At 47.7% G+C, this 72089-nt stretch overlaps 1 protein-coding gene across 1 annotated transcript; it reads right to left on the bottom strand.

The window, feature by feature from the left end:
• Positions 1–17523: 17523 nt before the first annotated feature.
• On the bottom strand, positions 17524–66583 carry LOC144806128 (uncharacterized). Its single transcript, XM_078672558.1, has 2 exons — positions 66451–66583; positions 17524–19829 (listed from the first exon to the last, which is right to left on the bottom strand). The coding sequence occupies exon 2, from the start codon at positions 19590–19592 to the stop codon at positions 18624–18626; it is 969 nt and encodes a 322-aa protein (XP_078528684.1). The 5' UTR covers positions 19593–19829; positions 66451–66583; the 3' UTR covers positions 17524–18623.
• Positions 66584–72089: the final 5506 nt, after the last annotated feature.

Below are 72089 nucleotides of genomic sequence, written 5' to 3'. Positions count from 1 at the left end.
CAGGGGAGCGGAATCAGCACTGTGGAAGGCAGACACAGCCCTATTCAGGTATAGGTGCTACTCCTCCCACCACTCCAAATGCAGATCAGGCCTATTCAGCCTAGTGCTGACTCATCCAGACTCCTGAAGCCACTGCACCTCCCCAGCCCCTGTCATTCCAAAGCCAGACAGTCAATCCACAACCAGGCAGAGACACACAGGATGGTTGAACAAGTAAATAGCCACTTTCTGAAAGTGGTATTTTCAAACACACGATTTAAAAACCATCTTTACTAAAAGATATGTTATTAAATCTTGAGTTCAGGGATACTAAACTCCATTTTTCTATCTTATCCCTATGGGAAGATATGCTTGTAAAATGTTACAAATCATTCCCCATTCTGTCCCATGGGCAAGGTAGCCTTTCAATAGTGAAAAACAAAATTGGCAGAATTTGACTATCAGGACATGTTACACACACCAGCACATGTCCTACCTTTTACATATACTGCATCCTGCCCAGGGGGGTTCCTTGGGCCTACCATAGGGGTGTCCTATGTGTAAGAAGAGGAAAGGATAGGGCCTGACAAGTGGTTGCACTTGCCAAGTTGACATGGCAGTTAACAAACTGCGCAAAGGCACTGCGTTGGCAGACCTGAGACCTCTTTATAGGACTACTCATGTGGGTGGCACAATCAGCACTGCAAGCCCACTAGTAGCATTTGATTTACCAGCCCTGGCGCACTCAATGTAGTTTACTAGGGACCCACTGGTAAAATAGATATGCCATTAGCATCCTTCCATATATTTTTAGAAAGCTCTTTGAAATGTGCTCTCTCGAAATGTGTGAATCTGGGAAAGTTTAGAAAAACATATGAATTGGAAAGAGCTTGAATTGCAAACTGCGTTCCCGCTGTCAGATACCACATCAGGTGCGCAGGGGACAGACGCATTTTACTGGTCCTAGTATTCCAAATGTGTCCCTTTCCTCGATGCTGGGAGCCCCATGACGGATAATCCTGTTCCTTGGTGAGTGAAGAATGAGGCTCGTCTGACAGTGGCAATTTCCTTTTTTCCATGGTCACTCTGGGCTTAAAGCCTAGAGACACCAGGGGAATCGGGGGGCATATTAGCAAGAATCTCGTTAAAATTATCGCCGTTTGAGCGGCAGGAAACTGCCGCTCAAACGGCGACATATAGCTTGCAGGAGAAGCCACCCCTTGCAAGAAGGCCCAGCAAACGCAGTAGTAGTGGTGGGGGTTTATTGAACGGGTTTATGCTACCAGCTATGTATCGGTTTGGCCAGCTGACTGTTGCCAGCTCAGTCTGGGGAGGGGAAGTTAAGTTTTCTTGTTGTACTTGTACCCAAGCTTACTAGGAGGGGACGGTGATGCCTATCTTCAGGGGATAGGAGTAGGAGAGGGTTAATATATGAACAACACACGTAATGCAGACACGACTCTCTAGGTACAACTTCCTTACCCGGAATTTCAGGGGGGTGTGCTCCATGGCCAGATGGTACAAAGTCTTAATATGGGACTCAGAGCAGTCAATGGTAAGTCCTCCTCCGGCAGGAAAGTGGGCAAAACATAGAATAATATGTCTCATTCTAGTCGCATGGACTACCTGTTTCTAGACTTGAGACTTTGGTCACTCCTGATGGATACGTGTATCCTATAGAGATTGAACCATAATCCCCGCTGTCTCACTATGAAATCTGTTTTGTATTAAAAAAGATGCCCAACTCACTTCAAGGATGGATACTGGTCAAATGACACACAGCACATTAAATGGGCCCAAGTTGTTGACTCCCGGACATTTTGCTTGCAATTACTGAGGACATAGCATTTGGTTTAAAGGAGGTGTCCACTGAGCTATCTAGCGTTGGGGACATAGGGGCAATTATTGGCTCTAATAATAGCCTTACTTCCTCAATCCTGCATCATTAACTCGCAGGCCCCCTTTCACAACAAAAAGTTGGTTTAATAAGGAGCACAGAAGAATCGTTCCCTATGGGTCAGGGCAATAAAAGCTAGAGATGTGCAGCAGGCCCACATCGCAAGGAAACTCTATAAAACTCAGGCCTAGGTGAAAAGAGAGAGGGATGAGGGGAGATGGAAAGACCTCCAAGCTGCTTCTTCTGCCAAGACTCTGTTAGATTCTGGACCCTAGTTAAGTGGGGGAGAGACGGGCAAGCCTACCCACCCCATAATTCTATTACCCTTGTCCGTTGCTCATTTTTTCCATCTATAGTCTGAGGTCACTTCCTCCAATGCTGCCAGGAGTGAGCTACATGATCCATTAGCATCTTTCCCTGTAGCCTCAGTCTGAGGTCCATATGATGGTGGAGATGTCGCTAAAGCCCTATAAGCAGTTGGCAGAGCCAGGCCCAGACAGCATTCCTGCTGATGTATTTTTTGCAAGATTGGGCAAAGTGGTCTAAGTATCTACTCATTCTGGCGAACGCCATCTCGAGTGATGTCCCCATTCCTGCTTCCTCCAAGGGAGCTGCACTAATTCCTATTTATAAAAAAGACCGGTGCCTGCCTGGGAACTAGTGGCCTATTCGTTTAATTGATTCAGCCCAAAAATCTTTGCCCGACTCGTTTTGTTTAAAATCCAGGATAGCATAATTGATCATTATATCCTTTCATGCTTGCAAACAGGTTACCGCAAGATCAGCACTATCGATCACATGTTCCGTTTCTTACTTCTATACTGGAGGGTAGTAAAAATCAGCAGAGGCTACCTTCGTCGACCTCAAATAGGCATTTGAATTGGTTCCCCATGAGTAGTTATGTTCATTCCTCCTTGAATTGGGCATGACGTTAGATCTGCTTTCTCTGGTAATTTATATGTATCAAGGTAATTTTGCCCAGGTTTGTTGGGGTGGGCTGGGTAAACTTACCTATCAGCTACCTATAGACAAAAGTGTTTACCAAAGCTGTGTTTTGGCCCCTACTCTGTTCTCCTTGTTCCTAAATGGCACGGTTCATTTTCTCTCTTGCTTTCCTATCGACGCCCTTACTCTAGCCAGTACAAAAAAAACATATTGTTGTTTGCAGGAGATACTTTGCTGATCTCGGAAACACCAGGATGTCTGCAACGTGATCTGCACCATTTCGAGGAGTTCTGCAGGGTGCGAGGTCTTGAGACAAATGCCATCATGACGAAATATATGTCTTTCAAACAACATAGATCTTACAAGGGAAGAATAATGTTGGGGGACATCCCATTGGAAAGGGCAGATGTATTTAATTATCTAGGTGTCTCCTTGTGTTCGACCATGTCCTGCAAGCACAAGTGGATGCCATGGTTCCTAAGCACAGACAGATTATCTGAGTTATAGTGAAGGAACACAATCGCTCTTTTTCTAAATCAATCAGTCCAACTTTAAAAATCTATGATGCTAAAGTGTTGGGGTCGGTTCCATATGCTTCAGAACTCGGGGAGTTCCCCAACATTTCCTCTCTAACCCTCTCAGAGAACATGTTTCTGAAAAAGTGCAACGCACCTTCCCCCACCTCAGATACTTAATCTGGGCAGAAAAGGGTTAGTTAACACCTTCGCTGCGGGGCGGTGGAGCCAAGCTGCGCTCACACGGGGGGGCCGCTGGTGATGGAACCGCTCCGTCTTTAGCCTCGGTTGAGCTGTGCTGATAACGGAGCGGTTCCGTCATGGCCTTGCCTGCTCAATAGAATGCGCCGCGCAGGCACGAAATCAGCGCCACGCAGGCGCATTGGGCGGGCCATGATGGAACCGCTCTGTCATCAGCACAGCGCCACCGCGGCTGATGACGGAGCGGTTCGGTCATCAGCGTCGAAGAGGCTAATAAAGTCAAACTACACCCGTTAGTATACTGGAGAAGGGCTTGGTCCACACGTGAACTTGCTCACGAAGCTTTGGCTCAGCGTGATCTTATAGATGCCAAAAGGCTTCACAAAATCAAGTGGCTACAGCAAATTAAAAGCTTTCTACTAGATATGGGTATGAGGGTACTTTGGGGAAACCCATCCTGCAAACCTATCCCCTCATCAGAAATCTCATTACTGGCTATGGATCTGGCAATGCGAAGCTAGAGGTGGAGAGCCATGGACAGGAAGTTTCCTAGATTTCAAACGTCGCTCCTTCCTGAAATCCTACTGGGACATTATCGCTCCTGCCTCTTGAAAGAAATCTCTATTTTCACTTCAGAGTTGGCGCTTCGCCTTTGAAATCTTTGACCAACTAATGGGACTCTGATAAATACAATTCTTTATAACTGAACATATTTTAGCCCTACTCTAATCTAATGTATCATAGAGATGCCTTACGTCAACACTATGGAGCATTATTTGAGGACATTGGAAAATGGATGGTGCCTGGATTTTGAATCTAACCTACTTGTATGCTGCAATGCTCTGGCTCTCATATGAGAAAAAATAGTATGTAATTTATGTAATGCTTTAAAAAAATGTAATACTTCATATGCCGAATGTAACTGTAAAATGCTTTTATGACGTGAATTGTCAAATGAAAACGTATTGAATTGCTACTAGAATATAACATACGACTAATGATATTAATATTAAAATATACATTAAAAATAACATGCAGGCAATGGTATTAAGAAGGTGGACCGGACAGAAGGTGTAAATGGGAATCATGAATGTTCTGGGAACAACCTAAGGTTTTAAGAACAACATATGTCCTTGAATGTCATCACAGGCAATGATAGATCAATAAGAAAGAGTTGTAATCATTATTTTGCTTATGCTAATATGACCGAATGGCCACATTTCTCTTTGGATGTTTTTATGCTTTATATGTATTTAATATCATGCATGTTTTTATTGCTTTCATGATTTTATTATATTTTTAGTGATCAATTAAAGCTATGGTGAATATATTTTCCTAGAACAAATATTCATGACATTTAGAATAATAGATAAAAGCTATCATAAAATGTTCTTGTTGATTGTCCTGATGCCTTCAATTACTTCATTTTATGAGTAAGACGAGCGCAAGGTTGTCATGGTATGCAGATTTGTAGAGCGCACTATCACCCAGCAGGGTAGCCCGACGCGGAGTAGTTGTGAGTCTAGGCATCCCTTGGGCCTAGTGGGACTACTCATAGAGCCGGTTCTTCAGCTTCTTGCAGAATCCAAGAACTGAGGAGGTCTTTCTGTGTAGCAGCAGTTTGTTCCAAGTTTTAGGATCTATGTACGAGACATTTCGAGCACTGAATCTGGTTTTCACTTTGCCTGAGATTTGTGCAAGTAGGACGCTGGATGAGTAGAGGTGTCTGGAAGGTTTGTGAAAGCAGATGTGATTGTTGATTTATTCTGGGCCAGTCTTATGTAGCGCCTTGAAAGTTTGGGTGAGACGTCTGAATTGTGTTTGCCATCAGCGCGGGAGTAACTCGTTCGCTTTTTACTTCACTAATTAAAAAGAGCCACAATAAGATTACTGATGTTCAAACTGTGTGAGTTGTTGCATCTGATTTTTAATAGATGCAACAGAATCTGCCTTAGCCCACAACTGAAAGTTTACCAATTTTATGAATAGCGACAGTAACAAGAAGAGATGTAGGATTTGGTATGTTAGTTGGGGGTCAGGAAGGATATTATTCACACACTTACTGTAATTATAAATTGCATGTGAAGCATAAAACAGTGTACATAACATTAGGTGTAGCAGTTGTAACAATACACATTTTGTAATAATCAATGAACGAACAGGGCTAATTATCTTCAATTGATCCACATGACTAAGTTATACATTATTTGTTTAATGGCGCCGATTTCACATGGGCTTGCATAAGGTGCTGGAGAGACAATGGGCCAGATGTATCAAGCATTTTCCCATTCGCAAATGGACCGATTCACAGAATTAGCCCGTTTTGCAAACGGGAAAAAGCCTTTTGGGATGTATCATCCTAAAAGTCAAGTGCAAAAAAGGGAATTACAATCTTTGAGATTATTTATTTTGCGCATGCATTTAGAGAATCGCAATTTGCGATTCTCGAAATGCAATGTAGGAATCGCTTTTTAAATTGCGCTCCTGCTTTAAGGAATCACAATTTACCATCAACTTCAAGTTGGTGATAAATTTCAAATCCTTAGAAAAATGGAAAATTTTGCATTTTTCTTAGGGCATGTATGTTCACCAGCGGTGCATACACGCATATTTCAGTGGTACAACAGGGTGTCCTTTTGGCACCCTTGAAATTGCATGGGCAATTTGCGTGTACCTATTGGGTACTCACAAATTGTGCATGCAATTCCAATTCATTCCTATGGGCCTCTAGCCCCATAGAAATGAATGGGAAGCCATTCCTTATTTGCGACTCGCAAATTGCGAGTCACAATTAAGGAATATGTAGAATTTGCAACATTTTTGCCAAAACCTACATACATTGCATTTTGCAATTCGATAACAGCGAATCGGTAAAATTCGCAATTATAGAATCGCAATATGCAATCTTGATACATCTGGCCCAATATCATTCAAATTAGGATGAAAGCTGTGGTACCTGGCCTGTCTCTGGTAGTCCCCGGTCTGGTTGTTGACTTTAGGCTTGTACAAGACAAGCTCTTGCAGATTACAGTGAGGTTCACACAGATAGATGTGAAATGTGGAGCTTTGCAATGATTTGAACTAGAGTTAGACAACCTGACCAGTAATATCCACTTACCATCCGACTAATAATCACACTTATAATTTGCAAGTACTCGAACGGTGGTTTCCGAGAATAGTATTCCTTTTGAGTGGCGTTGTTAGGGCTGTGAGGAAGGAACTAGCGACTTGTGGGAAATATTCCGGGTTGTGCGTTCCTGAGGATCCTTGGGTTGCTGGCAGCTCAACGAGAGGAATGTCCTCAATAGGATTGATCTGGTGACTATCTAGTGTCAGATGAAAATGAACAGAACTGGCCACATGGTGAGATTTATGGCAATAAAAGCCTTATGATTCTTCTTTCCTCCGGGAGTGGTGGGTGTTTGTAGTGGGAGGTGTTATCTCCAACACAAACAATACAGTTATGAAATAAAGAATGTAATATTCCAGGACAGATTGGAATTTAGCAAGAGAAAAAAAATGAATGAATAAAAATAACACTTTTGGAGCTAATTTTTGGATTTCAAATTTTAAAACGTCTTTAAAAACAATCCCTGGCCCGGGGTTACCACCTACAGACATCTTATGGGAGTATAGCGCATTTGCACTTCTGCTGGGGAGTGTTGTTCAGTTCGAACTGTAATTCTGTGGATTGGGGGAAAAAGATTTGGCCAAACGAGGGGGTATTCAATCTAGGCGTGGGTGGCAGAGAGTAGCCAGGCGGCGTATAGGTGCTTGCAGTTTAGCTCAAAGGTGCCAAACAACATGATAAAAAAAGTAGCCGCACCTCTGTGAAAGGAGTGGAAGCGGCTATTGGCCCTGTGTACTGAACGCCCCTTTGATTGATGTTCAAGACGTGGGTGGGAACAAGCACCATTCAGTATAGCCCTCTGCATCACGGATGGAAAGTCCATCATTCATAACTGTTGCTGGTGCCTGGCAGCTCATTGGCAAAGAAGCAAAGCTGTTGGCTTGGCTCAAAGCTGGCACAGTAGGAGGTGGATCATGGCTCAACGTGCATGTTGTCACTGGTCTAAAATGGGAAAGCCATTTTAACATAATTCTCTTTAGGAGAGTTCCAGGAGTTGCCAAACCTACAGCACTTTCTGGGGTATTCTGTGATCATCTGTACTCCTCTGGTTACAAAACCCTTGCAACATCTCATCTCGCAGCTTCTTGAAGCAATTTCATCCAACCGACAGTGTTTGCAACATAATCTGGTCAAATAATCCTGTGAATCAGAATCAAGCCCTGAAGGTAAAGATTCAAGCCACATGGGGAGAGACCCTTTTCAATGTTCCTCTCGATGCAACAACCTCCTTTTGACTCTAGCAGGGACTCTTCCCTCTTCTGCGTCCAAACTAGTCATAAAATGCCAGCGGGCCAAGCAGGAGCTTGTAAAAGGAGAACTAGAGTACACCGGTGAGTAACTCTAAGTAAAGCTGTGAAGAGTTAAAACACGTCCAAGCTTTTCAGAGATGCAAATCTTTTGTTTAGTGGCATCAAAATGTTAGCATTTGTTTTGAGAAGGGGCCTGGTATGTAGAGCAAAAGGATGACTGGGCTATGCATCTACAAGCTAGCTGAAAGGGGCATACAATGGTGATTTAAAACCCCTTGGACGCTCATGACGAGCTCAGCTCGTCATGGAGTTTCCATTGATTTCAATGGAAATTACATTACGATCATTGAGATGCCTCAGCAGCCAAGTGGTTAACAGATCCTAGGGCAAATTAGTGCCCCGGCCACATCATGGCATGCCCGCAGCTGTGCAGATGCACTGAGAAGACAAAAGTATACAGAGCTCTCCTAAAAAAAAACAGCGGAAAGCGGTTGAGTAAATGTATTTCTTAACTGCTTAACTGCGGCGGCAATTCCAACACAGTGCAGCACTTTAGCTGAGTGGGCGGGCCGTGTCAGCCAACAGACGTGCGCAGCACTACCGAGATACTGCTCGCGACGGCTGTTGGCCGACAAACGCAGCGAATGCGTTAAGGGAGCAGTACCAGAACCTCTCCAGCATTGAAGGAAGCAGGCCACCAATGCATGTGATCATACAATATCTGGATGAGGTGCCACAAATGAGGGATCTTCTTGTGTGCAGTCAGAATGAGTGTCACAATAGAAATAATTCTCCCATCCATATAGGGCAATGGAAATGGTTTCCCTCCGTGTTGATGCCTTCAAGGGGAGGTTGTTTTATACAGGACATGACAAAGTACAATTTCTAGGCTTTATTTGTTTCAAAGGACTGAAATGAAAACATTGTGCTTTACAACAGAAAGGCTTACAAAACAAAGGAGGAACACAGGGAAGAGCATATTACATAACACAGAATGGGGGCAGAAACCCTAGTTAAACAACCTTCATCGTGTTAGACTGGATAATGTATACTGCTCAGCTTCTGGCATCATGCAGAAAAACCAGGGTAAAGGGTGATGAGTGGGATTTTTTTTACAGTGGAAACAATCCCCATGTTCAGAGTCTGTGATATACAAAATCAGTATCATTTTTCAGAGTATGTGGGAGGAGTCAGATTTATAGGACGGTTACTCCAAGCCACACCACAGAAGCCAAGTTGTTCGGAATACTGTCTGGTTACCAAATGTAGAGTTTGACAGCCTTCCGGCGAATGTCTCAGCTCTTGTGTGCTTCCTGAGTTTTTTATTTTATTTTTAACTGAACATGAGTGACAAGACTTTCGAGGCAAGATGGCGGCTGCTCACTAGTGGCTGTAGCAGCGCTGCAGTGAGGACGCTGTAAACTGGAGCTCTGAAGGGTCAGGCATGGTGCGGGACGCGTCGCATTAGCTGCCGCTTGTATGAATTTTAAACGAGTCTGCCAGCCGCGGAGCTGCGAAGTAAAATTTTGCGGAACTTGCCAAAACCTTACCAGTTTGTTGTCAATGTTGAGGATGGCTCAATGAACAGTCCGGGACCCACAGCCTGGGCGATTGTTTGAACGGATGCTAAGGAAGACGCCTGTTGTGAGTGAAATTGATGCAGTCTATGCTTGCCTGCCGTGGGTCTGCTAGGCAGATTCTGCGGGACCTGTCAAGCATCCTCGCCGTTGTGCTGCCGAGGTGGAAGCGGTTCGATACAGCTGGGAGGCGGAGCAAGGGTAAGAGCTGTAAGCGTTCTCACCTGAGGAACGCCGTAGCTGTTTCAGACGCCGAGAGCTATTCAAATCAGAAGCCGGCTGGGAGAGGCGGTGTTTGTCAGATATCGGAGAGGAATTCTACCTCTCACAAAGCTATGGCCCCCAAAGTAAATCCCACCGTAAAACCCCCGGGTGCTAAGAAGAAACAGCAAGCACTAAGGGAGGAAGAATTGGTTGAGCCTGGAGGTGCGCATACACCCCATGCTGACGAGCGTGGCAAGAGGAAGCAGCCACAGATACAGCATCCAGCAGGATCATGGACACGGTTAGCGACAGCGTCAATCGCGGAACTGTTCGCCAAAGCCGGTAAGGAGAAGGGAGCTGAAGAGGCTGTGAAGGGGGCTGAAGAGTCTGTGAAGGATGAAGAGCTTACATCAACTGAAACGAAGGTTGTTAATGGGGCTGAGATAGTGTACCCCCAGGACTGTCTAGCGCCTAACAAGGGTAATACCCCGCTAAGGTCTCTCTAGAACTGGAAAATAAGTTGAAGGAGGGCGAAATACAAATAGCGGTGGATTGCACAATTATGAATATGGCTAAGAACATAGGCTCAAGTATAAATGAGACACATCAGGCGGATATTGAGCTATTGCAGAGTAATAAGTTAAGTCTGGCCCACTCAGAATTGGAGACATGTTTGGGTGTCACAAATGAGTCAGTAAACCAGTCAACTTCTGCTGCAGACGAAATGTGTGGTACAGATGTACCGATTGACAGAGCCCAGAATGGGGGTGTGAAGGAGAGTGCTCCAAGTGAGGCTTTTTACTCTGCTTCAGATGGCCAAGATGGTCTGAGGATGAAGTCTGCTCTTCCGATTTAGACTCTGAAAGCGATCCAGAATTAGATCAACCAGCAAAGGCCTTAAAGGTTTCCGGTGTTACTAATAAGGGTGCAACATCCACTGCTCAATATGAGTCAAGTGGGATCAGTCCAATGGTAATTCTCTACAGGATAGTTCTGGCCAGGAGTCCGCCCAGATGTCACTTTTAGAAAGAATACACCAGGAGATTATTGCACAAAGAGATGAAACTCGCAAGTACAATCAGAAAGCCCATTCCGCTATGAAAAAAATGCAGGGGGTAGTTAGAAAATTATCAAAGGTCTGCGCTACCACTGGCGATAGAGTGGCACATTTAGAAGACAGGATTGTATCTACAGAAACTGAAGTGGCTGAAGCAGTTTCTAAAGTTGGCTCATATGGTGCTCAAATGACTGATGTCCATTGGAAGCTCGAGGAAATGGAAAACAGGCTGCGCAGGAACAATTTGCGAGTGCTGGGAATTCCTGAGGGAACTGAAGGGTCTGACATTAGAGCATATATAATCAAGTTATTTACTCAGGCCTTTCCCGAGCTGAATGGATGGAACTGGTCCACTGAGGTTCAGAGAGTTCACCCTACCCCTTTCAAGGCGAAAAGAAATACTAAGGAGGGGGATTACCCAAGAGCGGTCTTGATATTCATTGGAAATTTTATCTTATGGCAAGCTATATCAGATCTGGCAAGGCCAAATGCGAAACAAAGCGCTGAAGGGATTTCATTTTTTGTTAGGCCAAATTTCTGCCACACTACGGTAGAGAGGCGGTGGCGATTGAGAGGAATGATCAAGCCCTGTCAGGATAAGAATTTGCAGGCCTTCCTGCTAAACCCTGCGCAGTTAAACATTATCAATAATGGCAAGACTCTATTTTTCTTTTCTGAGATTAAGGTGAAAGAATATCTGGACTCACTCTGATTGTTGGATGTTGATGCCTAAAATATGTGGCAGGGAATAACTGATTTAAGCGGCAGTGGTGCGGGCCCGAGTAATGTTTGATTTTCATTAGATTCTTGAATTGCTAAATTTGCTAATGATTTGAGTGTATTTTTGTTTTGGGCTCCATAATACTGGTAGATAATTGTATTAGCTCACAAGTTTCCTCACTGTAGTCACTGCACTCCATCACTTGCACAGACCAGGTCTGTGTGCCTTACGAAGAGGGGAGAGTAGGGGGGGTGGAGGGGTGGGGGGAGGTGGTAGAGGGCAGAAGGGGAGGGGGGTGGGACGAGGGAGGGGTTTGGTGGGTGATTGGGTGGAAAAAGGGGGAAAAAGGGAAGTGGTACAGCCCAGGGCAAAGATATGATGCGACGGATAATAACATGATAAAGGATTTGATTGTCGAGATGCAAGCACAATTTAATGGCAAATATTAGAATATTTACTATTAATGCGGGAGGCTTAAATGACTGGAGGAAGAGACAGAGGCTGGCATACCTGCTAAGACACGAAAGAATAGATATCGTCTGTATACAGGAGACCCATCTTCCATGGGCTAAACGTAGACAACTTTGTCTTAGTGGCTTTGAACTAGCTGTATGTTCTACACAGACATCCACAATTCGTGGGGTCGCTATATTAATCCGAGGGTCCTTAGGTAAAGTAAAAAAAAGTGAAAGCAGATAGTAATGGGAGATGGGCAGTTGCCGAATTAGATCTGGGCTTTACGTTATGTGTAACGTATGGCTCAAACCTGGATCAGCCTGAGATATTCGATTTTCTTGAAGTTGAACTAGTGGGGTGGTCTACCCCGCTGATAATAGCAGGGGATCTTAATATCTCGGCTGGCTCCACACCATATATGGGCCGTAAGCCCAAGGTTTTCCAATCTATACAATCTTTGTTGGGCTCCCATGGGATGCAGGATGTCTGGGGGGCTAAATTTCCTCTGGACTATGGATTTACTTATTTTTCTAACCCAGCGCAAAGATATACAAAGCTAGATTATTTCCTCATCTCTTCGTCTGAATTACCTAAAGTGGATATCACTAAACTCCCCAGAATGGTCTCAGACCATAATCCTTTAATTTTATCATATAATTTAGGTAATAGGAAAAGGAAAATAAACTCTTGGTCTTTTGAGAAAAAGCTACTTAGTGATATTAGATTCACAGATCATTTGAAAAAATGGGTGACACAGTTTTTTGCGGCAAACAGGTACAGCACCTCTAGGAATATGGTCTGGGAAACTTTCAAGGCGGCTCTGAGGGGCGAGACCATCTGTTGCTCGGCCAGGCTGAGAAGGGAAGATAGGGGTAAGGTTGAGGCTTTAATGACAGAATTAGTGAAAGCTGAAGAACAACATGTGAAGGATATAGCCACAGGGGCGAATACTACCGTAAGCCAGGAAGCTCTTTTAGTAATTAAAGCCGCACTCCAGAAAGAGGTAGCCATGAAGGCCGTAGGGGAATATCAGTCGAATAGGGTAAAAAGGTATGAGACCAGGGAGCAAGCAGGGAGAGCGCTTGCCCTCCGGTTAAGGCAGGAAAAGGCTAGGAATACCATTGTCCGTATTGAAGAGGATGGGGTTGGGTTTACGGAAGTTAAGGATATCCTCAGGGTATTTGAGAATTTTTATCAGCGGCTTTATGAGCATGAAGGACCTAGTAAAAAACCAGGGGAAGGATTCCGAGATTCTGGCCCTCTATTACAGGAATCAACCAAAAAAAGAACTTGATGAGGACATTACATTAGTAGAGGTTATGTCAGCATTGCGGGAATTAGCTTCTGGGAAGGCTTCGGGTCCCGATGGGATTCCCCTCAAAGTATATAAAGTTATTGAAGTAGAAATTGCCCCACTCTTACTAGATCTGTTTAATGGGGTTATGTGTTCAGGTTCGATACCCGACTCTTGGAAAGAGACAAATATCGTAATTTTCCACAAAAAGGGGAAACCAGTGGAAATGGCAGGATCGTATCGCCCCATTTCATTGATCAATTCACACAACTCTACTCAAAAATCTGGGCAAAGAGGTTGGGCAGGGTCATTGGTAGTCTCGTATCCCCGTGGCAGCATGGGTTTGTCCCGGGTCGGGGCACAACTGACCACACATGTAGGGCAATATCATTATTTGACGCCCAGGCTGCCGCCGGGGGGGGGGGGGAGATGGCCATGATCCTGCTTGACGCAGAGAAAGCTTTCAATCGTGTTGATTGGAGCTTTCTCTGGAGCGTTTTAGCGGCAAGGGGTTTCGGCCCTAACATTATAGGAGCCCTTAAGGCCATGTACGTAGAGCCTGTAGCTAGGGTGACTGCCATGGGTGAGAAATCAGGGGTGATTAACATCAAGAGGGGAACCCGTCAGGGGTGCCCCTGCTCCCCTATTCTCTTTGCCCTGTACATTGACCCCCTCATTCAGGGTATTCTTGCTTTCCCCGGAATAACTCCAGTAATTTTTAACGGCTACTCAAATAAATCTTGGCGTATGCTGATGACCTTGCTGTTATAACAACTAACCCACAGCAGTCCCTTCCTATCCTGGTGGAGATGGCTAAAGTGTTTGGTAGCGAGTCAGGGTACCTATTAAATGAAACAAAAACGCAGGTCATATGCTCCAAGAATATTATTAAAACTGACTATAGATTTGTCGATTCTGCCACGTATTTAAGGGTTAAAATCAATGCCACTGTGGAAAAGATTGTCACTGAGAACTACTTGCCGCTTATTAAGAATATTGAAACGGAATTAAAGAGAATAGACGTGTTACATCTTTCACTGGTAGGCAGGGTGAATGCAGTTAAAATGTCTATGTTCCCCAGAGTGCTGTACCTGTTTCACGCTATTCCTTTAGTAATAGAGGATAAGATTATGAAACATCTGGAATCTGTGTTTATTAGATTTTGTCTGGCAATATGGAAGGGTAAGCCGCTCTACAAACTTAATGTCGTTACCTAGAGAACGGGGTGGGATGGCTCTCCCGAACTTAAGACTATATCATTGGGCCTGTCTTTTGGTTCAAATGACCACCTTATTTCAGTCTGAATCTCCAATTGATACAGGACCTGGGACTGTAGATGGGCAGCAGCCCCCCCAGATTTAGAGGATGTTATTGGGTGGCAAGGCTGCAGGTTTACTGCAGAGTGAACTAGAGCGACGCTTTTATAAAAAAACGAGGCTGAAGACACTGTATGGGGCATGGCAGGTGTGGAAAGCTATCATGAAATTTTTTAATATTCCGAAAGTAAATCCCCATGTACAACTGTGTAACTTGTCTCTCTTTGCCCATCTGAGAACCGATAGAAATCTGCAGGTGTGGAGGAGAATGGGGATTACATCTTTGGGAGATATATTGGAAGGAGGTGAAATCTTGGGATTCGAGATTTTGCAGGAAAGATATAGTATCCCCGATAGCCACTGGCTGGTATACGGCCAAGTTATCCATACAATCAGGTCTGTTAGGCCCAGGATTTCATCAACAGCCGACTTTCTTATGATTGAGATACTTCACAGAGGTTGTAGGAAGATCAAGACTATCTATAACTGTCTATTGGAGCGAATTCAGGATGATATTGAGAAGGTGGAGTCTAATTGGGGTCTAAAATTGGGGGATCCTGATGTTGATGTGGATCTCGCTCTTTCATTGAATAAAAAGGTATTCCGGGCATCCAATCTTCGCGCCCAACATTATGAGACCATTTTTAATTTATATCATACACCTATAAAGCTACATGCCTGGGGTATAAGTGAAAATGACAGCTGCCCCAGCTGTAACGAAAGCCATGCTGATATTACACATATGTTCTTTTTTTGTAATCGGTTGGACGCTGTTAAAAATGAGATAATGACATTTTGGGAGGGGCTGCTAGGTCATTCCGTCGATCTATCCCCTACTCTAATGCTGCTTGGCATAGACTCTAAGCTGGGCCTGGGGGAAGATGAAAGAGCCTTAGTGTTTTTATCTGCTGCAGTACTTCGAATTTTAATTTCTGCAGCATGGAAGGGCGTGATTGCTCCGTCCTTCCAGATGTGGTTGTCCAGATTTGTTGGGAATCCATATTATAGAATCATGCCTCTATGAATTTAAAGGTAATAGGAAGCGCAAGAATGGTGTACGTCTTTGGGCTTCTGTAACAAACTGGAGAGCTGTCAGAGTGTGATGGGTTTTGTTGTAATTTTCTCTTTTATGGTCTGACAGGCTCGCTCTATTAAGTCCCTTAAAGTGTCCTTTTCTCGTAATTTATTTCCTCTTTTTGTCAGGCCTCATCGCAAATTGTATGTAAATATATTGATTGTTTGGCTTGTGCCGTAATTGTGTATGTAATAATTGATGAATTTTGTCCTTGTATGTACCACATTCCCAATAAAAATATAAATTAAAAAAAAAAGTGACAAGACTTTGCCTCAGACACACATTTTAATTTTATTTCGGCACATTACAGAGGTCTGTAACGGAGGGTGAACAGGCCCTGGTAATTAACCCCTTATACTCAGCAGGCTGCAGCACTAACACTGCTTTGAGAAGGGACGGGGGGGCAGGCAAACGCAGACAACCAATAAGTTGTCCGCCTTGATTCAGTAGATCACTTTGCTTGAACCAATGAAAGCGAACATTTATGGATGTGTGGACTTAATCACCTGAGGATTCAAGAACAAAATTAATTGATGTATTTCAGGAGTTTTTGGCAGGTTCAGGTGATATAAAAAGCAGCTTAGGGCCATATGTACAGATTTTAGGGATAGCGATTTCCTAATTGTGATTCTCTGTGAATCACAATTAGGAAATCGCTATCCCAAATGTATGAAATTCTTTCAGTTTTATTCAGCGATTCCTAGGTTGTTGCAAATCTCCCTACCTCATGAATATTCATGAGGTAAGTCGCAGTTTGAGACCCACTGGGAATACCAGCCATCATAAATCACTATGTCTGTGATTGCTTATGAATGAAACAACTTTTTTTTTAAAATTAAATGCAGCCCATTTTCTTTAAAGGAACACAGGATGCAGTTTCAAAAAAAAAAACTTGAAGTTTAATTGTTTTTTTTTTTTTTAGATTAGGCAGTGGTCCCTGCTGTTAAAATATATTCTTTTTTTTTATTCTAAAAGGGGAAGGGGTCCCATTGCGAATGGGTTAACACCTCCTTAAAGGAGTCAGTAAAACTTGAAAATGATGCACCTGTAATTTGGTCGCAAAACATTCATACATACCATTCAGATTCAGTATTTGGGTGGGACGTCCTAAACACGCCGCTTTCAAATACTGAATCGCAAAGACAAATTGAAATTCGGAAATGTGCTACCGAATCACAACTTGTGTTTTGTACATGTGTAAAAGTATGTTTTGTACATGTGTAAAAGTATGTTTTGTACATATGTAAAAGTATGTTTTGGGGCCAGAAACGGCTAGACCAAAAAATGGTTTCTACATACGGCCCTTAGCTTCCAGTGAGTTAAGCTTCAACAACTGTCAGGCAGCCTGGCCTCAGTCTCACTCACGGATCAGTTGATAAATGCTGATAATTGATGTCAGTCCGGGATGTTGTTGACTGATGTCAGCTCTGGTTGTTAACTTATTGTGAGTCCTGGATGTTGGTGTCTAATGTCAGTTCTGGGTTTTGGTAACAGATGTCAGTTCGGGTTGTTGGTGCTGGAGGACCCCCCCCCCACCCCCAGCCCCACCCCGAGGCAAAGTTGCATCTATCGTGAAAAATGACGGACCAATTTTATTCTGCACTATGAAACATTACGATCAGTATTGCAGTAGCTTTTTCAAACACCTGCACTACTTAATTTGTGCACAGGGGCAATATTACCATATTTCAGATGTTTGCGTGATTTCATCTTTATAGATACTATTTCATGTTTTCTTTTGATTCAGGTCTCTGAATAGGCTTTCATTTTACACACAGCAAGAGTCATAACAAAAGATTCCATGAGGAAGAATACGTTAGTGAAATCTTCTACATTACTACTCTTTACACTACTGACCATACCATCAATATCATCCGTGCAAAAATAGATACATTCGAAGAATTGATTGTGTTTTCACTTTCACAGGCAATATCTTTGAAGTGGTTTTAATAGGCCATACTGGGCAACAATTGGTCGCAATCGATTACACTTGGTCACAATGGTTTGTGATTTTTCATTTTTTGTCCCTAAAGGCATATTCCAACATTTGACACTCTTCAAAAAATCTCCATGCATTGTTCTCTGGTACATATTATACAATTCCCACACTAGAGTCCATACACAACTTGCCACATTAATATACTGTTCACCAGTCAGGACGTTTCAATAAGTATTTGTTTTACTAGTACGACAACGTGCCAAGGCTAGAGTCTCTTTGGCTTTTTGAATAGCAGCACATTTAAATTACCCTGTTGGCTTTCATTCATTAGCTTGTTGTAGGAATTTAGAGAAGAGCATTTCAGTTAACTGCTTCCACTTTTTTGCTCATCACAATTTTCTTTTTTATATATGTAATCGCCTTGATCTTTTACATGAGCAAACTCACAGGAGGGAGAAGCTCTCTTACTACTGAAACTTATTTTATGTCAATCTGCTGAACGTTTGGCAAGGGAATGTTTATAAAACAGTGTGAGTGTGTTGGGGTGGGATGTGTGTTGGGGTGGGATGTGTGTTGGGGGTGGGATGTGTGTGTGTGGGGGGGGTGTGATTAGGGGTGAATGAGAGTGCATTGGGACTGGAGTGCGTTGGGGATGCGGGTGCGTTGGGGGAGGCGGGGCGTTGGGGGAATGCAGTGGCGTTGGAGGATTTTGTAATTTAAAAAAAGCCCTTACAAGTTCCACCTTAAACAGGTTTGCAACTAAGCTAGATTTGCGCTCACCCATTAAGTCAGATTACCATTCTCACTTTAGCTTTTCAAAGATATTATTTCTCATGCAAACCGGATATTTTCTCCCTCATACGCCTAGGCCGACTGAGTTACTCATACATTCAAACACTGTTATGACTAGCCGCTTGGTTTTGCAGCCAACTGCTAACTGTTTTTGGGCAATTCCATGCTATCTCATCAGTAAGACTGATTTCACTGCACTTGTAGGGGTTTCAGTTCAGGTTAATGTCCATATGTTGTACTTTCTTTTAGTTTACATGGAATTATGTGAATGAACATCATTCCTGAGCGGAGGCGTGCCTAGCGTGCGTTCGCTCATGGTGAGTCAGGCTAATTTTGTGGTTGAATCCTTTCTGACATTCACTGCACCAGTAGGGTTTTTCCCCTGTGTGAGTTCTCTTATGCTGGGTCAGATGAATTTTCTGACTGAAGCTTTTTTGACATTCTTCACACTGATGGGGCTTTTCTCCTGTGTGGGTTCTCTCATGATGTACGAGATGGATTTTCTGACTGAAGCTTTTTTCACATTCTGTGCACTTATAGGATTTTTCTCCGGTGTGTGTCTTTTCATGCTGAGTTAGACTACATCTCTTAGTAAAACATTTTTGACATTCATTGCACTGATATGGCTTTTCTCCGGTGTGAATTTTTTCATGCTTAGCAAGAGTACTTTTATCGTGAAAGCTTTTCTGGCATTCAGTGCACTGATATGGTTTTTGTCCCAAGTGTGATCTTTCATGTAATGTGAGACTGATTTTATGACGGTAGGTTTTACCACATTCAGAACACAAATACCGTTTTTCTCCTGCATGTGCACCTTCATGCTGAATTAAACTCGCTTTTTTGCTGAAACTTTTTGGACATTCAGTGCACTGATATATTTTTTGTCCCAAATGTGTTCTTTCATGTCGTGTCAGATAGTGTTTTTGACTAAATCTTTTCTCACAATCAGCGCACTGATAAGGCTTTTGTTCAGAGTGCGATTTCATATGTCGAGTCAAGTAGGATTGTTGAGTAAAGGTTTTCTCACATTCGGAACATTGATAAGGTATCTCTCCTGTGCACCTCTTTTTCTGTACTGTCCTGTTCAAATTACAAGCTAGGTTTGTCTCTTGTGAAGTGCATGGGTACACTACTTCTGCAATCTGCACAGTCTTATAAATAATGTACACTGTTTTTTGATTCAAATTGTGCTGTTGTTCTGGCTCTTGCTTTACAGTCACAAAACCCTCCATCTCCTCGATCATGTGTGTCCTTGCTGCCCCCAACTTAAGGGTTCATTGACATAAGAAATTAGAGAGAATCCAGATACTGCATTTACAATCAGTCAGCGACGCTGCTCTGTATTGTCGTTACTGCCTGGCCAAATCCAGCTTTTAGAAATTGGTTTCTTTTAAAATCTCTGGAACATCTCTCTCTTTGTAGTCTATTTGCGGCAAATGACAGAATCCTTAGGTTTTGTTCCTGTCCACACTTGAAGCCACCTGCAGTATATAAAAAAAAAAAAGAATTAATGTGAAATATCTTTCAAGGTGAAAACTAATTTTAACGAAGTTATTTAACAGTGAATGGCAGCATTCTGGAAGTAATGCATGCACTTTTCTGATGGGATAGAGTTGGTAGTGCTTTGAGGCAAGGATAAATGAAACCAACCTTAAATAAAGCAGATTGATATGTTAACAATAAGTGTGCACTCACTCATATCAGTAACATAAAATGATAAATCTATTTACATTTTGTATAGACCGTAAAATAATTCAAAACAAATTGTTTTGCCATGTCGAATGATATCAAAATGAATAAACTAAATTTGAAACTTGCATAATCTTGTAAAAGGCAGACACAGGAAGATGGCTGAATGAAAGCCTTGAACGATTGCGCTGCCGGGCACCCAGCCTAATCCTATAGAATCCAGTACTCTCCAAAGGAGTTAGAGGTCAGACCCCTAGAGGAGGTCCCACGCATAGAGCCCTCCAGGTGGTAGAGGGGGCTCGGACTGACTTCCTACCATGATGGAGCGCACAGATGCCAAGGTGAGTGCCATACAGTGGCAGCCCAACAATTGCAAATTGAGATTGGTGGACCAAGGGGGCCACAGACTCCACTTCCGAAGCCCCACGAAACCATGATGGGAAGCGCATAGACGCCTGCAGAGGCTTGGCTGAGATGTACTGGCACAGCCGGGCACACTGGGGCTGAATGGCTTCCTAGAAATAAACTGATCGCTGGGGCATGCAATGCTGGTTGGAGCCTAGAAGCCTGGAGGATGGTTGCCACAATGACAGCGGCTAGATAATGGAGATGAGGTCAGCACAGTCCCCAGGCGATAACTGTCCCTGCCCTTCCTGCGTTACGGACTGCTGATGAAAAGAGCGTATACATTTGCAGGATGCCTGCCTGAGAAGGCATAGAGGGCCGGGCCTGCGAAGTGCATACAAGTTGACATACAGGTGCCACCTGTGCAACCCCATCTCCCTCCCCATTGACGTGATCATATAGTTGGGACTGCGACCTAGTAACCCTGAGATTCCAACTGATAAGAGTTTGCTGAGAAGGGATCTTCCAGCTACTAACCTTTGAGACGTGGGCGGTGGTGGATGAGAGGGAGGCTTGAGGGCTAGGTCCTTGCTCATGCCTTGGGGGACATTGTCTGGTTCTCCTTCATGTTCTTGTTCTGGAGGTAATAAGTGTCCGACAGACCTGAAGAAGACAGTCTGACCTGCATTGGGCTGGGCCGCTGTTTTGAGAGGGTACCCAGGGGATAGCAGAACACCTGCTGAGACATATAATTTGAAGGAGCGGGATGGGCCCCTGTGGCAAAAACTATTCTGTGTAGTTATGGGCCGAGATAGATCTTCTAGAACAGGCCAACAACCAGAAATGTACAGATATACAGAGGTGGGAGGAGGACCTGCATGGAACTCGCAGAGCAGACAAGGCCTATTTCCACGGGCGGATGAAATGTCCACTCCCCAGATACTGATGGCTATTACCCAACTGAAACAGATGCTAGAAGAATAAATGGATTCCATATTCATTGATAGTAATATTTGGATCGCCATAAGGTGAGGGAGCGACTGCTGCAGCCAGAACTAAATGTGGTTGAGCTCACTGCAAAACTGGCTCCTAATCCTCACCCAGGTTAAACTTCCATCATTAGCAATTTAGGGGTCCCGAGTTCCAATCGTTACCCTTCTTCCTCCCCATCCTCTTCCAAGGTGGAACCCAACCCATCCACCAGACCCCCTAACCATTGGGTCTTTACTGCCCCTCAACACAAGAAGCCCATTGAGGACCACCCTTTCACCTATGGAGGGAACTGGCCTTCTCCTGCTACTCACATATCATCACCCTATGCTCACCCCCATAACAATAAATAACAGCACTCTAGATAACTAAGCCTACTAAACTCCCCTCCTCTCATCACTCCTACCTCAAGAAGCACCCCACTCACCCACTGTGCTTCCCAACACCTGGCACTCAACTGCCCTATAGCACATGACACATGGAGGAAAACTGTAGAACACCACTTCCCTCTACTCTCCATACCCCCTCCATGTCACCAACCACCAGCCACCAACCTCCAACCTCCAAAAAACCTCCACTTATACTTTCATCATGGACTATGTGGAACCTACATTACCTACCTCTGTTCCTTTTACGAGGAGACATCACTCCCTTCCTATCACCAGACCAACAAACCACTCCTTATACCCCCACACCCCCCCTTGAGGTTGAACTGAAAGACATCAAGCAGACATCAAGCAGGGTCTTCTGAACCTACTACACTTTTCTTCAATGATGGAGGAGCGCTGGAATCTCTACATGTCCCTCAAGAATAATCAATCATGCCTCCCCACTACGGCTAAACTCTGCCAAAGTCAAGACTCATCTTGGAAAACGAGACAAATTTTAGCTGGAAATCTAGGCCTCGTTAACCATCACACCAGTCCACATAGGATCACTGACCCTATGTCTGATGCTGACATTCACTCCTTTCCACTTCATTAAAATACCGCCCATAATAAACCTTCTCTCCCACCATCAAAGATCCAGACTATTTCCTCCAACTCATTTAGAGAATCCAGTGTCAATATCAGAACATTGTTGTTGGAGTCTCCTAAATATCTGATAGGGAGACTCCAGAGAATACCGTTGATGGCGGCCAAGTTTGCACTAATGAGACCATGCCAGTCTTCAGCTTCTCAGGCCTTGGCCGAGCTCCACTGGCTCTCAGTTATGCAGAGGGTACAGTTCAAGTAAATGTGCATAGCCTCTAAGGCTCTGTATGGCATTGGGTCCAAGCCATTACAGAGCAGGTTTGAATGGTATGTCCCCCCACGTAACCTTCGCTCCTCCTCAGCTAAACTGGTGAGAGTATCCAGGTTTAGAAGAGTTAGATATGGAGGAAGAGCTTTTAGTATTGCAGCAGCTTCGGCTTGGAACAAACTCCCAGCCGAACTTAGACAGATAGGTAATCTGCTGCCGTCCAAAAAGAAGTTAAAAATCTGGCTCTTTCCTAGGGCGTAAGTATGTGGCCATGACTTTCTTATCCTTTTTGACCCTGTACACGCTATTACACTCAAGGTTAATTGATCTCACGTGTTCAAGCGCCAGGATACAGTAGGGTCACAGTGCGCTCTATAAATGCGGAATACAATACATTCAATACTTTAAGCCTTGATAATTTACCACCAGTCTCCACGTCTCCCCAAGAAGCTGATGTTACCAAATCCCACCTCAAGTCAATGCTTTTGAATTGCAGGTCAGCGGTTAGGCATGCTCCGAATACAGCCGACCTCTTATTCTTGCAAGATCTGGACCTCCTGATCCTACCACAAACTTGGCTTAATGTTTCCTCCTCACCAATTTTAGACATTCTAGTTCCCCCTGAATATAACCTAATCAGATTGGACAGACCTCACAAAGTTGGGGGAGACGTAGCTTGCATCTCTCGCTCAACTCTCACTGGTTGCTTGTGTCTATTTACATTTTCTCTCCCTTCTTCTTTTGCCTTCCTCTCTCTATCACGAGTCCGAAGCTGCTGGCTTCTGCTCTCCCTCTTGGTGCGGGTGGATGCATGATAATGCAGAGATGACTGCAACTGCTGACAAGACACGCACGCACCTGGAATGTGAAGTGCCTGAACTGCGGTAGAAAGATGTGGTTAGTGGCAGCGTTTCTTAATTGATATGGAGCAAACTCTGCTTTTACAAGAGCTGAATCTGATAGGAGCCTCGTGTTTGCGCCTGCGAGCGGGAAGGATGGGTGAAAAGTTCATAGCGGGATACTTCAACTACGCCAGGGGCACAGCCATCGTTCTCAGAAAGGGCTTCCCTTGGCATACGCGCACTGCAATATGCGATCCCTAGGGTCGGTATGTGATAGTGGAGGGGGTTCTTGTAGGTCGCACAGTGAGACTCATATCAATATACGGCCCCAACACCGAGGAGTGCAACAGGCCTTCGAATTAGATTTTCCTCTACAGACCCTCAAATTCTTGCAGTAAAATTTTTGCCTACGATTTTGCTTCTAGATCTCACAGTGCAATTAATCGATAGTTCGATGGATGAATGGTGGATCCCTTTTTTAGGTCTCGCCTACGCAGCGCGCATGCGCTGCATAGGAGGACCTTTAGCCATCGCTCTACTGTTTTTGGAAGCACATACTTGTGCTTGTGGCGGCATCCCCCTTGCGGGAGCGAGCAGCGGCGCGCATGCTAATTGGCTGTTGCTCGCTCATGCAAGGCAGATGGTGCCACACGCATGAGTGTGCTTGAAAACAGCAGCTGCTTCTTAGCGTGATCGCTTTCACTTTCGCGGCCGCGCCGCTTTCACAGCTGCGCGGCCAATGCTTGTTTATATTTGTTTTTAGTCATTTGAAAAGTGTCCACACGATATGTATTCTTAGTTTCTTGAAGAGCATCAACATTCTAGTAGGCAAAAAAATCGCAGGATACAAGATTAAAAGCAAAAACATAAGTATGATTTTTGGGCCAGGAGCTGTGACTGTGTTATCTTGCTGACGGGACTGTCAAACATGCAGTCTCTTGCGTCACTACTTAGCCTCCATATGTCCAGGTCTTCTCGAGGCATCTCATTCTTCAGCCTCACCAACTCCATAACATGCTAAACATTAGGTTTGATAGTCTCACTTGTGAACTAGTGCTTCGAAAACAGTCAAAGGCGCTCGGCATCTCCACCAGTGCAAAACCTGGTAGCCGGCGCAGATCCACCCCAGTGCACACACTAAAGCCAGTCAGGGCTCCGAGAGGCCGTACCCTCTACAAATTAACATGAAAGCCAAGCAGTTGCAAACTAATGCATACAGAAGCAGTATTTTCTTTCTGCCGCTCACCAGTCAGTCTTCAGGAGTACAGACCAGCCCCTCCAACAAAGGCCCACCCGAAAGGTACACAACTACCGCCTTGGGTGGCATTGAGATGCGGAGGTGCTCCTGAGCAAACCTAGCACTGTCAACGGACACCAAATGTTGGTTGAGATCAGTTCAACAGAACAACGCATTTCAAAATTTTGAGGCCCATACGCTGAAAGGTGGAAAGGCGCTGTGTGCTCTACAGTCGGCTGAAATCCCCTACTGGCTCAAGAGCAAATAAAAATATTCGCTGATCAAACATCATCTTGTTCGGAAGTTTAACTTTGTTATGAATTCTGGGATTCTCCCCGTGAACACCTCAGAGTCCAGTTTTCCTGCTGCAAACCACTGCAATCTAGCAATTTAGCCCAATTGAGGTTAACAAAACTACAACCCACAGAGTGCATTTGGTTGTTTAAGCGAAAAAATCCGGGACTGGATATGACTTTCCTGAAAACAATAACCCCATCTATTAATTTTTATTTAAACGCTTTTCTCCCATCATACAAAACCAAAGTAACACTCATGTCTTGAGCAACTAGATGCTTAAAATGCACAAGTATATTATACGCAAGTAAACTTCTGGGTTCCTCTCAAGGAGAAATGGGTACATACTTTTTTATCTATCAGTCAGTCGTCCCTCTTTTACAGAGCTTCGCTGTAGCACGTGTAGAAAACACACTCACTTTCTGCACCGGCCTTATATACGCACACTAAGGCAGAGCTCGGCGGGTGCCCAGATAACGCGTTTTCCGCGGCGGCAGAAGATAGATATCTGTACTTTGAAACATTGGTTTCATAATATGTAAACAGCCACAAGTGCCGGACCCGCCCACCACCTCGTGAGACTGGAGAAGTGAAGAGACACACCACGCATGACAAAAGGCACATACCCCCCTGCACACCGGTGACGGATTGTAGGCCAGAATCGCACAGAGTCGTAGTTGTGAACGTGCATGTTCTCACTGAAGAGGCTGACTTTTGACCTCTAAGGGTGTGTGTGCGCGAGTATGTGTGTATTGTGTGTGATGCCGCGAGCTATCTCCTAACCACACTTCATCCCTTTGTAGGCCGGGCCAAGAATGATCCATCACACACTGTTTTATCTGTTGCACAGGAATATGTAATCAAAAGAAATCACAAAGGCTACGAACCCATAAATCATTAAAAAGTACTCCGCTTGAGTTTACAAGGCAATAAAGCACACTCAATATTAACAAGTTTCTTCCCCATCCTTGTACTAAAACTGCAGAGAGTAGTTGTGTATTGCAACAGTCGATTTTAAGCACGGCTCTTTTGTCAGTAGAATCCCAAAAAGGGTATGAAAGAAAGAGAAACTGTCCTCCTAAACCTCCTGCTAACCTGTTGTAATTCATATTCGAAAAATTAAAATCATGACATGTCTAGCATTACACATTGTAATTACGCATAAAATAAAACGAGAAATAATACAGCCGGCATAGTATTGATAGAGATTTTAAAGAAATACATACAATGATATTTCATGGGTAGAGTTCTAAGCCAAGTTAACAGAAACAGTTAAAACAAGGTCAAATTTATTTAAATGATTCTTTACCTTTACAGCAAGAGGAGAACTTTCTGGGGTTGTGGAAGAAAGAGAATAACATGCAAAGTACAGAGTGCAAAATATTGAGGCCTCGTCCTGCTTGGGGCTCAAGCAAAATCCTGCTACTGTGTTTGGGGGGAAGGGATAATGGGCCAGAAAAGGATATGGAAAACTCCCTAATTTTCAAAGGGACCCCTCTTTCTTCTCTCCAACCAAACGTCTTATTTATTACAAAAGATCCCTGGAATGTCCCGTAGGAGTTCTGCAGATGGGGTACGTATTAAAGCCTGATTTGCCACTCTAAACAGTTTACCATTGTCAGTCCTCTGCGTCCCAGTGAGCCGATAGCACTCAAACTTGATAAGGAGTATGCGCATGATGCGCCCTCCAGAAGCCACTCTGGGCCTTAATCCATCTTACAAACAGACACGTTGGCTATGCCAATGCTTGTTCTATAGATGATACCAGTTGGAAGAGGAGGCGTGTTTGCTCTCCAAGTGCTCGTATTTCTGCTTCTTTAAAGTTTGATCCAGGCACTGGGGAATGGACTCTGAGGTTAACACACTAAGCGGAGTATTCACAAAGATTTGCGCAGAGCGGACTCAGCTGCACTCTGTTTGTAATTTGTGGTGGTATTTGTAGAGCGCAGCGTTCGCTCCGGAAGGAGCATCTTGGCGCTGATTTCTTGGTAAGAGATCAAATTACTTCATAGAGGCTAAGAATCAGATGGCTGCCATGGTGCATTCATCAGGAAGATTAAAGATCCAGGTTTTTAATAATTTCCTGAACTGTATTTCTTGGGTTTGGGACCTAAGGATTTTAGGCATGGAGGTCCAGGCTTTAGTGGCCAGATAGTTTAAGGTTTTGCCACCTTTGGTTTTGAGATTAAACCTTGCTGGAAGGATTTGATTGTCATTGGCAGAGCGCAGGCTTCTGCTAGGGTTGTAGTGGGGGAAACGCCTGGTGAGATATTTCGGGCCGGTGTTATTGAATGCCCGGAATGCAACAATAAGAATTTTGAAGAATATTCTCTTATGTAGTGGGAGCCAGTGTAGAGTTTTTAAAGTAAGATTTCCTGGGTAGTTTTAAAACTAATCTGGCTGCAGAGTGGAGTACACTTTGGAGTTTTTTAAGAGTAGATTTTTTTGCGCCGGCCAGGAGACCGTTGCAGTAGTCTAGGCGTGCGAGAATTAAAGCCACTGCTACGGTTTTTCTAGAGTCTATCGGTAAAAAGTCAAAGAATTTTTTCAGAGACTTTATGATGCCGAAGCAGCGGCCAGCCACAGTCCTAACGTGTTGGTCGAATGACAAATCGGCGTCAAACAGAACTCCAAGATTCCTTGCTGTTGCTACGGTCTGGGGGGGAGCAGCTGAGTCTTCAGGCCACCATAGGCCTGGACAGAAATTGGCTTTTTTTCCCCATTGGGAGGATTTCTGTCTTGCTGGAATTGCATTTTAGATGGTTTATATCCATCCAATGAAAGACAGCCTTCAGACAGCTTTTGAGGTTTTGCTCAGCCTTAGTGGAATGTTCCTCTAGAGGTACGATGAGTTGCGTATCATCGGCATACGATGTTACCAGTATGCCGAATGACTCAATCAGAGATATGAGTGGAATTAGGTAAATATTGAAGAGTAGAGGGCTCAAAATGGAGCCCTGAGGGACTCCTGATGGAACCCTCTTCTCTTTGGAGAGGAAAGGACCTAGGGCGATCATTTGGGACCTGTCGGTTAAAAAGGAAGTTATCCACGCCAGAACCACCTCTGAGATACCGATATCTTTCAATCTGCTAAGCAGAATGGAATGCGAAATGGTATCGAACGCCGCTGTGAGGTCTAGAAGAATAAGAACAGCGTTCTTCTTCTGATCCTGCAGCAGCTTTATAGAGTCTGTTAGTTCAATCAGTGCCGTTTCCGTAGAGTGATGGGGGCGAAAACCTGATTGTTGGGGATGGAGTACGTCGTGTACTTCGAGATGTCTTTTGAGTTCTCTATAAACCATTTGTTCGGTAATTTTTCCTAGGACAGGGAGGAGAGATATTGGGCGGAGATTAGTAAGGTCAGATGGGGATTTATTAGATTTTTTCTTCATCAGGGGTTTTACTATTCCCTGTTTCCATTCGCGTGGCACGATCCCCGTGCTAAGGGAGGAGTTAACAATCTTATTTATGATTGGGTTTACCACATCAATGAGTTGATGGAGAATTCTGGGGGGGCAAGGGTCTGAGGGTGATCCTGATTTGCATGCCAGAATGACTTCTCTGGTTTGATCTAGATTGACCGGTGTGAAGTTATTAAGACTTCCGACTGGGATTAATTTCTGCGCAGATATACTTGAAAACTGGGCCGTTTGAGGTAGAGGAAATTTTTTTTTTGATTGCGTCGATTTTCTTCTCAAAAAAGTCAGCTATTTGGTTACAAAACTCTTGTGATGGGGGGGATTTCAGGTTGTAGCGCTCTGGGCTGGGTGAAAGTCTTCACTATCGAGAATAGAGTTTTTTGTTTCTGTTTGGACTCAGTAATGGCGTTAGTATAGAAGACTTTTTTAGCTGTTTTAATGTTGAAATGATATATTTTCCTCAGCTGAATATATAAAAGTCTGTCTGCCGTGTCGTACGTTCCACGCCACTTGCGTTCGGCTTTTCTGCATAATAGATGGGCTTTTGCTAGTTCTGAGGTGAACCAGGGGGCATTTGTCTTAAGTTGTTTATCTGTTCTTCGGGGACGTTTGGGAGGTTCGCGTGCTCTGATCTCCTGCTGTAACCAGCTATGGAAGAGATTAGAGTCATGTTCGGCGTCACCAGTGAGATTAGGGATCTGAGTATGGGAGATAGGTTTAAGCTCGAAATTTTCCTCTATCTTTTTCCAGTTGACGAGGTTATCCGAGTGTGAGCTGGATTTACTGGTGATCTGCGGGCAGGAGGTTTTAATATAGAACGGGATCAGACTATGATCAGTCCATATTTGAGGAACAGGAGGTAGGGTTGTTAGAAGGGGGAGGTTCGTACATACTCCATCGAGTATATGCCCCAATAGGCGAGTGGGCTGAGTAACTCTTTGTTGAAGGTTGAACATTTCTAGGGTCTGTAGGAAGCTGTTGGCCTGTAGGTCAGTTTTGGACTCAAGGTGTAAATTGAAATCCCCCACAAGTGTAAAGTGTGGGTATCTAAGGAGAAGGTGTCCCAAAGAGTCACTAAGCGTATCCAGGAATCTGGAGGCATTACCAGGGGGGGCGGTAGATCAATCCTCCAGAGAAGGAGAAAGATTCGTTAAGTTTGATTGAGAAGCCAAGACCTTCAATGTCTTTTAGGGGGTCTAAGTTGAATGTGTGGCAGTTGAAACCGTTTCTGAGTACCACGGCGACTCCTCCGCCTCTCCCCTTCAGTCTATCTTGCCTAAAGATGGTATAGCCCTGGGGGAGGGCGATGGCAAGATCAGGGTTGCTATTATCCGTTAGCCAAGTTTCCGTTAAAAGGAGGCAATCGAGGTCTAAGTCTAGGATGAGATCTCGAATATCTTGGCTGTGGCAACACATGGAGCAGGCGTTGATCAGCCCTCCTTTAAAGTGCGGCAAGTTGTCCATAGAGTTGGTTACGGGAGTAGGTGACTTGGCAGGGTCTCTGTCGGAAGACCAGCGACAGAGTTTACAGCTGAAGGGTCCATTTAAGTTCTTCATATCAAGCTTGCAAGTGCAGTTGTTTTTCCCGCGTAGACGGTGTAGGTCGTTGGGCTGGTACCTTACTAAGGGGGGTGTTAGGCCAGAGTTGCCTGCGCCTGTCGCGGACTTGGCGCGGACGGGCACAGACGGGCTTGCCTTAGGCGCGCCTTCGCCGCACAAACGGCGCTCCCGCTGCGCTCGTCCGCTGCGCTTCCTGTGCATGCACATATCTACCTAAGGGGGGCGTGGCCTCAAGGGGCGAGGTCAGCGAGCACGCCGGTGATGGTGGCCGCTCAAGTAAACAATAAGCGCTACAGCGTTCAGATCGGCTGTGCGCTGTTACACGCGTTGGGCTGTTGCCCCAAGTGGGAAATGAGGGCGGTAAGTTTTTCCTTTAAGCGTCGATTAAAATCACAGAAGTATAAGTGACACAAACAGTTTTAAAACAATTCTTGGGCAAAAGATATCGTACCGCCAGCTCCCGGCTTCCGCCTCAGGAGTGGGTTAAGAAATCGAAGATGACGCTAGTTTTCAGCGTCTTTGTTGGCTTGGCGGGGGGCGTGGCCTCAAGGGGGCGAGGTCAGCGTGCACGCCGGTGATGGCGGCCGCTCCAGTAAACAATAAGCGCTACAGCGTTCAGATCGGCTGTGCGCTGTTACACGCGTTGGGCTGTTGCCCCAAGTGGGAAATTAGGGCGGTAAGTTTTTCCTTTAAGCGTCGATTAAAATCACAGAAGTATAAGTGACACAAACAGTTTTAGAACAATTCTTGGGCAAAAGATATCGTACCGCCAGCTCCCGGCTTCCGCCTCAGGAGTGGGTTAAGAAATCGAAGATGACGCTAGTTTTCAGCGTCTTTGTAGGCTTGGCGGGGGGCGTGGCCTCAAGGGGGCGAGGTCAGCGAGCACGCCGGTGATGGCGGCCGCTCAAGTAAACAATAAGCGCTACAGCGTTCAGATCGGCTGTGCGCTGTTACACGCGCTGGGCTGTTGCCCCAAGTGGGAAATGAGGGCGGTAAGTTTTTCCTTTAAGCGTCGATTAAAATCACAGAAGTATAAGTGACACAAACAGTTTTAAAACAATTCTTGGGCAAAAGATATCGTACCGCCAGCTCCCGGCTTCCGCCTCAGGAGTGGGTCCAGTTCTATGAATGAACTTCCCTACTCACTGGTTGCACGGGCCGATACATTCACGGTGGCCGCTACTGTACACAACTGAACGAAAAAGGCGATGTTCCTACAGATATCCACCAGGCCATGATTGAGTGATTGCCTCCAAACAGATTACACGCCCCCACGTGTCAGCTGGGCCTCAGGACACCCCCACGCTGCACGGCCCTCCAGCTGTAGGCGAGTCTGTGCCCAGCACCTCAGGTCCACCCTTGACCTCGGTGCCCCCTCGCTGCTGCTCGTTCTTCCTCCGTTTTTGCCCTCCTGTGCCTCTGTTTGGTTAGTTTTTATATTACACTATAACTCTCTTTTTATGTTCTGTAGGTTAGCGTTTTGCCTGTAACTCTGTTTTTACTTTATGTAGGGTAGCGTTTTGCCACTTGTGCCCCTGGTGTGACCCCCCTCCGCTCCCCGCTTCCCGCCGCAGTTACATCGTGGCCCACCCCATTTTCTTCTGTGTCCTCCCCGCTCCCGCCTCCCAGCTGCTCCTCCCTCCCACTTGGCCTTAAATGGAGACTGTGCGGCGCAGGTGAGTGTGTCCTGCCCTCAGGACACCCCCACGCCGCACGGCCCTCCAGCTGTAGGCGAGTCAGTGCCCAGCAGCTCCGGTCCGCCCTTGACCTCGGTGCCCCCTCGCTGCTGCTCGTTCTTCCTCCGTTTTTGCCCTCCTGTGCCTCTGTTTGGTTCGTTTTTATATTGCACTGTAACTCTCTTTTTTATTTTCTGTAGGTTAGCGTTTTGCCAGTAACTCTGTTTTTACTTTATGTAGGGTAGCGTTTTGCCAATTGTGCCCCTGGTGTGACCCCCTCTCCGCTCCCTGCTTCCTGCCGCAGTTACATCGCGGCCTGCCCCCTTTTCTTTCTGTGTCCTCCCCGCTCCCGTCTCCCAGCTGCTCCTCCCTCCCACTTCGCCTTAAATGGAGACCGCGCGGACGCGCAGCGGGCGCGCTGATTGTGCGCCAAAGGCAAGCCCGTCTGCGCCCGTCCGCGCCTGGACCGCGCCCAGCGCCAGGACCACTGGCCCCCGACGACGCCAGAGCTCACGACGGACCTACGACACCGCCACCCTCAACGCACTCAATGCCGGCCGACCCCCGCCTGCTACCGAGCCACCCCGAAACGCACCCACGGACCCTTCACCTGCCAAGCCTGCAAGTTCACCTGCATCCGGACCTGCACCACACCCGCCAAGCCGAGCACCAGCAGCAACCACCTCAAGTGCATCCTGCTCAACGCCCGCTCCGTCCACAGACATGCCGTGGAACTCTGGAACCTGCTCGACACAACATCACCAGACGTCGCCTTCCTCGCGGAAGGATGAACGCCTCCTCAGCGCCCGACATCGCCATCGCCATCCCGGACGGATACAAGATCACCCGGAGGGACCGCATCAACCAGACTGGAGGAGGCATCGCCATCGTCCACAGGAACACCATCCGCATCACGACCAGCTCCGACGACACCTTCAATGCCACCGAACACCTCCACTTCCAGATACACACCGACCCCAAGACCACACTCAGAGGCACCCTCATCTACAGACCCCCGGGACCACGCACACAATTCAGCGAGGACATCACAGACTTCATCAGCCCGCCCTCCGCTGACTACATCCTCCTAGGAGACCTCAACTTCCACCTGAAGAACAACAAGGACAGCAACACCACCACCCTGCTGGACAACCTCGCCAACCTTCGGACTCAAGCAACTGGTGAACACTCCCACCTACTACGCCGGCCACACGCTTGACCCAGTCTTCTCCTCCATCAAGAACATCTCCTTCAGCCACTCCACTGCACTTCATTGGACCGACCACAGCTGCGTCCACTTCAGCTCCAGAAAAACCACGACCCACCACCACCCGCAACAGGCTCCTCGCAGGAACTGGAACAAGATCACCGCCGACCAGCTCACCACCTGCCTCAGCCAGAACCCTCCCGCCAGCACAACGGACCCCAACGAAGCAGCCAGCAACCTCACACAGTGGATCACCAACTGCGCAGACGACCTCGCACCACTGAAGACCGCCCCCCAGCAGACACAGCAGCAAGAAAGCCTCCGGGTTCACCGACGAACTTAAAAACTCCAAGAAGAACTGCCGCACCCTCGAGAAAGCCTGGTGCATCGACCAGACCACAGACAACATGACTGCCCTCAAGCACGCCACCCGCAATCCCCACCAGCTGATCCGCACCACCAAGAAGACAGCATTCAAAGAACGACTGGACAACAACGCCCACAACAGCAAGGAACTCTTCAGCATCGTCAAAGAGCTCTCCAACCCCAGCGCCGGAAACGACATCACTCCCTCGCAAGACCTCTACGACTCACTCGCCTCGTTCTTCCACCGCAAGATCGCCGAAATACACAACAGCTTCGGCACACCAACCACGCACCCAACCACCGAACCAACGCCCCCCACCACCACCCTCTGCGCCTGGACCCCGGTAAGCACCAAAGACACCACCTGCACGATGAACACCATCCACTCCGGATCCCCAACCGACCCCTGCCCCCACCACGTCTTCAACAAGGCCGACTCCATCATCGCACCCCAACTCCGGTACATCATCAACGCCTCCTTCAACACCGACACCTTCCCGGAAAGCTGGAAGCACGCCAAGCTCAGCGCCCTCCTAAAGAAACCTACTGCGGACCCCACCGACCTCAAGAACTTCCGCCCCATCTCGCTCCTCCCTTTTCCTGCTAAAGTCATCGAGAAGACCGTCAACAGACTGCTTGCCGCCTTCCTCGAGACGAACGGATCCCTCGACCACTCGCAGTCCGGCTTCCGAGCCAACCACAGCACCGAGACCGCCCTCATTGCAGCCACTGATGACATCAGATCCCTGCTCGACAACGGGGAAACAGCGGCCCTCATCCTCCTGGACCTCTCCGCAGCGTTCGACGCTGTATGCCACTGCACCCTAGTGCAGCGCCTCAACAACATAGGAATCCAAGAGAAAGCACTGGAGTGGATCATCTCGTTCCTCGCCGGAAGAACCCAGAGAGTCCGCCTCCCCCCGTTTAGATCCGAGGCCACTAAAGTCATCTGCGGCGTACCACAGGGATCATCGCTCAGCCCCACCCTCTTCAACGTCTACATGAGCCCCCTCGCAGCCATCGCACGCCAACACAACCTCAACATCATCTCCTACGCCGACGACACCCAGCTGATCCTCTCCCTCACCAACGACCCAGCCACTGCCAGAACCAGCCTACACGAAGGGATGAAAGACGTCGCCGAGTGGATGAAGAACAGCCGTCTAAAACTGAACTCAGACAAGACGGAAGTCCTCATCCTGGGATCATCTCCCTCCGCCTGGGACGACTCCTGGTGGCCACCTGCCCTGGGCACCACTCCCAACACGCAACCTGGGCTTCGTCCTGGACTCCTTCCTCTCGATGACCAGACAAGTCAACGCCGTCTCAACATCGTGCTTCAACACCCTGCGCATGCTCCGAAAGATCTTCCGATGGATCCCTACAGAAACCAGGAAGACTGTCACCCAGGCACTCGTCACCAGCCGACTGGACTACGGAAACACCCTCTACGCCGGAACCACAGCCAAACTACAGAAAAGACTCCAGCGCATCCAGAACACCTCCGCACGACTCATCCTGGACATCCCCCGACACAGCCACATCTCTGTCCACCTGATAGACCGGCACTGGCTCCCTGTCAGCAAGAGGATCACGTTCAGACTCCTCACCCACGCACACAAGGCTCTTCACGACCTGGGCCCCAAGTACCTCAACAACCGCCTGACCTTCTACACGCCCACCAGCCGGCTACGGTCGACAAGCCTCGCCCTCGCCTCCGTCCCACGCATCCGCAGAGCCACCGCCGGTGGAAGATCCTTCTCCTACCTGGCAGCCAAGGCATGGAACTCCCTCCCCAACCACCTCCGGCGCACGAAGGACCATCTCTCCTTCAGGAAGCAGCTCAAGACCTGGATTTTCGAGCAGTAACGGACCCCTCTCCCCCCAGCGTCTTGAGACCCTTCCGTGTGAGTAGCGCGCTATACAAATGTCTTGATTGATTGAACTAGGTGAAATGGCAATTTTTAAATGTATTAATGTGAGGTTTCATTTGGTATTGAAGAATAATGTTTTCACCAGGAACATTATAAAAATGAAAGCATGGAAAACATCAGCACACGTTTTCAACCTCCCTGTAAAAGAAAGGAGAGCTGTGCACACTAGCTACGACGTTTTCTTGTGGGGCGATCTGAAGAGCAAAGTCATGTGTGCTATTAAGGTGGAAACTATGGTGAATTTATTTCTCACGGAATTGTCGTTGTTTGTTCCTCACATCCCTTTTAGTCCACCCCACGTGCTCTTGTGGTATGCTGCTAGGTGAGTTAAACTCCATCCGTGATAAATTGTAAACAGGTTTCTAGTTGGTTCCCCCAAGATGTCGGGCCAGTCTTTCAGTCTTCCGAGGTCGATAAATTGAGCACCATTAAATTGAGTATTAAAAGAATGTTAATTCCGGCTTCGATCGCTGAGGACGTGAGGCATGGGGAGGTTGTACTAGGCGTGCATAGTGCGATGTGCAGGCTGGTTGGTAACTGGCAAGGTTGGTATCGTAAATGACAACTGCATTAGTAAGGCTGGCACGGTGGGGACACGGATGACACACTGCAGATCCAACCTTCTCTGCCACCACCAACCTTGTTTAAATTTGGTTTCATCGCCCAGTCTAGCCTATCCAGATGCACTGCGCCACAGGCCACCACTAGCGCACCAGTCTCCTTGTGACTACTTTTAAATCAGATACCAGATGACTAAGCCTGCAGGCTATTTGTGCAGCCTAATAGCAATATGAAAAAAAGGGGTGAGCTGGGTATAAATCCTGGTTCAGTGGCCCGACCTGGCTTCCGCCTCTTCTGCCTGCTCCGGTTTCTCCCTGGACGGGCTGGGTCATCGCTGAGGCCTGGGTCAAGCTGCCTGCACAGAAATAGTAGTCTGGCTGCAGCTGTGTTTGAGAGAGCGGGAGACTAGTTTAAATAGCATTAGCGTGTATCCAGTCCATTAACGGACTGTGTAAGGTAATACCAACTCTACATAAACTACAGGACAGTGTAATAAAATTACAAGCACTCGTTGACAGATGGGGGTATAAGTGGCAGAAAAGTGATAATGTCGGAGGTTAAAACAGACTGGGCAAAATTTCCATGCAAGATGAAAGTTAAAAATTTTGAAAAAAATATATTATGCTGTACTTAACTGCACTTATATTTCAAGTTGCACATAAGGCTGACAAAGCTTCTGCCTTCACAAAAACAGTGCTATAATATTAAATGATCAAGCCAAAACTTAAAAATGATTGTGTGCCCCTTGGCCAACCACTATAGTTAGTGTCACATTTATCTATTCAATATTTTACCCTTCTCCTCCAAGTTAATTTGGTTAGAGTCTTTATGTGTTAATTGTATACCATACTTGGTGTGTGTAAATCCAGGCAGCACACACGAGAACACAGAACAAACAAAACAACCAATCGCAGTGCTAGGTGTTCTGGCACTTGTATAGTGAAAATATTTTTAGGTCGTGTTAGTCAAGCCCTCTAAATGATACTCGATGTGCCTTATCCACCACACAGCCCATGCTGCGGGTGCCGCGGACATTGTTTGCAGTGACCTACATGCCCGTGTACACTGCCTTGTCCCTGCCCCAGCTCTTGTGCTGGCTCTGTCCCACGAGCCCCCACCATGGCCCGATGAGTGCTCATTGGACACAAATTGAATTTGACGAACAAATTTGACTTATTAGTGCACAGTTCATCGATCGCCATTTTCTGCTTTGCTTTGTTGCGGGCTGTGGAGTGCTCGGCTGACGGCCCTTTAGAAATGCGCCTGGCACGATTGTTCCCGGACAGCAGGTTTTGTGTGCCCCGCCTGGGGTGTCGAGGGACAGTGTTCACTCCGGGGGAGAGGGCACGCGTGAGAGCAGGTGGACTAACTGAATGTGCCGCTAACAATAATGTCTAAAATAAGCTGCAGGCTTGGGTGGCCCGTTTGCTCCATAATGTGGCTCTGTCTTGCTTGCATGGAATGTGACATTGGCTGGTTCCGCGTGGCACTTAAATCCGTCGCGTGAGATGCGCTGAGCGGAAGCTGGAGTGTACAGCCTGTGCGGTTTGTCACTTAAGTACGATTTTGCTGCTTAGTTACTTCATGCAAGACATGTCTCAGCCATCGAACTCAACCGAAGCGCTAACCTCGTGACACTTTACAGCTCTGTGGTCTTTGTGGGGTGCGAGGAACCATGCACACTCAGGCAGAGGCGAGAACTCTGCTCCTGCGTGCCCTGATTAAAAGTGAGGGCGCTCGTCGAATAGCATAGCTCACCGCTTCATTTTACTCTTGACCAATCTGCCCCTGACACAATAAATCAAGCTACAGTTATGCAGGGATTTAGCAATGAGTCAGAGGCAAAGAACGGGAGACGCAATACAAACAAGCAGCACTGAAAGCGTGGTTAAAAAAAAAAAACATATGCCCAGAGGCGTCATGGCACTATAGAATTCTGATCAGAAAGGTCAGCAGGGCCTTTTATTAAATGTAGCGGGATAACTTTATTTATCCTGTGTAAAAAGCCATGTTTTTAATGATTTCCTGAAGCTGAGAAGGGTGGTGGTTGTTTTTAGAGAGAGTGGCAAGCTATTCCAGAGCAATGCGGTTACCCTGTAAATACTTCTCCCCAACCCCAATGTGCTTTTTTAAATGGGCGGACCACCATATTCCTGGCTTCGCATGAGCGTAGTGTTCTTGCTGGAATATACCATTTGAAGTTTCTCATGAGCCGATCTGGCCCAAGGCCGTTCAGGGACTTAAATGCCAGGCAAAGAGCTTTAAACTTGTACCTTTGCCTGACTGGCAGCCAGTGTAGTTTTCTGATGGCTTCATTTGCTGATTCAGGTTTAGGTATTTTAAAAATAAAGCGGGATGCCGCATTCTGCAGAATCTGGAGTCTGTTCAGGAGGCCCGATGCCAGGGTAAGATAGAGACCATTACAGTAATCTATTCGTGTGAGTACCAATGCCATAGTCGCTGTTTTTAAAAGCTCAGGGGGTAGATACGTTTTAATCTTTATTAACATCCTTATGTAGCAAAAAGAAACTGATGTTATTTTATTGACTTGCTCTTTAAATTTTAACTCACTGTCCAGCACAACTCCCAGGTTCTTTAACTTGTCGATGGTGTAGGCAATGTGTCAAGCTCAGGTGGCCACCAATCTGGTGTCCAAAGAGAGGGTTTGTTGCCAAAGATGATCACCTCTGTCTTTGAGGCATTCAACTTTAGACAATTACTATCCATCCAATTGCTCACCCTTTCCATGCACGAGCTGAAGGCCATATCACTGCTATATCCCCTGTTGGTCACAGACACCACAATTTGGGTGTCGTCAGCGTAAGAGGTCAGGGAAAAGCCCACGTTTTTGATAATCGATGCCAATGGTGTGACATATAGATTAAAAAGTGTCGGGCTTAACGCAGATCCCTGTGGAACACCACATGGCAGGGAGAATTGCCTAGAGACATAGTTGCCCAACGCTACATTTTGTTGTCGGTTAGATAAGAATGATTTTATGAGATACTTAGATGTTCCTTTTAACCCTAGATCTTGGGAGTCGGCCGACCAGAATCTCATGGCTGACCGTATCGAAGGCCGCAGAGAGATCGAGCAGCACCAATGCCGCCGTTCCTCCGCCATCAACAATTTCACATATGTCTTCCGTAGCTACAATTAGAGCTGATTCAGTGCTATGATGTTTCCTGAATCCGTGTTGTGTGTTATCTGAGAAAGAATTTTCTTCTATGTAGGTATGTAGGATGAGATTTGTTGATTCATAACTTTCTCTGCCAATTTAGCAGCAAAAGGAAGTCTTGAAATGGGGCGATAGTTCCCTGGATCAGCAGAGTCCAGGTTGTCTTTCTTCAGAAGTGGAAGGATAGAGGCACATTTCCACTGGTCTGGGAAGACCCCACTAGTGAACATCTGGTTCCGAATAAATCCTACGTTTTTGGCCACTTGGGTAGGCACCATATGCAATATGGGGGCAGGGGTCATATGGCGAGCCGGATTTGGTGGTCAGAATTAGATCTCTAAGTTGTTCCTCCGAGGGGTTTATAAAATTGGAGAAACTCCTTCTGTCCTCTTGGTTAGTTATCATCTGTTACACCTGATGGTTGTCTGTTAGATCTGTAGTGAATTTATTGTAGATGTTGACAACCTTTTCCTGAAAGAAACTGGAAAGTGTATCGCAAAAGGCTTAGTTTAACCCTACCTGATTGACCTTGGTAAGTGTAACCAGTTTCTAATAACAGAAAAGAGGGTTTTATTAGAGTCACATGCAGCTTTAATGTGCTCTGTGAAGTAAGTGGTTTTGGCTATTATGATGTTCTCTTTATGCTTGGCTGGTTTAGCTTTGTAAATAGTTCTTTCATCTACCTCATAGTTTTTTCTCCATCTCGTTATACCATGGTTGTGATTTCTTTTTTCCTTGTGGGTTTTTATAGGCAATAGGTGCTACAGTGTCAAACGCGATTTTTAGCCAGAGCGAGAAGAGCCCGACATTCTCCTCCATGTTATCACCTAGTTGACAAGGAGTTAAGGTAGTTGCCTCTCCTAACTCTGCCGGTTATATTTTGTGCCAGGCTCTACTTTTTACTTGTTGAGTGAGGGGCCTATGTTGGGTATTTGTTTTTATTTCCATCCGCCATTTAATCACCCAGTGGTTAGACCATGTCACAGGGAAGGATGGCGAGAATTTGATGGCCTCATCTGTGGAGAAGATGCCATCTAACATATGTCCCGCTTTATGTGTTGCACCCTGATTGATCAGTGTGAGTCCAAAGTGTCTATTAATTTTTGAGAATCAGAGTTGGTTTGTTTTTCTAAATGGAAATTGTAATCTCCTAGTACAGTGAAATTATCATTAATACTTGAGAACTCAATTGCCATACTAAGATTGCTTATAAAGTTGCTCTTTCCTCCAAGAGGGCGATAAATTAACATCCCCTTAATAGCTGATGAATCTGGTGGCTGTATCGAAAAGTTTAATGCCTCAAAGCCTGGCGTTTGTAGTGGTTCAAACTTTGTTTTGTATTGGTTACGATAGAAAATTGCCAGTCCCCCTCCCTTCTTTTCTGCCTTAGTCTGAAAACAGCATATTCAGGTGGAGTAATAGCCAATATATCTGGGCCAGAGCTCTCATCTGCCCAGGTTTCTGTTACGAATGCCACATCGATGTCTTGCGTTTGACAAGGTCATAAAACTCTAACTGATGTTTTATCAAAGATCTAGTGTTTAGCAGTAGGCAGCAGATATTGGGATCAGGGTTCTTCCTTAACGTTTGGCTCGGCTTTCTTAAGGAGGCTTTCAAACTTTCAGAGGGAAAAGTGGATTGTTCCTGTTAGACCGGTCTGGCTTTTTGCATAGTCCCTCCAATTTATTATTTATTTTGTCCCCTTTTTGCCCTCATACCTTTAATAATTTTTGTCCACTAACTTTTTCTAGGTGTTGGTCAAGGGGATAGGTGTTCTTTCCCCTCCGCATAGTTTTTCACCTCGGGCCTAGAGGCCTGTTCTGACAGGAATAGTTGGAGTCACAAAATGGTGGCTACCAACTGCCCTAACTGATACACCTGGAACCTGTCCCATAGAGAAGTATAGGGCGTTCCAGAACCTTCTGGTCCCTTCTGGACTCCTGAGGGTCAGCCTATAAAAGGCGGAATGCTGGACAGCCATTTTGTCTGTCAGTGAGGAGCAGCTAGAGTGAAGGCTGAGGTCTGGTAGGGGTAGGATCCTGAAGGGTGGATTGCTCTACAAGGGTAGCCCTCTGTCAAGGCTTTTCCACCTCCCATTTCCTGTTGTCCTAGGCAAGCTAGTTCATCCTGCTGACCCTGGACAGTTAGGTGAAGGGGTTAATTCCGGTAGTCTTTGGAGCTGAGAAGGACCCTGCCCTGGGAGCTGAAGTAAGAGTTCCCCTGTGCCCCTAAGTCTGTCCAGTAAGGAGGGATAGGGGATTAGTGCTGAAGAGCTCTGTGGCTCTACTCTTCAGGAGCCCCTTTTACCCCCCCTCCTCTCTATAGTGTGGAAAGGAAGCACTTCCTCGGTATAACAACAGGATTTCCTTACTAATGGCTGGTCCTGTGGTATGTGGCAAGCCTTTCAGCCTGCTAGGTGGAAAGTGAGGGGCTAGGAACTCGTTCCCTTCATTGAATTGGGAGCGGGACCCCTGGGGCACCGATCGCGCTCTGTGGCAGCGCCTCCCCAGGAGTGAGAGGAGTCGGTGTATTGACTGGCTTTCGAGCGCTACCGCGCATGATCCCAGCTGAGCAGTGGCTGGCACAGGAGGGGCCTAGGATCGAGCAGGCCTGGGAGTGAAGCATCCTTCCTGTGAGCGGGCGCAGTGGGAGGCGGCACCAACGCGAGCGCTACCGCGCATGACAGCTAGTGTAGTGGCCCCGCCGATCGACGCTGAGGAGGAGCGCCGGGTGCTACAGCAGCCAGAGCGAGTGTCCCGCCTTTTCCCTCTGCTCGCGCGCCACACGGAGGAGCTGGTCCGAGCAGGGAGGGAGAGCTGAAGGGCCCGGTAGCGGCCTGGGGGCATTGTTTTAACGGCCTTTTCCTTCCGCTCGAGCGCCCCGCAAAGGAGCTGGGCCGAGTGGGGAGGGAGAGCTGAGGAGCCTTCAGAGGCGAGAGAGCCTTTCCCACACTCGGTTTCTTGGCCGTATCGGCTGTGAATTCCCCCTTGCTTCTGGTGCAGGAAGATTTCAGCATCGTTGTAATCACAAGTAAGGTGATAAACACGAGGGGGAAGTGACTCCTACAAGAGTAAAACTGGTGCCAGAGATTGAGACCTAACAAATGAATTAACAGTGAATCTGTCCCCAGGAGTACAGTGTCCTTGAGGAATCCCTGACAGGGCTTCAATGTATGCTGGTTTAATCTGTTATAGTCAGAACTTCTGTGGTCAGTAGTGAATGGGAAAGAAAAGTGTAACCTTCCCTAGAGGAGTTTAGGCTTTTCTGCAGGGAAACTCTTGTCCTTTGATGGGGAGGTAACAAGCTAAACAGGGGCAGTGTAAGGTTAACAATGAAATGGTTATTGCTTGCCTGACTAAATATAAAGTGCTGACACTGCCTCTTCTAAAGTGATGTTGTGATGAAAGTTATAGAAAGTCAAAATAGTAGAGTTTAAATGTAATGTACTGTAAATGCTGGTTGATAATATGTTTTAGCAGCTTAAAAGTATAGTTATTGCTTCCAAGAGAATCTGAAATGCCTAAGTTGTAAATTTTGAAACAAAAGAGCAGAGATACTATTTTTATAAACCAGCACATATTTTTCTAACAATTTGGTGTAGTGTCCTTTTTAAGTGTTATTGCGTGGAATTACTGTTGGGTGGTTTGCAACCTTCACACTTGTGCCTCTAGAATTGCATGTCTTACCCTAGGCCAGGCTACCTAGATGACCTGACATCCCAGGTTCCAACAGATTGGTGTCTAGCGGTGGGATCCTGACTGTGGTTGCAGCTACTCAGTAGTAATTAAACGTAATACACTAGCCTACACCAGGAGTTTTCTCCTAGCGGCCCTCCTAATTTGTCCTTTTGTTTTTCCAAATTTGTTCCTGGTGGTGGGGTGGAGGTGGCTTTAGGTTGCCCTTGCGATTTCCTTGTATGTATAACTTGGTATTGCCTATTGTAAAATGGAGTTTGCATTAGAAAACCTAGATACCTATTCTGTGGCTCAGCTGAAAGATTTCTGCCAGAAAATGGGGGTATTTTTTAAGCATGGTGTCAAGAAGGGGGAACTCCAGACCAGTCTAAGGGCTTGGGTGGAGGCACACAAAGAAGGGAAGGAGGAGGATGAAGGGGCAGACCGGGACCCGGTTGTGGAGATAAATGGATTATTCCACTCGGAGGGGGAAAACCTACTCCCAGGACCAGGGTCCTACTCCAGGAAAGGCAGTAGTGTCTCCGGGGGAAGCTTAACCGAAGCAGAGCTCGCTGACAGGAGGGAAAAGAGGCAATTAAAATGGCAGTTGGCTAAGCTGGAGCAGGAGAAGGAAGAGAAGAGGATGGTTCATGAGTTCAGGTTGAAAGAGTTGGAACTCCAGGCCCTGCAAAGGGGGCCCTCTCCTGTAATAAATGGTGGCAGCGAATCCAAAGAAACAGCTAGGGAGTCCAGACCCTATTTGCCAAAAGACCTTATTGCTAGCTTTAGTCAGGGAGATGACATAGCCAAGTGGTTGGTTGCCTATGAGGTCTACTTAAGAGCCCATGGGGTGCAGGAGAAGCACTGGTGGGGTGGTTTGTATAGATACATGCCTTCTGCTGGTCGGGACACCTTGCTGGCCCTGGAACCAGAGGAGCAAACCAACTACCCCATCATGAAGCTAGCATTAGTAAGGAAGTTTGGGCTTACCCCAGAAAGGTACCGTCAGAAGTTCAGGGGGAGCCACAAGTTGGGTACCCAGAACTGGGTGGACTTCCTTGACTACGCACGTAAGGCATTGGAGGGCTGGGTCAAGGGCAGTGAGGTGAAGGACTATGAGGGGTTGTATGATCTATTTTTGAAAGAGCACCTCCTCGAGAAGTGTTTTCCCGAGCTGCGCCAACACCTGGTGGACAGCAAGCTGACCAATCCCTGGAAGCTTGCAGAGGAGGCGGACATCTGGGCAAGTACCCGGGTGTCCTCAAAGGGGACTGGAGGGGATTCCCAAAAGGCCGGACAGGGCGCCCCCCAGAAGAAGGAGGGAGGAGATAAAAAGAAGGAGTTCTCTAAAGGTCCCCAAAACAATTTCCAAGGTAAGGGAACAGGTTTCACCCCTAAGGTAAACCCGCCCAGAAACCCTAATCCTGGCCAAAGCCAGCAGCCAAGGGTTCTCCACTGTTTTGAGTGTGGTGGTGTTGGACATTATAAGGGAGATGTCAGATGCCCAAAGAGACCACCCCCTCCAACCGGAGGAAAACCACCGGGAGTAGCTAGTGTAGCGCTCGGGGAGGAGTTGCCCTTAGATAAGGGGGGTGAGTGGGCGGGTGTCACCTTAGTGTCCCTGGGAGAGCGGGAGATGGTTCCAAAGATCCAGGTGCCCCCAAATACTACAAAGTATGGGCAATGGGTCACCATCAATGGCCAGAGAGGGGAGGCTCTGAGAGATACAGGAGCCAGTATGACTATGGTGAGAAGTCAACTGGTGTCTCCAGAGCAGGTGGTTCCCAATGTACTCCACCCCGCCGCGATGGCTGACGGCAGAATGGGCCACTATCCAGTGGCTGAGGTTCCCTTTGAGTGGGAGGGGGTTGCAGGTTCACTTCGTGTTGCCGTAAGCCCTGCCGTGCCAGTTGATTGTCTGCTGGGGAATGACATGGAGCACAACACTTGGAGAGAGGTGGAATACCGGACGCATTCTGCGATGCTGGGTACCCCTGACTGGGCCTGTGGAAGCACACGGTCTGCGACTGCCCGGAGAGGGAGTTCGCCTGGGTTGGAGCCTGGAACAATGGCCCAACCCGCTGCCAAAAAGGGACAGACCCGGAGACAGAAAGAGCCTGCTTTGGCTTCCACACCCCATGTGACGGATCGGCCACCTGCGGTGGTGGACCAGGAGTCCGTAGGGGGGGGGGGGGGGAGTAGTCTCTCTGGAGGACCTACCCATCCCTGCTGAGTGGCATGTGGAGGGAGGGCCTACCAGAGAGGACTTCTGTAAGGGGCAGAGGGAGTGCCCTACCCTTGAGGGACTGAGGCGACAGGCTGAAGCCCAGGCAGCAGGTGATGTTACGGGACACTACCATATTTACTGGGAGGATGGACTCCTCTACAGTGAACCCAAGGTACCCTTGCCTGGTTCATCAAGGGCCTTGGTAGTCCCGCAACAATACCGAGCCTTTCTACTAGAATTGGCTCATGCTATACCCCTGGCAGGACACTTAGGCCAGGACAAGACATTTGCTCCGCTTGTCCTCCACTTTTACTGGCCTCAGATGAAAGTGGCGTCCAACACTTACTGTAGGACATGTGTATCCTGCCAGGCCAGTGGGAAAACAGGGGTGAAGCTGAAGGCTCCCCTGGAACCACTTCCAGTCGTTAGCACACCCTTTGAGAGGGTGGGCATCGACATTGTAGGGCCTTTAGACCCACCAACCACAGCTGGTCACAGGTCCATCCTGGTTCTGGTGGATCATGCCACACGGTACCCAGTGGCAATTCCTCTGAGGACAGTAACTGCACCTGTGGTGGCTGGAGCCCTGATGGGGATCGTTACCCGAGTGGGATTCCCCAAGGAAGTTGTGTCTGAGAGGGGGACCAACTTCATGTCAGCTTATATGCGGGCGATGTGGAAGGAGTGTGGACTGACCTACCGGTTCATCACCCCTTATCACCCCCAGTCAAATGGACTGGTTGAGAGGTTTAACAAAACCTTAAAGGGCATGATCAGAAGTCTGCCCGAAAGCCTGCGGAGGAAATGGGACGTCCTCCTACCCTGTTTGCTATTTTCTTACAGGGAAGTGCCACAGAAGGGAGTGGGCTTTAGCCCCTTTGAACTTCTGTATGGGCACCCTGTACGCGGTCCTCTCAGCCTGGTGAAGGATGGTTGGGAGAAGTCTCCCAGGAAACCCCCCCAGGATGTGGTGAGCTACATGCTGGCCTTCAGGAGCCAAATGGCGAAGTTGTGGAAGCAGGCTTCTGACAACTTGGAGGCCAGCCAGGCAGTTATGAAAGAGTGGTATGACCACAATGCTCACCAGGTGGAACTGGAGCCTGGCCAGAAAGTGTGGGTGATGGAGCCTGGAGAGCGTAGTGCCCTTCAGGATCGCTGGACAGGCCCATTCGAAGTGTTGGAGAAGAAGGGTAAGGCCACATACCTGGTGGACCTTAAGACCCCTCGACAGCCCCTACGGGTGCTGCATGCCAACTGTCTCAAACCCCACCATGAGAGGCCCGAGGTCATGTTGATGATGGTGACTGATGGGGAAGAGGAAGCGGAAAGCGAACCTCTCCCAGACTTATTCTCGTCTCAAGAGAAGGATGGGTCAGTGGAGGGAGTAATTCTCTCTCCCACTCTCACTCCTGAGCAGCGGGAGGACTGCCGCCAGATACTGGAGCAGTACTCTACGTTGTTCTCCCTTGTCCCGGGAAGGACTCACCTGTGTACCCATGATGTGGACACAGGGGACAGCCCACCAGTGAAGTCGAAGACCTACCGGCTGTCTGACAAGGTGAAGGCTAGCATCCATGGAGAGGTTGCCAAGATGCTAGAGCTGGGAGTTATCGAACCTTCTAACAGCCCTTGGTCCAGTCCGGTGGTGCTCGTGCCAAAAGCCGCGCCACCAGGCACCACACCCGAACTGAGGTTCTGTGTGGATTACCGAGGACTGAATTCAGTGACAAAGACTGATGCTCATCCGATCCCTAGGGCGGATGAATTAATTGACCGGCTAGGAGCTGCCCAATATCTGAGTACCTTTGACCTCACTTCGGGGTACTGGCAGATCTCCTTGACAGATGGAGCAAAGGAAAGGTCAGCCTTCTCCACGCCTGAGGGACACTTCCAGTTTTGTGTAATGCCCTTTGGGCTCAAGAATGCCCCTGCCACATTTCAGCGGCTGGTGAACCAGGTCCTCTCTGGAATGGAGAGTTTCTCTGCTGCTTACCTGGATGACATTGCTGTCTTCAGTAGCAGTTGGGAGGACCATTTGCAACATTTGCAAGCAGTTCTCCAGGCCCTGAAACAAGCTGGATTGACAATCAAGGCCAGCAAATGCCAGATTGGGCAGAGGTCGGTTGTGTACCTTGGACACTTGGTGGGTAGGGGGACTGTGCAGCCCCTGCAGGCGAAGATTGAGGCAATCATGGCCTGGGAACCCCCCCAAGACACAGAATGAGGTCCGAGCTTTCCTGGGCCTCACAGGTTACTACCGTTGTTTTGTGAAGGGGTATGGCACTATTGTAGCGCCCCTCACAGAGCTCACCTCAAGGAAACAACCTCGACGGGTAGTCTGGACAGGAGCTTGTCAGCAAGCTTTTGAGAAACTAAAGCAGGCAATGTGTGCAGCACCGGTCCTGAGGGCCCCAGACTTCTCCAAGGAGTTCATTGTCCAGACAGATGCATCAGAACATGGCATTGGGGCAGTGTTATCGCAACTAAATGAAGAGGGCCTGGATCAGCCTGTGGTCTTCTTATCCAGAAGACTGCTTCCCCGGGAACAGAAGTGGAGTGCAATTGAGAGGGAAGCTTTTGCGGTGGTGTGGGCTCTGAAGAAGCTGCGGCCATACCTGTTTGGCTCGCACTTCCTGGTTCAGACTGACCACCGACCCCTTCGTTGGCTGATGCAAATGAAGGGGGAAAATCCCAAGCTGTTGAGGTGGTCCATCTCCCTACAGGGAATGGACTTCCGGGTGGAACATCGGCCTGGAGTGGACCACGCCAATGCAGACGGTCTCTCCAGGTATTTCCGCCTTAGTGATGAGGACTCCCAAGGGGTTGGGTAGTTCTCCCCACTTTCAGCTGGGGGGGACGCGTGTTAGACCCGTCTGGCTTTTTGCGTAGTCCCTCCAATTTATTATTTATTTTGTCCCCTTTTTGCCCTCATACCTTTAATAATTTTTGTCCACTAACTTTTTCTAGGTGTTGGTCAAGGGGATAGGTGTTCTTTCCCCTCCTCATAGTTTTTCACCTCGGGCCTAGAGGCCTGTTCTGACAGGAATAGCTGGAGTCACAAAATGGTGGCTACCAACTGCCCTAACTGATACACCTGGAACCTGTCCCATAGAGAAGTATAGGGCGTTCCAGAACCTTCTGGTCCCTTCTGGACTCCTGGGGGGCAGTCTATAAAAGGCGGAATGCTGGACAGCCATTTTGTCTGTCAGTGAGGAGCAGCTAGAGTGAAGGCTGAGGTCTGGTAGGGGTAGGATCCTGAAGGGTGGATTGCTCTACAAGGGTAGCCCTCTGTCAAGGCTTTTCCACCTCCCATTTCCTGTTGTCCTAGCCAAGCTAGTTCATCCTGCTGACCCTGGACAGTTAGGTGAAGGGGTTAATTCCGGTAGTCTTTGGAGCTGAGAAGGACCCTGCCCTGGGAGCTGAAGTAAGAGTTCCCCTGTGCCCCTAAGTCTGTCCAGTAAGGAGGGATAGGGGATTAGTGCTGAAGAAGAGCTCTGTGGCTCTACTCTTCAGGAGCCCCTTTTACCCCCCCTCCTCTCTATAGTGTGGAAAGGAAGCACTTCCTCGGTATAACAACAGGATTTCCTTACTACTGGCTGGTCCTGTGGTGTGTGGCAAGCCTTTCAGCCTGCTAGGTGGAAAGTGAGGGGCTAGGAACTCGTTCCCTTCATTGAATTGGGAGCGGGACCCCTGGGGCACCGATCGCGCTCTGTGGCAGCGCCTCCCCAGGAGTGAGAGGAGTCGGTGTATTGACTGGCTTTCGAGCGCTACCGCGCATGATCCCAGCTGAGCCGTGGCTGGCACAGGAGGGGCCTAGGATCGAGCAGGCCTGGGAGTGAAGCATCCTTCCTGTGAGCGGGCGCAGTGGGAGGCGGCACCAACGCGAGCGCTACCGCGCATGACAGCTAGTGTAGTGGCCCCGCCGATCGACGCTGAGGAGGAGCGCCGGGTGCCACAGCAGCCAGAGCGAGTGTCCCGCCTTTTCCCTCTGCTCGCGCGCCACACGGAGGAGCTGGCCCGAGCAGGGAGGGAGAGCTGAAGGGCCCAGTAGCGGCCTGGGGGCATTGTTTTAACGGCCTTTTCCTTCCGCTCGAGCGCCCCGCAAAGGAGCTGGGCCGAGTGGGGAGGGAGAGCTGAGGAGCCTTCAGAGGCGAGAGAGCCTTTCCCACACTCGGTTTCTTGGCCGTATCGGCTGTGAATTCCCCCTTGCTTCTGGTGCAGGAAGATTTCAGCATCGTTGTAATCCCAAGTAAGGAGATAAACACGAGGGGGAAGTGACTCCTACAAGAGTAAAACTGGTGCCAGAGATTGAGACCTAACAAATGAATTAACAGTGAATCTGTCCCCAGGAGTACAGTGTCCTTGAGGAATCCCTGACAGGGCTTCAATGTATGCTGGTTTAATCTGTTATAGCCAGAACTTCTGTGGTCAGTAGTGAATGGGAAAGAAAAGTGTAACCTTCCCTAGAGGAGTATAGGCTTTTCTGCAGGGAAACTCTTGTCCTTTGATGGGGAGGTAACAAGCTAAGCAGGGGCAGTGTAAGGTTAACAATGAAATGGTTATTGATTGCCTGACTAAATATAAAGTGCTGACACTGCCTCTTCTAAAGTGATGTTGTGATGAAAGTTATAGAAAGTCAAAATAGTAGAGTTTAAATGTAATGTACTGTAAATGCTGGTTGATAATATATTTTAGCAGCTTAAAAGTATAGTTATTGCTTCCAAGACAAACTGAAATGCCTAAGTTGTAAATTTTGAAACAAAAGAGCAGAGATACTATTTTTATAAACCAGCACATATTTTTCTAACAATTTGGTGTAGTGTCCTTTTTAAGTGTTATTGCGTGGAATTACTGTTGGGTGGTTTGCAACCTTCACACTTGTGCCTCTAGAATTGCATGTCTTACCCTAGGCCAGGCTACCCTAGGTGACCTGACATCCCAGGTTCCAACAGTTCCCTATTAATGACACAGTGAGGAGGGCGTGCAGGAATATTAGTATTAGTATTAGTAATAGTGGGTCTTAACGCCAGTAATACTTCCGGGGAGTAGCAAATATTACCGGCCTCATTTAGAGATGATGGACCAGGGGGACCGGCACTAGGCGCGGTCCATGCGCAGACGGGCTCGCCTTTGCTGCGCCCGCTGCACTTCCGCGCCGTCTCTTTTTAACCTTTCCAATCTGTGCAAATAGTTAAGAACTAGACCGCCTCTTCTCCAAGGTGGCGGCAATCTCACCGGAAGTGGGTTGCTTTAACCACCTTCCTGAATATCTCCCTCCACTCAAACAGCCCGCTAATGGCTGCGGTGGACCGGGGAGATATCCTTCAAAGATCAGGACGCTGGGCTGAACAATGTTTAAGACCCAGGTCAGTGCCAATTTACTATTAGTGTGAGAGGTTTAAAACATTAAAAATAGCAGTATATTTAAACAGAAGTCAGCGAGCATTTATATAGTTAGATACACAGTAAAAACGATGTAAGACGCAATATAGTGCATCACGAGGGCTCGCCCTAAAAAGGTACAGCCTATATACAGGTATCACATGAAGCCAGAAGTTAACACACACAATTTTAGAATTTCTTAGGCTTGTTGGTCAGACTACCAAATCTTCCCCAGTGGATACCTTCAGCCCCGGATGAAGACAGCTCTACCATAGACAACTGTGTAACAGACCACTTACTCTCTCTGCCTCATCCAGTTCCACCCCTGATCCAAACTCCAGCACTGAATTTCACCGGCTTTACCTCCGTGCTTTGCATCATACCATAATTTATATGGAGATTACTCCTCTTTTTTTTTTTTAAACACAATTTTTATTGTTTTGTTTGCATAAGGAGAAAAAGTCAAGGCATGACAAGTGGATTACAGTGCCCTCACAGTCGTCAACCCAATACAAAATATTCATACGGTGGGGGCTCACAGCTCCCAAAGTTTGCATAGTGGCAGTCTTCTTGTGTCCATGGCATAATAACTGTGAAATCAAACAGTTGGAAGACCATATCCCTTAAACAACCCTACCCATCCTGACTACAACTACTAACCCTCCACCCGTTACCTCCCACCCCCTTTCAAGCCATAAAACAAAACATCCCAACCCCCCCCCCCCCCAGGCGTGTCGAAGTACTGCTATCTTGGGACGGAGCCGACCACTTCGGGCCTATCCAGTAAAGAGGCCAATGGAATTAGGTGGAATGTATCATCTCTTGTCACGGGAATGGGGCAGCAGTCAAGAATCTACCGTCCCTTCAGGTCGCTGTGTTATGGAGAGCGTGTCACAGGGCTATGGGCGGGGGTCTCTTCATCCTCAGCAGTCGGGAGTGTGAGATCCATAATAAAATAATAATAAGCCATTTGTAAAGCGCCTGGCTACACAAGAACAGTGTGTCCCCGCGCTAACTGCTGATAAATTTCGAGAGGCAGATGATAAGCCGCAGGGAGGGTTTACGTGGTAGGGAACAGAAACGTTTTAAGTTTCCCCCGGAATCTTAATTCGGATGATTCCATTCGAAGATGAAGCGGGAGTTCGTTCCACTGTTTGGAGGCCAGGTACCTAAAGGAACGGCCACCCATCCTGGCCCTGATGATACAGGGAGGTTTGAACAACATCGCGCCGGACGATCTTAAATTCCGAATGGGGCGATGTGCAGTGAGGAGGTTCTTTAGGTAATCAGGGCCCTTGCCCTGTGCGATGCGGTGTGCATAACAAAGAGCTTTAAATTTAATCCGCTCCCTGACTGGAAGCCAGTTTAGCTTGGCCAGAGCGGTCTTCCCAGAAGCTCTGCGCGAAAGCCCAAGCACAAGGCACGCGGCAGCGTTCTGCACGCACTGATCTATGACTAATCTTGCCCAGGCTCTCGCCCTATCTAGTGCTTGTTCATTGCCTGTTCTATGTGCCATTTGTAACCGGGTTTCCCCTTCACATCGGGCCCACCTACTGAACTCAGTCTTCCATATCTCTACACTGGGACCCCTGTTCGCCTTCCATTGTGAAGTTATGGTTCGTTTCGCTAAGATCAACCCGAGGTCAAGAAACTTACTAGTGAGTTTGTTCTTTGAGGTGTGGGGAATGCAGTACACAATGCGCCATTGAGGAGTGCAAGTCCCTTTCTGTAACATCTGTTAACAACTGTCACCCCCTGCCAAAAGGAGTCCAGTGCTGGGCATGACCATAACATGTGTTTGAAGTCAGCAGCCGCCAATGGACATCGTGGACAGGCCGCCGAATGGGATGGGAAATATGTATGTAGGTGGACTGGGGTCAGGTATGCCCTGTGTAGTATGTGAAAATGCACCAGCTGGAACCTCGCGTTGCGCGTACCCTTCCAAGCCCTTTCCACAATCCCATTCCACGCAGTGTCAGGTATTTCCTTCGCTATATCCGTTTCGCATTTTGCCTTTAAGGCTGTCAGAGGGGTCAGAGCCTCCAGGGTCATGCGTCTGTACAGACACGTGACGGCCTTGATTGTCCCCGCAGCAGTCACCACATACTGGCAACCCACAGCTGTCGGTGGTTCTATCATGCCCAGTTTCCAATGTTTGCGGATTGCCATCGTTAGCGCGGCATGTACCAGAAAATCACCCCCAGGTAGTCCAAAACGTTCTCTCAGAAGGTCAAATGGCAGCAGTGAGCCATCTTCATATAAGTCGCCTATTGTCTCTAGGCCCTGCTGTTCCCAGGCCTCCAAACTGCACCATGTGCCTCCGTGCGGGAGTGCCCTGCAAAGTTTCAGTGGGATCTCGGGTGCACAAGGGATCCCTGTCCCCCCCCCCTCCGCCGTAAGTATCTGTTCCAACACTTCCGGGCTGTGGCAAATTCCTGAGTAAGGTGCACATCACCGAGTGGGAGGCACAGTACTATACGAGACAACACTTGCACGGGGCCCGCCGGCTCACCTGACTCTCCTGCTCCTCTGGTGGCCCTCGCCACCCACTGCGTGAGCCATTGAAGTTGGGCCGCCAAATAGTACATCTCAAAGTCTGGGACCGCTAGCCCCCCCTCTGCCCGGGGTCTCATCAGCGTCCTGAGCGCCACCCTGTGTCTGCCCGACCCCCATAAAAAAAGGAATTAACCGGCATCCGGAGCCTTCGGAAGTAGCTCACTGGTATCCAGCCCGGGAGAGTCCTAAAGAAGTAGAGCAGTCTCGGGAGGGTCACCATCTTAAGGAGTGCCACTCTGCCCAGCACAGACAGCGGGAGTGTGCCCCAAAACTCAAAGTTTGCTTTGGCGCTCCTAATCGCTTTCCCCACATTCCCTTCTAGTATGTCCCCCCACCCATGGTAAATTGCCGTGCCTAGGTAGGGGAGGCATCTCGCCTCCCAGGTCACTCATTCAGTAGCTTGAGGGCACGTCCTACGTTCTCGAGGCGGGAATAGACACGACTTCGTCCAGTTGACCCTTAATCCAGCTACCTTACTCAGTGCCCGCAGCAGGGAGTCCCCCGTATCCGCTAAAAACATCAGGAGATCATCGGCATAGAGCACGATATGATGCACCTGTCCGTATACATCCAACCCCTGATATGCATGGCCCGATCTAGCATGAGCCGCCAAAGGCTCCACCGCTATAGCAAATAATAAAGGTGAGAGGGGCACCACTGCCGTGTGCCCCGACCCACCGCACATGCTTCCGAAATTACTGCCCCAGTTCGAACCCTGGCCGTGGCATCCTTATATAGTAGAGCCGTCCAACTCACAAAATCCGGGCCCAGCCCCATCCGACGCATAACATGAAAGAGGTAGTCCCACTCTAAGCTATCAAAAGTATTTTCCATGTCGACGGCGAACACTGCCGTTTCGTCTACCTCATAGGTGTCGGCCTCCAAAATGTGCAGGAGTCGTCGTATATTAAGCGCAGTGTTGCGGGCAGGAATGAACCCGGACTGATCTACATGAATCAGCGTGGACATACGGGGGAGCAACCGAGTCGCCAGGATTTTGCTCAAGATTTTATAATCCAGGCTGAGCATAGACAAGGGGCGATATGCCGACCTATCCCAGGGTTGCTTGCCCGGTTTCAACAATGGAATAATAATCGCCTCCCTGGTAGAGTCCGGCAACCTACCCATCCTCTTAGCCTCATTGTAGAGCCACGCCAGGCGGGGCGCCAGGAGGTCGATGTAGGTGAGATAGAACTCCACCGGGAAGCCATCCGAGCCCGGTGATTTGTTCCTCGCCATACTTTTGATAGCTGCCCTCACCTCTCTCACCTCGATGCCTCTACCCAACAATTTCGCATCTTCCTCCTCCAATTCGGGCAAGTTCAAAACTCCCATGAAACCCTGCAAATCTGCCTCCGATGGGAGCACCCTGCTACGGTAGAGCTCAGTATAAAAATCCAAAAACAGCCCATTTATCCCCAGCTGATCAAAATGGGCCCCACCCGAGTGATCCCTCAGTTCTAATATAACTGAGCCACGTCGGGCGGGGCTGGCCAGCCAGGCCAGGAGGGTCCCCGACTTATCTCGCTCTGAGTGCGCCCTTGTAAGATAAGATTTGTAGTCAAAACACCGGAGGCGTTCCACTGTTGCCGCAACAGCCTCTCTAGCCTCCAATAAATCTTCCCGTTCTTCCGGGTGCTCAGGCCTCTCTTTCTCCAGGGTGCGCAACCTCTCATCTTCCCTTTGGATGTCATGTAATAAGGCCTTCCGAGTCCCTGATACCGCCGCTATACTTCTCCCGCGCACTACCGTTTTGAAGGCGTCCAATTCAATATTGACCGACCCCGTAGACCCCTCATTATGCTGGAAGTAGTCCTCTATACTCGAGGCTATAGTGGTTTGGAAGACCTGGTCCTCAAGCGCCTCCGGGCGCAATCTCCAGGTAGGGATTCTGGGGCTGAGTCGTGACCACTTCATCTGGGCCATCAGCGGATTATGATCAGAAATGGTGCGCGTAAGATACTCACTAAGGCAAATCTCACCGTGAACATCGGGGGAGCACAGGAATGCGTCTATACAAACATGTAATTCGTGCAGGGCAGAGAAGAAGGAGTAATCCCTGTCTATATGATGCTGAGCTCTCCAAGTGTCAATAAATCCGCATTTTTGCTGCCAGGTAGAGCGCGCAATCGCCAGTTTGCCCGCCGGTGCATTCAGAAGTGGGGGGTGTGAGTGATCTAGGGCAATATCTGTAACACAATTAAAATCTCCTCCCAGTATCAATGGACCCACCAGGACAGAAGCCTACTTCCGGGACAACAAGGAGAAGAAGGCGGGCTGTTCCACATTAGGCGCATATACACATCCCATCGTTAAATCCCTACCATCCAATTTACCCTGTATCACTACGTATCTGCCTTCTGGGTCAACCAGTTGTGATGTACATTGAAAAGGAACCCCAGCCCTTATCCATAATAAAAACCCCCCTGGCATAGGCCGAGAATGTAGTGTGGTAAACTTGGCTCCCCCACCGTCTTTGTAGGGCTTTCCCTTCTTTTGCCATGAGGTGCGTCTCCTGCAGGAAGGCGATCTGAATACCTCTACGTACTAAAAAAGGAGTGAATCTTATGACGCCGAAGCATGGTATGCATACCCCTTACATTCCACGTGAGCCATGTGTAACCTAATGTGGGTCCCATTGCAGATAGTGGTCTTTGTACCATTCCATCCCAAATTGCTCTCTGACACGCCCAGGACCCCTGATCCATACCCCACAAATAACACAATCAAAACCCCCCCAACTCCCCCTCCCCAGGACAGGCGGCCAACATGGCATCCCCATCCAAACCAAGAAAAGAAAACACTTATAGCATCTAAATCAGTCTAGGGTGCTTGGAACGTCAAACCCAAAAGGTCCGGATGACTCTCCCCCCCCTCCCATGAGTTCATCTCCTTGCGCCAGGTCCCCATAAAAGAACCACAAATCTTCCAGCAAATATCTCCACTTCCCCTATACTTTACGCCCCGAGGCTCAGCATGTACTCCCGATACCTCATGAAGGCAGACTTATCGTCCACTCAGTCAACCAAATACTCTGTCTGCTGTTTGTGGGGTGACCTCGGGTAGATCCGCCTCCGACAGTCCATGTATGCTGCTGGAACCAGGACTCAGGTCTCCACTCCCCGTGCGGCCCGAAGTGTTGCTGGTTGGGCTGAGGTCTCCCCGGCTGATGACCGCCACCGCCAATACCGCCTCGTCTCGTGCTTGATGCCAGTCTGCAGGAGAGCCGGTCCGTTGCGTCGGTTTCGTGATGGAGGAGCGACGAGGAGGCGACGCCGCGGCCGATGAGTGCCCACCGGGCCCGGGCCTCCAGCCAATCCCAAGCTGCCTGTGGTGTGAGAAAAAAGTGCGTGGATCCCTCGGCCGAGACCCTCAATCGGGCCGGGAACAACATTGCATAAGGAAGGTGCAGAGTCCGTAATTTCCGTTTTACCGCTAGGAAGGAGGCCCTCTGTCGCTGTACTTCTCGGGTGAAATCCGGGAAGATCATGACTTTACTGTTGCCGATTCGCAGATTCTGTAGCTCCCTGGCCTTCTGCAGGATATGGTCGCGATCTCGGTAGTGCAGTAATCTTACCACCATTGGGCGCGGCGGGGCCCCAGACTTAGGGGGCAGTGCTGGAACTCTGTGGGCCCGCTCAAGCGCATAAAAGGGGGAAAGGCCCTCAGGGGCCACCTCCGCCTTTAACCAGGTTTCTACAAAGCGGACAGCGTCGGATTCCTCTTCTCGCTCCAGGATTCCCACTATGCGGAGGTTATTACGTCGAGAACGACCTTCACTGTCCTCTGCTCGAACCTCCAGCACGCGGACTCTCTGCACCACCTCAGTCAGTGACTTTTTCAGGGCAGCAACCTCGTCTGGAATGTCTTTTATGGCCGTCTCGGTAGTGATCACCCGCTCTTTCAGCTTTCTGTGGTCATCTTTCAAGAGAGAGAGGTTGCAGCCTATGGAGTCCATCCTTTTCTCCAAGGCCTCCCGCGAGGCCACAATGGCCTGCATAACGTCGCTCAAAGAAGGGTCTTGTGGCTGCGCGGAGCCGCCAGAGCCAGACGTCGCGTCCTCATCTTCCACAGCGTGCCCTGGATCATCAAGGCGCAGCGCCTCAAAGCCCTTCTTCCTGCTCCCTCAAACTATCTTGTGGGCAGAAACGAGTGTCCGGTCTCGAGGTGCCTCCCCTCGGCGCCCTAGGGCCTCTCAACAAGTCAGGTCAGGACCGTTGGAGCACTCCTCCTGAGTTCCTCGTGCAGCAGTCGGCGCAGATCACGTGGAACCCCCCCCCTAGTATTGGGGGTGCCTGCATGTAGTGGCGCACACCGACAGTGACCAATCGCCTCCCCTCCTCCTCTGCGTCGAGGGGGTTCAGTGGGATCCTAGCAGGACAGCACCCTCAGAGGGCAGAGCCGTGGGCGATTGTGAGACCAGGGCTCCATGAGGAAGGCTCCCGTTCGTCAGCGGCGAAGTGCTAGGGGCAAGGACCGTCACACCCACTCCGCGCCAATGAAGGCTCCCGTGGCTCTGTCCCAATTAGGGGATCTTCGTTCCACCATGATTGAAACTGCAGTACTGTGGCCACTGCTGGAATGTCCTCTCTGGCGTCCCGCGGGCGCCGCCATCTTAGGGTCAGGCAACCCTCCACCTGGGCACCCGTGGGGACTCACAGGACCACTCTGCCGGCTCCCCACCTGCTGTATCTCTGTGGGCGAGGGTCCTGCACGCTCCGCTCACCTCCCCGGTCGTCAGGGGCCGTCACAGACCCAAGGGGAAAGCCTCAGTCAGGCGCTCACTCCTCTCGCTCCGGCCGCCATTTTGTAGGCGCGAGGTGCGAGCTTCCCCGAATTCGGCGGAAAACTCTCCCGCGCCGCTCACGGGACGCGGTTTCCTACTCCCCCCTTTCCAATCGGGGCACAAGGTTCAGGTGAGCCCTTTCTGGCGTTGGGGACCCAGGATCAAGCTCAGGATATGTGCGGGAGAAGGCAGCAGCAGAGGAGCTCCGGAGCCCTGCTGCCGCCTACATCAGCGTCCAAGCCACTCCCCATGGAGATTACTCCTCTTCTGGTGACTATTCCACCTGTCTAACCTTTAGCCTCCACCCACAGTTGTCCATGGTAACTGGCAGCCACCCTTTCATCAAGACAAAAGGACTGTAGCCCATGATCTCACATGGTGTGATGTGGAATGCACAGGCGATACCCCCCACTTTCTTTTACTCTTTGCCAGATTTATACCCTCAAACACACTACTGAAGTGCTCAACACTTCCATTTCCTTCTGGTTGATAAATAGATGTAGTCCTGTGCATAGTAACATTCCTGCTCAAAAAGCTTTGGAATTTTTCCAATCAGAACTGTTAGCCATTACCACTCATGAGATACTTTGGCACATATTCCCTGTGAAAAACCGTATCCAGGAACCAAGAGTCCACAAACATCACATTAAACATTAAGACCTGGCTATTTACTCTCTGATCTCTTCATGGCCATGCTTTGGAGCGTTACTTAGCGCCAGGACACCGACGGGTAACCGTGCGCTGTATAAGTTTCAAAAATAAATAAATAAACTTCCACTTCAGTCCATTTTCAGAAATGACCATAGATCCCTAATATGCATTTCATTTACCGGCCATTCTTCCATATGGGTCCCATCACCTCAACACTAACTCTTTACCAAGCCATACAGGGATCGTTTACTGGGAATTAAGTTGGACTGAATGTGAGTTGTGATTTTATCAGAATTTATGCTTCCACAGAATCCTTCATCTTCCTTGTCTATCCTAGTCCCCCAATACAATATTCTTTAGTTAGCCCTTTGTTTTTCATATATCTAAATGCCCCCTGTGATAAGTGTCAAGAGTTCTCTTTCTCAAACTTTTCAAGAAATCACAAGTCCGCCCGCAACAATAATCCATCCTCTTAAGCCAATTCTTCCTTACCTCTCATTCAGTCCATCACTCATAAGCCAATAACATCTAATATATTCATTCATGCCTATCAATATTTTGTCTTCCATAAGTTTTTTCCTCAATTTCTCATGGCTGAGGCCATGGATCTTTTTCCTTTTACAATCATGCATTTAAAAAAATCCCCATCATTCTTTGGTACTTTTTGGATAGGTAATGGCATCAGACTTAAGTCAGAAACTTTTTTTCCACACTTGGCACATATTGTACAGTGTAATTTAGACGAACAACTTAATGGCCATGTGAGCCAATGCAGCCACCGCCGCCCACCACAACCTCATCAGATACACTAGAAGAAAGCACTCCAGGACAGAATCTCCACCCACGCACACAACAGCAAGGAACTCTTTGGCATCAAAGAGTTCACCCACCCAACAGTGAGACAACCGAGAGCCCCCCCCCCCCCCCCCCCCGGACCTCTGCGACAGACTCTGCACCTTCTTCCACCACAAAATCAAGACCATCTATGACAACTTCAACAACAATAACCTACACAAGGAACCTACACCCACCACCCCCATTCACAAAACAGCTTACTCTAGACAGCTGGACCGCTTTCACCATTGAAGACACCCTGAAGACTATGAAGTCAACCCACTCCGGGGTCCCCACGGACCCCTGCCCCTACCAGATCTACCACAGACCAGCTGACATCCTCGTCCGAGCTTCGTCAAATCATCAACAGCTCCTTTGAGACAGCCTCCTTCCCAGACGACTGGAAACATGCAGAGATCAACCCACTCCTGAAAAAACCCACGGCGGACCCCACCGACCTGAAAAACTACAGACGGATCTCATAACTCCTGTACCCAGTGAAGGTCATCGAAAAAGTCATCAACAGCCAGCTCGCATCCTTCATAGAAGAAAACATCCCTGACTCGTCCCAATCTGGCTTCAGGAAAAACCACAGCACCGAAACCACCCTTCTCGCTGCCACAGACATCCACTCCCGCCCTGACAGAAGAGAGACTGTGGCACTCATCCTCCTGGACCTATCCGCAGCCTTCAACAGTCTCTCAAAGCACCATAGCCCACAGACTACATGACGCAGGACCTGGGGCATGCCCTCAGCTGGATCCGCTCATTCCTCTCCGGCAGGACACAGCGGGTCAGACTCCTGCCCTTCCACTCAGACCCCACACTGACCACCTGCGTCGTTCCCCAAGGATCCTCCATCAGCCCCACACTGTTCAACCTCTACATGGCTCTGCTCGCACCCATCGTCAGATCCCATGGTCTCAATATTGTATCCTACACAGACAACACCCAACTCATCCTCTCCCTATCCAACGAACCAAACATCTCCATACAAAACTTTCAAAAAGGGATGGAAACTGTTGCCAGGTGGATGAAGAACTGCTGGCTACAACTCAACATGGACAAAACCGAAATACTCATGAAGGGCCCACACCCGATACCTGGAACGACACCTGGTGGACCCTGCCCTTGGGAACCCACCCTCCCACACTGCCCAAGCATGCAACCTTGGAATCATCCTGCACTCCAAACTCAAAATGGACCGTCAAATCAATGCTGACTCCTCCCGTTTCCATACCTTCTGCCTCCTACGAAAGACCTTCAACTGGATTCCTCTCGAACACAGAAAGACAGTCATCCACGCCCTCGTCAGCAGCAGACTGGACTATGGTAACGCACTCTACGTCAGGATCAACAAGAACCTCACCTGCAAACTCTATAACGCCTCCGCCAGGCAAGTCCTCAACCTACCATGTCATTGCCACATCACCCAACACCTGCGGACAATGCATTGGCTCCCCGTGGAGAAGAGAATCACCTTCAAGCTTCTCACCCACGCCCACAAAGCCCTCCACAACACCGGACCCGCCTACCCGAACCACCGCCTCTCATTCCACGCACCCCAAAGATCCTTCCGCTCAGCCCAGCTCTCAATTGCGACGGTGCTGGGCATTAGGAAGACCAGAACAGCAGGTCGATCTTTCCCCTTCCTCGCAGCCAAGGAATGGAACACTCTCCCTCTCCACCTCTGGCAGACACAAACACTCTCCAAGTTCATGAAGGACCGCAAGACCTGGCTCTTCGACAAATCACCGTGAACTTCCAGGAGCCTCCCCAGCGCCTTGAGACCCTTTCAGTGGAGTAGTTACGCTTCACCAACCCGTTGATTGATTGAAACTGGTGAAAAGGTTTAAAGCCCTCTCTCTGGCAAGGAATATTTTGTTTCTGCAGGTCAAACACAAAGGTTATAACTTTTCACATCCTTTCTTACCACTTGGGTCAGGTACTGTTCCTAACCCATAATCAATTGCAGCAATAGTTACTACACCTTTCAAGATTGAAACCACATTCAGGCGGTGCACTACAAAAGTCTTTATTTAGTTCACTAAACCCTTCCCAACACTACTGGCAATTCAAATGTAGACGTATTCTTTAGCAATTGCCTGACAGTGTAAGTATTTTCTAGAACGATATTCACAAACTTTGTGTAAAATTCCACGAGGTATAAAAGCGCCCCTGTATCTTCTTTACTTTTGGGATGAGAGGCAGTGTTAATTGACTCCATCAACTTCTCCTTTGGTTTAATACCTTGCCTGCCAACTTCTTGACTCAGATAGGCTACATCACCCTTAAGTGGTCAAACCTTTTTGTTTGAAAACTCCCAACCAACTTCTTCAAATTGTTATCGTGCCCATTTTCATGGTAGTGATTTCGTGTGTAATGGCGAAAAAAGTGAAATTAAAAATACCTCCTTTCCTGCGTACCGTATTTTATTCGCCATGAAGGAATAAGCTTAAAAACTGCGTGAGGTGCTTGGGTGGATGTCTTAATGGTCCACTGCACCTAAATGATTATTGTGTTGGTGAAAAGTACAGACTGTCAATGCCAGCCTGCTCCGCTCTCCAAAACAGACTTCAGGCAGTTTTAAGTAGACACATGCGCAAGAGCCTGTGGCAGCATTGATGGAACTGAAAGTTAAGCAGTATGGGCTGAGCTGCTGGCAGCCCGATTCTGCAATAATTGGGGTCCTCTGACAGGGATGTGGAATTCCTATAGCGCGGAGGAATAGATTATATGAAGTGGATTTTGTTACATGACAAGTGGATTTATAAGGCAACTTGTCCCATGGACAAGTATACTATTACTTTCTATACCACCGGTTTTTGGCCTGCCCACAAGTTACAAAAGAGTCACATTACAATGCAGCTCTGGGTGTATACAGCATCAACCCTGTACTCCCAAAGCTGCTTGTCCAATATCAGCTACCTTTTACCACTCCTCCCTTTCCAAGTCTTCACACTGTGCCGACTTGGAAAGGGAGGGGATGTCGCATTTGAAAGATGGTCTTGTGCTCTAAACAGAATACACCGCACATGCTTCTGAGCCTCATGTATTCTGTTTACAGCATTAATGCAGAGAAAGAGCTACAGCTGGGCCTCTTTGAAAGGCAGCGTCGTGGACTGTTGGTGTGCAGAGCCTCCGGCCCCTCAAAACATACCCTCATAAACATCAGCTTCACTTGTAGTACAATACATTCACTGGTTTTATGCCTCACCACTTTCAAATTCCACCAGCCGCCACTGCCCTGCTGTGTCCCCAACTGACCTCGGTCACAAAATGGTTGAATTGTGGAAACATGTGGAAGATTTTGGGAGAATTCATCATCTGACATTTGAACCCCAGATCTCTATGTAGCTAATCTGCACTGCTCTGGCAGCATGCGGCCTGAAATTAACATCTGGATGGTAATGATCACTCTAGTGTATTACTACTGGGCAGTTATTCCCCTAATCTAATATCTGTCAGTAACTCATGAGACTCATGGGGAATAATTGCTTCTTTGCAAATTTAGAAAAGTACGAGGAGCATTGTTGACGGGATAATAGATCTATAATAACGTTAAAGGAGCTATGATAAATTGATATCTTTAATTTCAATATCGAAGTAACACTTGTCAAATTATTTCCCACCCCCAGATATGAACCACTTAAAACTCTGTACTGGCATTTGACACGCCAAAACAATGCCAAAATAAAGGTTATATAGGACTAGTGTGCAAAAAGCAGTGTCTCTATCTCTCTCAGAAAATAGGAAATAATTTAGTTTGGTAAATTAACGTGTAAAACAAATACTAACAGTTTTCTAAAGTGTCCTAATGGAGATTCCTTCTTGCACATGCTCTCTGCTCAAATGAACTCTCACTTCTGGGCACCCGCTGAGAATCAGAGAGTGGATTTTGTCTAGAATCACACAACTGAATCAAATGGAGAATCCAGGTTTCAAAGGATGTCTCCCTATACCAGTGGTTCCCAAACTGTGCGCCGCGGCGCCCTGGTGCGCCGTTATCAGGAGCCAGGGGAGCCGCGCACGATGTGGGAAAGATAGCGTCTGGCCGTGTCTATATTCTGCGTCTTTTTGAGGCCCTACCAGGGCCTGAATGCAGGATGAACATATTGCAGCTTAGCCGGCACAAGATATGCAAAGTACTTCCTGTCATCTCACCTCGCAAGATGCGGGGGAAGGGTGAAACGAAGTGTGAAAGTCGCACTAAGTATGTGTCACTTTCGCCCCCCCCGCCTCCGCGATGTATAGGTTGCCCTGCCCCTAGTCTCTGACTTTCCGAAGCAGAGCATCACGGAGGCGGCGGGTGCACAAACAGCGCACACAGGACTCGGCTACTCGTCGGTGCCCAGCCAGTACTCAGCCCAGCGCTGTTTTCCTTGGACATGTCGGCACCCTCACCTACCTTCCTGCACCTGGAGCAGCAGCCCGGAGAGCGAGTTTCAGCAGTTATCTACCCCACATGTATCTCTTGCCTGCATTGTTCTGCGGGCGCCCCAAATTCAAAAGTCCCCGTTTTGCGTTCAGCCAGAGCCCAAGGAACGGGTTCCATCTATGCGTCAATGTCACACGCACCTGAGCCTGAAGAGCGGGTTTCGGTCTCAGTGGTACTGCTGTTTGCTTACACCTAATGCCATAATTCTGCCCAATTACGAATGATTTATTTTCAAGTAGCTGCAACCCAGTCGAGCTGAGAGTTTCTCAACATAATGCTCTCCCTCCCCTTGGGCCTTGTTACTCAGCACAGGCTTTTTGTGCATGTTAACCCTGAGCCTCGGCCTCTACTGAGGTATATTTTAAGGCAACATTGCATTTGGCCACTTTATTTTCCTCTGCCTAGCCACAATCTTAGGGCAGTGAGATACCTCATTAGCTCGGTGAACAGCTCTACGCCCAGGTCACCTCCTTGCACTAACCCTCCTTCCTGACCCCGTGGGGAGAAATTGCAGTACCCGTGACTGGGATTGGATTTCCAGCCTAGCAGGGCAAGGAATGCGATCAGCAGGACAAGAGGTAAGCGGTGGAGAGAAGGGCATTTTCTGTATTTGTTAATATATAGTTACTAGCTGCAGGGCCAGCGCTAGGCATGGGCAGCATGGACAGCTGCCCAGGGCCCCACACTCAGCCCACTAACATAGAGTCTCACAAAAGTATTTCCCCGTCTTTGGCCTCACACATACGCTGCAGCACTGCATGGCCCAGGGAAGGGATTCTCTCCCCTGGGCCTCACAGGCTTGTGTAGCGCTGCGAGAGCCCCTTCTTCCCGGGGCCTTAAAGCCACAGACATAGCTGTGAGGCCCGCTTGCGTTTGGCCTGCGAATGAAGATCCAGACACTTCTTACTCAAAGGCAAATATGATGCCCATAATCTTGCATGTTGGCGCCTGGCAGTTCTAACCATTTAAAAACTCTTTCAGCTGCTGATGAGCTGTGAAAGAGATGCTGGTCAGTGGCAGAAAGGAAGGTGTTGCAGCACAGGAGGGGGTCATGCTCCTTGTGGAGTCACAAACACCTTCCGTTATTTAGATGCAAATAGCCTTGAAAGAGTAAATGAAACTCATTTTTTCATTTTTTTTCCTGCAGTTTTTATATAGAGCAAACCCAAACCAGTGCTTTACATGAGCACCAATGACATTTCATAAGGACATGTTCCTTTTTTAGATACAGAGAGATTAAGTGATTTGCCCAGATCACAGGATGTTGAGCAAAGACCAGACTCGAACCGGATTCCTAAGTTCCAAAGTGGGTAGCTCTGACCTCAAGCTCAATTTTCTCCCCTCCTCTATTCAGGTACTACTTGATGTGCTTACAACACGTCTGAGAGTGACTAATGGTCTGCTGGTAGTTTGTGAATAGCTAGCTAGATAGCAGCTGCTATCCTTTTTATCCCTAATACCTTAATTGCATCCCAATCAATTTAAGGAAGCCAACAGGAAGTATTCCCGAGGTCTTGCTTACATCCCCCCCACCCGCAAAAAAATGGTGGGGAGCCACGGCCAACTGCGAATTAGGTCAAGGGAGCCACGGGTTAAAAAAGTAAGGGAACCACTGCCCTATACTATCATCAGCAACCTGTCCACTTGCTCATATCTTGGCTGGATGTTCTTCCTGTACAGCATTATTTTGGCAAAAACAATAGAATAAGCCCTTTATGATTGAGACGGAGATGTACTGAAAGTAAATAAATATTAATGTTCCAGGATAAAAAGTGTAATGGATACTGCTCTACCTGTCACAAGAGTTGTCATTGTTAAACAAATTCTACAGGTTTTGTCAGAAACTTGACAGTTCACACAAATAAGTTGTAGTCGCCTTGAACATGCAAACGCCACTTGACCCACACATAAATTAAGGATTAAGCAGAGGTTTAGATTCACAAGTATCTGCTATACATCTGCTGTAAGCTTCAGCACCTGTCACGGTTTCAAGTTAAAGACAGAGCTGGGCGTCCACTGTGAGCCCGAACCCGGCTCTGGCTCGGCTCGAGGCTCTGTTGGAACCTCAGGCCCACAGCGAGCCGGGGTTCTGCTGTACTCTTCAGCACCTGTCACTGTTTTAAGTTAAAAACAGAGGTGGGCGTCCACTGTGAGCCCGAGCCCGGCTCTGGCTCGGCTCGAGGCTCTGTTGGAACCTCATGCCCACAGCGAGCCGGGGTTCTGCTGCCATCCTTGCTCTACCCTGAACGTGACTCTGAAACTTGGAACCAGGTGCGACTCTCGGCGGCAGCTCAACATCCCGTGACTCCGGGCAAAACACCTGAATCTTCAATAAATGAATGTGACCTTGTGTAAAAAGTAACTAGTGGAGGGTAAAGTACTCGAATAACTTCGGGTAAGTGCAGAAACAGGTAAAAACAAGTCCTTAACATTAAAAAGGAAAAACGAATAAATACTCACTTAGTGGCCGATTTTTACATGGTGAAACCAGAAATAATGGACAAATCGCAGCTTCCCAGCTACAATTGTGTGATCTTAGGCACATATTTAATGTCACCAAAACTCCTTTTACTTCATAATTATGGATGGAATTGTTTTCAAAGACCTGAGTTCAGGATACCGCTGTCCTTGATTCATGGACCTGAATGTTGCCTGATATCGACCTGGTCCACATACAGGGCTGACGTGGCACGGGTCTTCCCTCTTAGTTCACTAATGACTCCATGGCAACATTTTAAGAGGGAGATCTATAAATAATATTAAGGAGAATGTATTTTCCCCTCATTACCTTCTATTGAACAGAGGCAATTTAAGGGGGGAGAGAGACGAAGAGAGGTTCGTTTTGGCTCGAGGAGCCGAGCCAGGCACCGGGCTCGGGCCAGAGCCGAGCCAGAGACTGGGCTCGGTTTTCCCTGTTGCCCTGCTGCCTCTCCCGCTTCTCGCGGCCGCACCCTCCCCAGCTCTATGGCGTCGAGGCCCGCACATGGAACCCCTCCCTCCCCTCCCCTCCTCACCTGCGGCGCTTCTCTCTCGGGGCTCAGCAGCTGACACCGGACACAGGGAAGAGGCATGGAGGTCAGAGACGGACACAGTGCGCATGCGCGGAGCGCAGACACTGACCACCAGGAAGAGCCCCGCCATTGGAGCATTCCCGGAAGAGGAACACGCGGGCAAAGGTCGCGGTGCCGTTTGAGACGCGTCACTTCCGCTCTGCCTCGACTCTCAGCTCTCTTGCTCTCATGAGGCATGTCCTCGTTATAGTGAAGGAAACTTGTGCTTCTGTTATGAACGCGGAGGCGAGGATTATGCACAACTTCATTCACTTTTTATTAACGGCAGTTTCAGAGTTAAACAGAAGTTTAAATGACACTGCCACACTACAACTCCCATGAGTCCGTGGGACGTGTCCATAACAACCATCAACCAATAGCAGCGCAGTCCGTCAATGCATGAGTATCTCTTGGTGCCTGCAGGCCTTCCTCTTCTTTGCTGCAAGAGCCAGGTTAACTCTCTGCATCCCTCCATCCTGGAACCAGAGACGACGAATACACAAACCCTTTATTCATCCAGTGGAACAATTTACAAATACCAGACTCATAATCATGCATGAAAAAGGAAAAGAGCTCTCTAACCAAACAATTATTGACCAATTAATACCATCTGAGTGCATATCAATAAGCAACAGAATCCATACATGAACACAGAGGAAAACCACATCAAAACCACATACTTCCTGTTACTCAGAGTTGGGAATATCCCGACAATATTAAAACATATACCTCCTGTAATCCAGGGCAGTGGGAGGGTAACATAAAATGAAATGAAAAGGTTCTTTTATATAGCGCATGGCGACCCGGGAGCATTCCAGCGCTGTCGTGGTTACCAGAGTTGAACTGGACCTCTATGGAAAGGGGCCATATCTAGAAAGCCAAATTGCAATCGCAAACGCTGAAATTCACATAATTTCAGCATTTGCGATCGCAATTTAGGCAGTGTGTAATGAAGCACACAAAAACCCACTCGCAAAATAAGGAATCGCAAAATTTGATTTTCATTATTTTGCTAATGCATTTAAGGAATCCCAATATGCAATTCCTTAAATACAATGTTGGAAGCATCTAAGTTCTGCAATTTTGGCTTAAGGAATCCCAAATAACCACCAACTTCAAGTTGGTCGTAATTTGTGATTTCTTTGAAAAAAGCACTTTTTTGCATTTTTCAAAGTGCCATGTGGCACACACGCATGAACTTAGGGAATGTATGTGCGCCACATGTGCACACATGCTTATTTCAGGGGTGCGATAGAACAACGAGGACAAGACCTCAGGCAGGTACTGGTCAGGGTAAATGCCATATGGGATAAACAACACGTTCTTGATGTTTAGAAACCCCTCACCCACCTACCTAGTAGGTGGCATGCTTCATCATCGGGGCCACGCTGGATCACCGAGTGTGAACCAGCTGTGCTGCAACGCCTGTCTACAGAGGAGCGGGATTTGTTGTGTACAAGTGAACAGAGCTATGTGAAGTGAGTTATATGTTAAAAATGCCTATAGGAAACACCCTTTTAAAAGTTTTAATTGAAGGGTCCTATGGCATAGGTAAAAACTGTAATCGGATATGTTTGAGGAGGCGATGCCCCTCAATATCCTAGAAAAGGTGTAGGTCAACTAGTTTCAGCCTTCGTCGATAGTCGTGAGGCTTTCATCAGGACCAATAGTGAGCCTGGCCAAAAAAGTAGAGTAACAAACAACTGGGGGTTGGCTCTATTCAGTAAGGCTGAGCCTACAATTCAATAAACACAACAGAGATGCCAATACTGAAGAACAGGTTACTCACTATCTTTCAATGTACTTCCTTAACAAGAAACCAGATTCAAGCAAGGGAAGTTGGCTATTCAATAGCTTTTTATTATAATGTCACTTTTGTGCATTTTTCAAAATCAATACATAGTACAATAGCACTCATTATTAAATACAAATGAACAATAAAGTTACTACACATACATTCAAACAATCATTCAGAGAACCACACATATCACAGACGACCAAAAGCAATTCATGCATTTAAACCAAAGAGAAGAAAAATTAAATTAAATGCAAAAAAGTAGCAAGGAAAGGGGGGGAAGAAAAATTATTTTTAAGGAGCAAGAAAGCCAAAGTCTACAGGAATTTTCAATGGAAATAAAAGATCAATAAGAAATGTACATTCCTATGTGTCGAAACAATTTCTTTATAGTTCATTAACACTTCTATTGTCCGGTAATGTACATGAAAATGGATCCCAGGCTGAATTATTTGATACACCTGGATATCCGAGTAGACTATAGGTGGCTGGGCCTACGCGTTTCGAATCCCTCTTGGAGTAACATGGGGGATTCTCATCAGGGCCAAAGAATAGAATCTGCAAAAATTAGAAGAACAAGGAAAGATTAAGTAGGTCAACTAGTTATGGTTTGTTGAATGATACACAACAAGGGCACACCAGAACACACTACTAAGCAATGCAACACCAGTCATCGACCCAGCTTACCGGGTTCAAGATGGAAGCGGTCACTTTACAGTGAAGGAGGGAGTGGAACCTTGGGTGTCCTATCCTAATTAGTGCAAGAACGATAATCAAGTTATAAGGGAACCTCTAATTATCAAGTTCTAGAGATTGCGAAATCAAGAATGAGCAGAGGTTATTACCAACCTTTAAAGATTCATTTAGCGTGCATCCCAGCTGCTGGGTTGAAGGGGCTGTTTCAATGCGCTCTGGAGTTGCCGCTATGAGTAATGCCTGGAAACAGGAATACATTTATATTAAGTCCCATCCGCTAAAGGTGCCTTACTCGATTCTCAGCATGCTAGCTATTGACCACCTCGACTACACACGGGGGTGAAGTGTACGCATTCCAACATACCACAGAGGTTTAAGGCTAGATGCTGCCTGGAGTTTAAATGGTAATCTTTTTGAAGACGACGAGAAGCCTAAACTACAAGGCTTCAGGTCGAATGAACCCAGATGTCTAAGGTTATGCTTAGAACACGCTCGCGTTGACCGAAATTAACAGCATAGAAGAATGAGTCTTACCGGTTAAACTAGTTACGTGGCATCCGCCATCTCTTGTCTTTGAATTAGAACATCTCACAGAGGTTATGGCTGGGGATAACAAGGCACTCTTATTTGACAGTAACCATCCCAAGAGTCTTAAGGAAAACCTTCCATACGGACAGTTTCTGCGTGTCCGCAGAAACTGCACTTACACTGACGATTTCGAATACCATGCTGAAAACCTTGTGTCTAAATTGTGTGATAGAGGGTACCCAAAAAAGCTGGTAAAAAATTGCAAGAAAAGGGCAAGATGGACACCGAGGGAAACCCTTTTAGAGCGGAGACCAAAACCGGCTTTAAATCACCAGGTCTGTGTTACCACATTCTGTCCCAATGCAAATCAGTTGAAACGCATAATCGGACATAATTGGCATCTTGTAAAAAATCTAGACCCCTCGTTAAAGGAACTACCTTTGTTCGCCTTTAAAAAGGAAAACAGTATAGCGAACCACATAGTCCGAGCTGCCATGCCATCTGAATCACCACCAACCTTGCGCCATCTTTTAGGGATGCCGCCAGTGACTGGACACCACAAATGTGGCACATGTCTGTGCTGTGAAGCCACAGTGGAAGGATCCCTATTTCAACATAAGGGAATCTCTTGGAAGCACAATGCATTCAGCAATTGTAAATCGAGATTTGTAGTTTATGGGATAATCTGTCCTTGTGACAGTCTCTATATTGGTAAAACCAATCAAGAAGTGCGTCAACGCATTTCCCAGCACAAGTCTAGATTAAAAAATAAAGTGGAAAATGCCCCTCTGGTCAACCATTGGATCAAGACCAATCATAAGATCAGTGACCTGAAATGGACCATAATTTCCAAAGTAGAGAAAGACCCTAGAGGCGGTGACCAGAACTTAAAACTAGCACAGCGAGAGGCCTATTTAATAGTAAAGTTCAACACAGCCCTATCAGGCCTTAATGAATTGAGCGAGATTTACAACCTATGAACTTGTACTGTCCCTATGTGCGAAAGACTGTATGATGGATTTGCAGGCCAGCTGATTTTTAACCCCTAGCCTGTATGCCTCGGACCCAATCACTAATTTCACTGCAGTGGGTCCTCCCCTCTCCCCGGTTCTCTTTGTGCTTAATCTTTGGTTTTTAAGATACGTGTTCAACCTTTGATTAGGTTTTAGTAAGCCGATGATTTTCAGCGCCTAACCCCTACTGAACGATTAAGACGGTCGCCCACGCTACTGTAAAAGCCACTAGGCACGTCCTAGGTGGGAGTGTCCTCTTTCCGCTACATCCTTAAAAGAAACAGCGCGTGCGCGAAAAATTAGTGCTACTGTGGAAAAGTAAATTTTGCCATGTTCTGTGCCCCTACGCGTCCTCCATCTTATGTTATGTGTACATGATTAATATGCATATGTATTCCCTCTGTTTGATTAAAGACGCAATTACAGTTGTGTCCATCACTAGTATGCCAGTTTCCAGTTCTCGTGAAAGCTACGAGTATCAGGCCTATGTAAAGTTACGTTGCCACGTTTCTCAGTGTGCACGTTATTTTATTGTAAAATCCCCGTTTCTAGGCCTCAAAAGGGCCCGGACACCAGATTCAGCTCCTGTCTCCTGAACCCTCGCTGAGGAGCGATACAGCCCCCACCTGTATCCTCGACCCTTCACTTACTTCCTGCCTCACAGTGCCCGGCTCGGCCTGGCTCTGCCTCTGAGTCTGCCAAGAGTATGTTATGATTCTAGTTATCAGTCCAGCCCTCCTTCTCTGCATTCCTAAGCTACTGAATCGCATCAATAGTTTCCGTCATTGTCTAGCCTTTACGTCTCCATGTAAGAGAAATACTGCATTTAATGGTCATTTAATATTCTTCATCACGCACTACATGTAGAATAATGCATGCACCAGTCTTAGAGTCCGTTAGCCTTTACCCCGATAACTTTTGGATTCTATCAACATGTTCTCTAAACATCAGATACTAGATACTGTTTAGGTACATGTCGCCCTGACTCTCCAGACTTCAGTCTCTGCTCCTAGCACAGAGTTCATAGCCCCCAGCTTCTCCTAGTAACACGTCATTGTCAGTTTGCGCGCACCATTAGGTTAGAGGTCTCGGCTCCTTAGGTAGCCCCCTCCATGTTTCCGCCCCATTTATGACATATTCTGTTACGTTTGCATCACATGTCTATGTATACGCCCCTGTTACACCCATTTTCACCCTTATCTTTCGCGACTGCTATTGACCACACCCACTGCTCCGCCTACTGTAATTCATTGTAATGTAACTGTTTTAGTATATATATTTGTGCACTGTTATTAAATGTTGTGCCGATTCTGATCCTGCCCCCGGCAGCGCTGCCATCCTGTTCCCGTGCAGGTTGTCCTGTTCCTGTCCTTTATGCTGTATTAAACCTGCAAACTCCTACTACCTCGAATCTTGACTCTTATTTATTGAGCTATCTGTTATTGCTATGTCCAGTAAAACCTAGATCCGGTATTATTTATTTATATACCACATAATGGCGCCCGAACAGGGACTTGCCCTTTCCCCACGCGCCGGTGAAGCCACGCCGGCCCCCTGACCCTCTGCAGCCG

The sequence above is a fragment of the Lissotriton helveticus genome, assembly GCF_964261635.1.
Source record: "Lissotriton helveticus chromosome 1_1 unlocalized genomic scaffold, aLisHel1.1 SUPER_1_unloc_49, whole genome shotgun sequence".
In the NCBI taxonomy this organism is placed as follows: Eukaryota; Metazoa; Chordata; class Amphibia; order Caudata; family Salamandridae; genus Lissotriton; species Lissotriton helveticus.
Note: the sequence above shows the minus strand (reverse complement) of the source record. Positions and strands in the feature narration are given on the sequence as shown.

Bases quoted from the DNA above. Each gene is read 5' to 3' on its own strand.
- LOC144806128 (XM_078672558.1), bottom strand. From the start codon at position 19,592: ATGATCGAGGAGATGGAGGGTTTTGTGACTGTAAAGCAAGAGCCAGAA.